Source organism: Brachypodium distachyon, chromosome 4, assembly GCF_000005505.3.
Source record: "Brachypodium distachyon strain Bd21 chromosome 4, Brachypodium_distachyon_v3.0, whole genome shotgun sequence".
Lineage (NCBI taxonomy): Eukaryota > Viridiplantae > Streptophyta > Magnoliopsida > Poales > Poaceae > Brachypodium > Brachypodium distachyon.
The window spans coordinates 16,812,966-16,884,551 of record NC_016134.3 but is presented as its reverse complement, the minus strand read 5'-3'; the positions used below and the strand labels follow the sequence as shown (position 1 = coordinate 16,884,551).

The 71,586-nt window shown below is 42.8% G+C and overlaps 4 protein-coding genes, 1 long non-coding RNA gene and 3 pseudogenes across 7 annotated transcripts; 4 read left to right on the top strand and 4 right to left on the bottom strand.

Moving 5' to 3' along the window:
* Positions 1–2,752: 2,752 nt before the first annotated feature.
* Positions 2,753–8,231, top strand: LOC100835152. 3 transcript variants are annotated; one of them, XM_024455006.1, is made up of 11 exons: positions 2,753–3,000; positions 3,466–3,641; positions 4,355–4,476; positions 4,593–4,701; positions 4,780–4,819; positions 5,702–5,791; positions 5,881–5,988; positions 6,125–6,217; positions 6,818–6,920; positions 7,090–7,592; positions 7,711–8,231. In XM_024455006.1, the coding sequence occupies exons 2-11, from the start codon at positions 3,488–3,490 to the stop codon at positions 7,958–7,960; spliced, it is 1,572 nt and encodes a 523-aa protein (XP_024310774.1). In that variant the 5' UTR covers positions 2,753–3,000; positions 3,466–3,487; the 3' UTR covers positions 7,961–8,231. The 3 variants fall into 3 exon arrangements, with proteins under 3 accessions (XP_024310774.1, XP_003577442.1, XP_014757255.1); XM_003577394.4 differs by having other exon boundaries at positions 2,754–3,000; positions 5,881–5,980; positions 6,078–6,217; XM_014901769.2 differs by lacking the exons at positions 2,753–3,000; positions 3,466–3,641 and having other exon boundaries at positions 4,357–4,476; positions 4,575–4,701; positions 5,881–5,980; positions 6,078–6,217.
* Positions 8,232–10,155: 1,924 nt separating this feature from the next.
* Positions 10,156–16,116, top strand: LOC100846128 (receptor kinase-like protein Xa21). Its single transcript, XM_010239328.2, has 4 exons — positions 10,156–10,824; positions 11,344–11,607; positions 14,704–15,280; positions 15,617–16,116. Exons 1-4 carry the CDS (start codon positions 10,156–10,158, stop codon positions 15,985–15,987), a joined length of 1,881 nt encoding a protein of 626 aa, XP_010237630.2. The 3' UTR covers positions 15,988–16,116.
* Positions 16,117–17,731: 1,615 nt separating this feature from the next.
* On the top strand, positions 17,732–20,964 carry LOC100845518 (annotated as a pseudogene).
* A 2,465-nt stretch (positions 20,965–23,429) lies between these two features.
* LOC100845216 lies at positions 23,430–29,051 on the top strand (annotated as a pseudogene).
* Positions 29,052–30,650: 1,599 nt separating this feature from the next.
* LOC106866852 lies at positions 30,651–36,743 on the bottom strand. The gene is made up of 3 exons (XR_001407908.2): positions 36,498–36,743; positions 36,275–36,391; positions 30,651–31,093 (listed from the first exon to the last, which is right to left on the bottom strand). It is a non-coding gene; the product is annotated as an uncharacterized LOC106866852 (long non-coding RNA).
* A 3,311-nt stretch (positions 36,744–40,054) lies between these two features.
* LOC100844601 (receptor kinase-like protein Xa21) lies at positions 40,055–44,697 on the bottom strand. Its single transcript, XM_024454564.1, is given in 4 exon segments — positions 40,055–41,053; positions 41,055–41,221; positions 41,370–43,606; positions 44,108–44,697. Coding segments are annotated over 4 exon segments (3,189 nt in total). The 3' UTR covers positions 40,055–40,858.
* Positions 44,698–46,636: 1,939 nt separating this feature from the next.
* LOC100844298 lies at positions 46,637–53,420 on the bottom strand (annotated as a pseudogene).
* An 11,592-nt stretch (positions 53,421–65,012) lies between these two features.
* Positions 65,013–69,474, bottom strand: LOC100843998 (receptor kinase-like protein Xa21). The gene is given in 3 exon segments (XM_024463572.1): positions 65,013–65,788; positions 65,955–68,153; positions 68,705–69,474. Coding segments are annotated over 3 exon segments (3,003 nt in total). The 5' UTR covers positions 69,192–69,474; the 3' UTR covers positions 65,013–65,471.
* Between the last annotated feature and the right edge of the window lie 2,112 nt (positions 69,475–71,586).

Below are 71,586 nucleotides of genomic sequence, written 5' to 3'. Positions count from 1 at the left end.
ACACATTTTATATAAAATTGCTAAATGTGTGTAGTTAGTTGCTAAATACGAGTAACTAGTTCATAATATATCCATCATATATTGTTGCATTTTAATCGAAAGTAAATTGTTGTTCCAATCAAAAATTGTGAGAACAAAATAAGAAGTTGCTAGCAGAAGAAAAATTGCTAACGTGAAAGAAAAACTTGTCACACATTAACAAAAGTTGCAACTCGACACACCAAATATGTCTGGGTGGTGTGGAAGTCGCTAGAGTTGAGGAAAACATACCACTAGTACGAGAGCCAAAGTTGTTATTCTGTCAGTCTAAGTTGTCATTATAAAAAACCAAAGTTGCTACTATGTGAGTCAAAATTTCTAGTGCAGGAGAAAACGTCGCTAGTACGCGAGTGAAAGTTGCCGGCATAGTGTCCAATGCAAAGTTGCTACCATGAAAGTCAAAGTGCTAGCACAAAATACCAAGTTGCCAACACATAGCGAAAATTGGGATCGAACAGATCAAAGATGTTTGCGTGTTGCTACATGGGACTAGAAGCGGCCACTACGATGGATACCAAAGTTGCTTGCATAGGAACAATAGTTGCCAGTTTGGAGTTAAAATTATTAGTATGGAAGTAATAATTGCTAGTATGGTAGCAGTACTTGCTAGCATGGGATCAACGTTGTCGACAAAAAAGACAAGTCGCCAACACACAACGAAAGTTATCGCTGGGGCACACCAAAGTCATTTGTGATGGACTGAAATTGGTTAAATATGAGCAAAAGTTGCAACTATGTATTAGAAAATTGCCTGTATAAGAACCAAAATTGCTAGTATGAGAGTCAAAGTTCGTAATATAAGAGTCAACGTAGCAATTATGGGAGTCAAAATTACTAGTGGTAGCCAAATGTGCTATTGTCTGAGTTACAGTTGCCAGTGTATGAACCAAAGTTGCTAATATATATGCGAGTAAAGTTACTAGTATATGAGCCAAAGTTGCTAATATGCGAGTGAACTTGTTAGTATAGTAGCCGAAGTTGCTAATATTAGATCCAAAGGTGCCAGCATAAAGTCAAAGTTGCTGATATGGAAAGACCAAGTTACCAGTACAGAAACAAAAGTTGCAAACACGTTGCGAAAGTTGTCACCGAGCACATCATAGTTGTTGTGTCCAAAGTTAGTACCATGGAAACAAACTGCTACTTCGACATGAAAAGCAGATATCCTAACCTCTGGATGAAAAAGACCACATTAAAACTTAAAGTGGATAGTATATGAGCCAAAGTTGCCATTACGAGAACCAAAGTTGCATGTTTTTATTCATCATAAAAGTTGTTTTTCATAAAAAAATTTGAATATGTCCAACGATGCAACTTCCTTGTGTTGTTTTGCATTTTTGTGAGCAATGTTACATTGGATGGAAAGTTGCTATGGATAATACAAGGTTGCCGACAATATTGAGTCAAAGTTGCTTGTAGTACACTGAAAATTGCATTTTTTTTTCTCACATACCAGATTTGACTCGCATACTTGCAATTTTGACTTCTATACCAGCACTTTTGGCACCTATACTTGTAACCTTGACGTCTATAGTAGCAACTATTGGTCAAATACTAGCAACTTGTTTTTCGAAACATCAAATACTAGCAACTTGACTCTCATACTAGCAACGATTGCTCAGATATGGACAATTAGCTCCCATGCAAAGTGACCGTTTTTGCTCATGTCTAGAACCTTCCACTCAACCGCAAACCTTTTATGTATGTCCGGCTATAACTTTTGTTAATGTTTTGGCAAATTTGTCTTTTATGCTGGCAACTTTTCTTCCAAAGCTCGCAATTTTTAATGTGTGCAACAATTTTAGATTGGATTTAGATAATAAAAAAACAAGAACTAACAGATTTTAGCAACTTTGTAAGAAGTAAAATTGCGACCGAGAACAAACACGCGAGCCCGTATCCCCTTCATCTTCCTTTTCCTTGGGCTGCAGCCCACATCTCTCTCCTCCTTCTTTTCTTTCCTTCTTGGGCCGCACCTCCCCCTCCTGGCCTATGAAGTGGAGGACCCATCTACACGGCCCAAGCGGTCGTCTTCCTTGTTGGCTTCGACCTCCATAGCTCCTGCATGCCCGTTCTTGAGCTCTTCTTCAATTCTCTCGCTCCCATCTATTTCTCCTCAAATTAATGTGTGGGAATTATCTCCTTTCACCCCACGGACCGATTCTGGCGTTTAGCTCTTTGTTTAATCTCCTTGATTCTCCCCAATTTCTAACGGAAAGCTGCGAGGAGAGGGAGGAAGAGGAGGAGGTAGGCCGTGGCGGGTGCGAGTAGGAGGAGGGACCGTGGCTGCTGTGAGGAGGAGGAGGCCCGTGCGCTCTCTGTCGGTGCCCGTCTCCTCGCGCCGCGGCCTCCTCCTCCTCCTAGCCGCCGCGTCCTGTCGGTTCCCCTCAACCCCAGCGCAGGCAAGAAGAAACATGGATGGGCACGAGAGGGGGTTGCGGTTTGGGAGCTAAAGGAGCAGCAGAGGGAGGAGGGGAGGGAGGAAGCAGATGAGGTTGGATGGGGGCGACGGGAAGGAAGGGAAAGCATGACATGGCACCTGGTCGGGAGCACACGGGCCGTTCGCTCCATCCAACGACGCGTAGGAGCGTGCGTCCGTTCGTCACAAAAAGTGCAGCTGCATCAATTAGCACTTTGTTTAAATTTAATGCAACGAGAAACGCACCCCTGGGTGCACTTCGCCGTGTGCGCCCTACAAAATCCGTTCTCACCGGTGGAAAATAGTCTCGTCGTCGTCTGCCAAAAAGAAGGAAAAAAAGAGGTTCTCTCCGCCTCGTAACTCCGGCAGCTGGGCCGCACGGACCCTCCAACGAGGCAACAACTAGGAGGAGAGTCCCCCCCTTCCATTCTCCCTCCTCTCTTGTCTCCTGCTACTTCTCCTCGGCCTCCACCGATCGTCCTCGTCGGTCGCCACCGCCGCCAGCATCTTCAGCTCCGCCATCCCCGGGATCTCCGCATAAGGTAAGCGTCAAGGCTTGACGGATTTGTCTCCATCTGCGTGCTATCCTCGGCGGAGATTCTCCGTTTCTTGGGTGTTGCTGCGTTCTGCATCTGAAACAGTGGTTCTTTGGTTTCGGCCTTGGATTGGACTTTTTCTTTCTTTCTTTTATCTGGTGGCGTTGTACAAAGGGAAAGTTCAGAGAAGTCGTTTGGCAAAAAGGAGCTGGATTCCATCGGGATAAACCCCGGCGGGCCTTTTCTGCTTTAATGGAGATGGAGCCTCCACTTTCATGAAAATCTATGCTTGCTTACTTGCCGCCTTTAAGCCATTTTCACATCTTTTATCCTTTCTTACTTGACGCCTCTAAATCTGAAAGACTTTTCTTGGGGATCATCTGTCTTTGATCGGTCAGGTTTTGGAGAATTATGCCTTTTTTTTGTAATTTTTAGTTAAAGCTCTCGTCTTTGTGGTGTTGGGGGAGGCAGGCAGGCTTAGTGGAGAAGCTTCATGGTAGCGCCCATGGACAAGAGGAAGGGGATTCTGGAGCTGCGAGACCGCCTGGACAAGACGCTGGCATCGCCTGATCTCACCGACGAGGGTTCTTTGCAATCTCTCGTGAAGAAGCAGATTCTGCAGTCGTCTCTGCCTGGCTCTGATGATGGTATGTATTTAATTTTACTTCCTGACTCCTGTGTGGTCATTTTTCGGTAGCTAGCTTATTAATGTAGTCTGGTCATAACTGTAACTAGTGTTTCTCTAGGTTGTATGCCATGAAGAAAGGTGTGAGATTTTAGTGTTTTTATATGTAAACATTCCCTAGTGATATTGACCTGCCGTATGTGTACTTAAATTGCTGATGGAAGCTTCAAAATCTGGTGAAATTTTATGGGTTTAATCTGTAAGATTCCCTAGTGACATCGACATGCCATATGTGTAATCAAACTGCTTGATGATCTATTGTTAGGATTGAGTCTTGCCAGGTCAACTGTAGTGCATGCTTCTGCTATGTTCTTGGGGACATGCATGTGCTCTGAGTCTCTAGGTGGTTGTAGTTAGGGAATACGAGTTGGTATTCTCATTAATTATGTACTTCCCCAATGGTCGATGAGACGATGACAACACTTGGCATGTCAAGAGATAGGTTGTTGCCTATCAAAATCTAGTGCGTACTCTTGAGTGAGAAACAGCAAAGAGAATTGCCAAGATGCTTGAGTTTTCGCCTAGTGCGTTTGACTGCAGAGAGAGGAGCTGCGGCACTGTGGCTCCAACCTCTGTAGTTGTTACTCGTTGTAGAGCTTGGATGTCTCATTTATAGGGGCCTACCTGCTTATATGTCTATTCTGTATTTTTCAATTTTGGTTTTGTTGACTTTAGGCACTATCGATGTTATTGCTGAAGCACGAACCAAAGAAGTCTCAAATTTTCTCGAAATGCTCAATACTTCAGTAAATGAACTGCCTTTAAAGATCGATGGGGCACAACACAAGGAGTGGAAGGTATGCATCAAACTGAAATTGTTAACACATTTATGAAAAATGCTCTGCACAGTGTAAACTAATATATATCTATTTTGCATCATTGTATAATTTTGTAGTTACTTTAAATTTTGTAGGTAAAGCAGGATACAGACCAATTACGGGTGATGTATCGTGAGGGCCCAGATGGGACACCATTTCACACCCTTCTCGCTGAAGGATTTGCTGATGGACCAATCGATGTTTGTAAGGAATTATAACTCCACCAATGAGTAAAGTACTATAACTTCACATAGTCACTTAAGCACAATGATTTTTGCACAGGTACATGCGTGTCATGGGAATCGGCTCTATACAGAAAATGGTGAGTGTATTATTTTTCTAAAAGATGAGCTCAGTTCTCATTTTGCCACAGAAGATAACTTAAGCATTGTTCTTCTTCACCTCAAATTTCACTTTCTCGCTAACTGCACATGATTTTCAGTGTTCTTTTTGACTTAACTTTAGTTTTATCTTGTGGGATCAACATAAAAGCCTTTATCTGATTAAATTACCATGAGAAGTTGGGATATGCCATTTAGGAAGTAAGGGTGTGTTTGGTTGGTGCCCTATGCGGCCCTACCAAACATTGGCTTGCCAATTTTTTGATCAAGAATTCCTCTACCCTCATTTTGCCAATTATTTGGTAAGAATCTGTGACAGAGATTGGTGAGCCATCATTGGCAGCCAAAATTTTGGCAATAAAAAAAAAGCCAAGAGACCAAGAGAAACCATAGGCTGCCAAATTTTTGGCATGGCTTGTCTGGGCACCAGCCAAACACACCCTAAACCATTTATATTGAAAATTAGGGACTTACCCGGTTGGAATGTCTGTTGAAAATACCGTCTGAAAACATGGTGCGCAAATTTTTAAAATCTATACTCATGTAATTTTCAAGTTGAAGTTCAATGTGCTTTATGAGGCACTCAAAAGAATATCGACTAGGAATAGTGAACTTAATGTTTTGATAACATTCATTTTTTTCTTTTTTGTATTTCGAAAATGGAATCGTCTTGAAGTTGAAAATTTTCATGGATGTTTAATACATTCTTATCTAGTAGACCAGTTATTTTGAGATTTTTGAAAAGTTATCCTGTGCTTTTCAAATGGTGTACTTTAAGACTAAAGTCAACTGGAACCAAATAAAACAAAAACTTTCAAAAGAATATGTTCTCTCATGAATTTAATGAGATTGCTTTTCTCCAGGTTTCCACAATACAATCTGCCAACTTTTAAAATTGCTCAGTCAGGTTGCTTGAAAAAGATTCGAGTTGGTGAAGAAATTTCTTTGATCAGGTTAGCCGAAGACTATTCCTTCTTTTCTTACAGTATCTCCCTTTTATAGCTGTTGTAGCTAATATGTTTATTCACTATTTGGAAGAAAGGGTGAAGGTTCCATGGCCGGTTTCAGAGAGAGAAGCTCTTCTACACTACTTTGTATTTGAGTACCTTAAAGAAGATCTTGTCATCGTAATCATGAAAACTGTGCGTAGGTTGATATTTTATTTTGTGAATTTCCATCTACAGCCTTGATAGTCTGTGACCTAGTTTATTAATTTACTGCTTATTCATTTCCTTGAAGATATCTGATTTGGAGAATATAAATCTGGAAACACATGGATTCACTAGGGATGGAATTCCTGAAGCCGGTGACACGATTCGGATGGATGTAGTTGGAGGCTTTGTGTTGCAGAGGATTACCAAGGAAAAAAGCTTTTTCAGGTGAAGCTCTGATGCTATTTTGTATTCTCAGTTGATAATTGATATAGAGCACTTTATTTCATCTTTAGACATTCCCTGCGCGTCTGAAATTGCATCTGCACTTTTCCCCCACAAAATCCATCGATACAGTGAATCTTTCAAAAGAGTGTATGTGTGGATGATTATTGTGATAGAAAACATGGGAGTTCTGTGGAATTTGTGTACATCATGGTATCCTTATTATTTTATGTAGATAGAGGTATACTCTTATAAAGCCACCCGTTAGTACATGAAGATACCATACTTGCACACAGATTGCACTTTCCAAAAACTATGTTGTGCACTATTTTATTAGCCTGCGTGGAGTATCAGCAATACAATTAGCATCATGCTCTGAAATTATTATGTGCTGTTCTATAAAACTCCTGTTCCCTTTATTGCTGAGGGTTACAAGTAGACTCTAATACAAACTATCATTAGACAACAACTTAACTCTTATTGCACCCTAATACAGTAATATTACTATAATTTTCTAATCAAATACTTTTTTATACCAGTATTTAATAATGATCAGCTTCACTGAATATGCTTGTGCTCTTTTTAACCAAATTGCTCATTCAGGGCAGTAGCTAATATGGACATTAAGCTTGACTTTGTTCCACCCTGGTTGATCAATTTTATATCAAGGCAGCTGATTGGCAGTGGGCATAAGCTGTATCAAAAGGTTAGTGGTTTACCTTAACAATTCACACATTTCAACTATGTTGTTTACATGGATTTTTTTGTAACACAATCATGGCATCAGAGAAATGATGAGTGATACATACTCTATAATCAGGATAGTCTGAAATACAGTTTTACCAGTTAAACAATTGGTATTGTCTTATCTGCAGGCAGTCAGTACTGTGGCCACTTGTGATGAGGACTACAAGAAAGCTTTACGAGCACCACTGTATGCAAGAATACGTGAGTACCAGTGTCCTGCTGACAAGGTGAAGGTGGCTCCCATTGAGAAAAATACTAATGAAGTGCACCCTGAGAATCATACTGTACATAATCCTCTGGCGATTACTAATCTCGCACCAAGCAGTGAGATTGTTGAAGAGGAGAGTGAACAGAACACATCCCTCACGACCATCTTTTCTAACCAGCCAGCTGAGCACGAGCATCAAGTTGAAGATAAACCTTTTATTAGTCCTGAGGTAGAGCAGGCTTTGGGCATACTAGACAATGCTATCGCGATTCTCCAAAGCAACAAAACTGGAAACATTGGCGCGCTCCAAAAGTTCCTTGGTTATGCTGCATCTTCAGAAGGCAGTGCCGCTGGTTTGAGAATTTCTAAAACTGACAATCTCCCAAACGGGTATCTTGTTACCACACCACCTCAAGATTCAAGGTATCCATCTGTAGATATTAACTTCTTGTGTATTACATTTGCATTTCAGTTGATGTTGCAGTTGCTACATTATCAGCAAAACATGGACATATTAGTAATTCATGTCTTCCTTGTGCAGAGAGACCCGGCATGCTTATTCCTTGCCCAAGGAGGAAGCTGCTTTCGACAATGATTCTCCTAAAAACACAACCGCCTCCGCCGTAGCAAACACGAAATCCATGACATTGAGGAGCACAATAAAGGTGCATGAAGAAGAGAGCCTAAATACCAATCGCCTCCGTCAGAACGGTTTCCACATTGAGAAAGGGCCTAAGAGAGGAAGGAAGGCCAAGAGGTGGCTTTGCTGCTTAACCCCTAGCACCATATGATGATGAGAGACCATCTTAGGGAGCTCTCGTAGTTAACCCTGATTTTTGGATACACATCAGAAAAAAGACGAGCTATACAAAAATAGTGGTTCGTCGAAAAAATGTGGATCAAATGGCAAGTCCAGAGGCAGCTTGGAATAGTTAGAGAGAGTAGATCATGCCTTTTGATAAATGTATAGTAATTGTATTGTTGTAACAATATGTAAAACGTTGTCTTCTATGAGTGACATAAATTTACATATTTGATCAGTTTGGTGGTGTTTGCTATCAATGGGCCTTTGAAGTTGCATTCCAAGTTTACAACCATCTTGTTGACATTAATCCCAGGCAAACTGCCTGTATGGTGCCCATGCTTGACCGGGTAAGTTTGCCAGCAGTTCGTTTCCCGTTTATAACATTGTAAAATAGCTTCGCTAGCTGTAGCCAGGACCTCGCCGCGATACGCGAAGCCATGCGATCTGTGATTTCAACCTTGGTTTCCCCTTTTTTTTATTGTTAGATAACAGATACCGAAGTTATGGAGATTTGCAGAACTAGTATTGTACACCCCTTGGAACTTACTGTAAATTTAGGACTGCATCAACCATAAGTAATCTAATTTATCCAAATTGTTTGATGTCACGTGGCATGATGCTGAAAACACGGTGTCGACACATGGAGATATTTACTGTCACCGGAAAGAGGGCCACGGATAACAAACTCAGACAAGGATTGAGCCTCGGCGACCGCGAGTACGTTGAGCTAGCTTTGCGTGGTGGAATGATGGATGTCGTTGACATGCGGCTGTCTTTGGACATTCATAATCCTCTCCAAACTGTGAATGCTGCTTCAAACAAGAGAATGATTGATTGCCTTGCTTCACTGCTTAGGCTGGGAAGTTGCTGCTCTCAGGAATTACCAGATATCAGTTATAGTCAATCGATAGAGAATCCGTATCGGTCGTCGATATCAGTTATAGTTGGTTGTTGTTAGGGGGTGCTTAGGACCAGATAGGAAATATCCAGTGAAAATTTCCATCTGGTGAAAACCTGAAAACTCTCGCTGTGACCCATTGGACCGAGAATATAGGGCTCAGATCAAATGTGGGATTGAAACCAGTGACTTAAACGTACATTTGTGTAAAACCCCCTGCCTTTACATTGCTTTTACCGAAAACTAGGTTATCCTCAAGCCACGTACACTGCCAATCCCCCAGCCCCACTCGTTTGAATCCCCACCGGCGCGAACCGGTGAATCCCGCGACGGGCTGACGATGACCACCTGCACCGACCTTCCCCAAGCAACGGCTACCACCTGCGGATCCCTTCCCCAAGAAAGCGGTGGTGCGGAGCCCGCGTGCGGCGGCGGCGACCTGTCAAATTGACGGATTTGCGCGACGGCGGCTGATGAAGCGGCACCTCGCGAGGGTGAGGCAGCAGCCACGGTGGTGCCCCCATGGCTCGGCGATAGTGAAGCTGACGTGCTGTCTGATTGTTGTTTTCTGAACATGTGTTTACTGAACATGTGTATGCTGAAGCTAGAGCTCTTGTTTTGCTCTACTGGGATGCTTTGCTGTGCACTGAATCCATTTAGATGTACTGATTTGTAAGCGGAATTTGTAATTGCAGATTGGTTTAGCCGAGCCAATGTTCAATGTGACTGTACAAAGGATTCCTGAACGAATGTGAATGTATAAAGAATATTTGTTGTTTCCTGAATTTTCCTGATTTCTGTTTAGCGGAATCAATGGCTAGCCGAATGTACAAAAAACATTTTTTGTTCAGCAGAATCGATGTGACATGAGCGCTTGGACATGTTGGAGCTTCCTTCCTCGTTGCAATCAAGGGTCCGGAAAATCAAATCACATCTAAGCAAATAAGAAAACAACCATGTCAACAACCCTTTTCCACCAGGCGACGCCAAGGAACAGGAGGTGGAGACAACTGCCCAAGAGACGGAAACGCTTACCGGCCTGACTTGCTAGCCAAGATTGGGTCCAGTGAGACCATGTAATAGCTCTTTACATTCTGTTGGACCGACCGGCTTGTAATTTTGGCTTGGAACGGAAGAACAATGAACTGGATAGTTGTGCTCTAGAGTAGAATTCCCCTTAACCTGAGGCCAGATCTTACATCTGGTATCAGAGCCTCCTCGATCTGGACCTTCCCGGGCACCCCCACTTCACCCGCTTCGCCGCAGGACGGCGCGCAGCGGTCATGGACAAGCTTACGGCCGCCGAGAAGGCCGTGTACGATTTGCTCAAGGTCGAAATCTCCGGCCACTTCGTCCAGAAGTTGAAGGAGCAACAAGACAACATCCTCAAGGCGGTGACCACCCTGGTGACCGACGCAACTCAGAAGATCAACTCCGCCGCCAACCGGATCGAGACTTTGCGTACCCATTTTAGTGCCGATATTGGTGATTTGCGCCTGGATCTGGACAAGCTTGCCGGCCTGGACGATTCGCCGCCTCGCAAGCCTCCTCCAGCTTCGTCTCAGGGCAAGGATGGGGAAAAGCTACCCCTGTCCTCTACTCCTTATCATCTCCACAATGGTCTTATTCGCAAAAAGGGGCGTATTTGGCTTGCTGCTACTCCTGCTCTCCAATTGAAGATCATTCAAGCTTTCCATGCTAGTCCAGTTGGGAGTCATTCCGACCTGCCTGTCACTTATCAACGCCTTAAACACTTATTCTCTTGGACTGGTCTGAAGCAGCAGGTTAAGCAATTTGTTCAGACCTGTGACGTCTGTCAGCGTGCTAAACCTGAACGCACACTCTATCCTGGTAAGTTACAGCCTCTTCCTATTCCTACTGGTGCTTGGGAGCTTATTACCATGGACTTCATCAAAGGTTTGCCTTCTTCTCATGGGTACAATTGCATTCTGGTGATTGTGGATAAATTCTCTAAGTATAGCCATTTCATTCTTGTAAGACATCCTTATACTGCTAAACGCATCGCTGAGGTTTTTCTGGATCACTACTATCGTTTGCATGGTATGCCTACAACCATTGTGTCTGACCGAGATCCTATTTTTACAAGACTTTTTTGGCAAGAATTTTTTCGCCATCTTGGTACTGATTTGAAGCTTAGTTCTGCTTATCATCCCCAAACTGACGGGCAATCCGAGCGAGTGAATCAATCTGTTGAGTGCTATTTACGCTGCTTCATTTCTGCTCATCTATCTCAGTGGTCTAAGTGGTTATCCTTGTGTGAGTATTGGTACAACACCAATTGGCATGCTTCTCTGGGTAAAACACCCTTTGAAGTCGTTTATGGCCAGCAGCCTCGTTCCTTTGGTCTTACTCCTGTGGATACTATTGCTTCCCCTGATCTGGCTCGTTGGTTGGAGAATCGCACAGTCCTTCTAGCTTCTGTTCGTCAACATTTGCTGTGTGCCCAACAGCGTATGACTCATCAGGCTGATAAGAAGCGTCAGGAGCATCAATTTCAGATTGGTGACAGTGTTTATCTGAAACTTCAACCTTATGTTCAGCCTTCAGTTGCACCTCGGGCTAACCATAAGCTTCTCTTCAAATATTATGGGCCCTTCTTGGTTGAAGAACTCATTGGCCATGTGGCTTATCGTTTGCAGTTGCCAGTTGGGAGTTGGATTCATCCCGTGTTTCATGTTTCCCAACTGAAAGCTGCTCTTCGTCCTACTGATCAGGTAACACCAATGCTTCCCACTGTTGATGATCTGCTTCAGTTTCCTGTGCGGGTACTGCGTCGCCGTGTGCGTTCGCGTGGTGCTTCTTCTCTTCCTCAGGTGCTGGTTCAATGGAGCAATTCACCGAAGGAATGCAGCACTTGGGAAGATTTGCTCGATCTCCATCAACGCTTTCCATTCGCTCTAGCTCGGGGTCAAGCTGGGTCTCAAGGAGGGGGGGATGTCAGCAACCCTTCTCCACCAGGCGACGCCAAGGAACAGGAGGTGGAGACAACTGGGCCGGCACCGCGGCCCAAGAGATGGAAACGCTTACCGGCCTGGCTTGCTAGCCAAGATTGGGTCCAGTGAGACCATGTAATAGCTCTTTACATTCTGTTGGACCGACCGGCTTGTAATTTTGGCTTGGAACGGAAGAACAATGAACTGGATAGATGTGAGGGTGGATGGGAGGAACGGCTATCGCCAACAAATTCGTGTGCTCTAGAGTAGAATTCTCCTTAACCTGAGGCCAGATCTTATAAACCATTGCAGTTATCAATTTGAATCAATGAATTCCAGTGCGTAGCTGTGTACTGCTGGTTGCTGCTAGGAGGCAGGTGCACGGAAGGGGGCAGAGCCGCAGAGATCCGCTGACGGTGTTTCTTAGGACGAGCGGCAGTGAAGTGTGTTCTGAAGGGCGGTCACTCCCGAACGTGGCCGTAGGAGGTCCGGGTATGCCTGAACATAGACGGCAGAGGGCAGGAAAACATGAGCGTTGGACACGCGCCGTCTGAGGGCGCAACGTTGTGGGGGTTGTCGGAGAGGTAGGCGGCAGAGGGCCAGCGTCGGTGATTGGAGGCAGACGTAGCTCCATGGTCGATTAGAACGGATTGGAGAAGACGAATCATTTTCCAGCTGCCTAATCGTTACCGAGTTTCTACGTAAAAGGAGGTGGTTTTGCGCAAGTGTACGTTTAAGTGGCTGATTTCAATCCCACCTTCGATCTGAGCCATACATTCCCGATCCAACGGTTCACAGCGAGAGTTTTCAGGTTTTCACCAGATGAGAGTTTTCACTGGATATTTCCCCTACTTGCAGACCGGAGACAAGGATTTGATACTCAGCGGCATGTTAAGATGCACACAAGGTAAAAAAAAGAAAAGAAAGCAAAAAATCACAAACGTCCATAGAACATGACGTATACCGATTAATAAATTTGAACTTCTAGGTTAGAGTAAATTGATAAATCCACATGTGTTGAAGTACTGGTCACTATAGCTGGCCAACGGGCCGGGCTTTTTGAAAAAGCCCGCGAGCCCGCCATGCCAAGCCCGTTACGTGCTCGGCCCGGCATGATTATAAACGGGCCGTGCCGGCCCGTGACCCGTCTTGGGCCATGCCTGGGCCTCAGCCTCGAGCCCGCGGGCCGGCACGGCACGGCCCACGAGAGGGAAATCAGGACACACAAAATATTTGCGGAGCCCGCCATGTGATGTTTTGTGACTAATACTAGTGTGCGGGCTTTTTGTATATTTGGTCGGAAAAAATTAACTGGGCTGCAACTGGACCGCTGCCAACGGTGAGGCCCACCGTGCTAAACGGGCCTGGGCCGGCCCGACCGGGCTCGTGTGCCGTGCCTTGGCTGGGGTTAAGATGGAACGGGCCGGTACGACACGGCCCGTTTATAGGTGGGCCTCACGGGCCTGGGCCGTGCCGGGCCGGGCCTGCCCGTTGGCCAGCTATACTGGTCACCCGGAAGGTGGGACCCGCTTTCCAGTGGCCTCTCCCATTTCCTTGTTCATGCTTCCCCTATTCCTTACTTCGCCGCAAAAAGGCGTGGTGGTGGCGATGGCACGGCCGCGGCGACGTGGCCGAACCGGCGGCGCGTAGGGGGGTGGGGGGAGAGAAAAGGTGTTGGCATGGAGGCTCCGTATGCCGCAGTTGATGAGGGGAGCCTTATGGACTGAGAGGATAAATCCGCTGGATTTGGCCGTTCACGCGAAGAAGAAGATTTGCATCCATGGTAATTTCTGGGCCACTGTCTTTTAGTGCAGCCCTGCCGTGCATTGTATACCTCTCTATCTTTCCGATAACTACTCGCTACTGCGAGGCCAAGATTTGGAATTTTAGTGCCGCATCGTTTTGTGCTCTGAAACAAACTACTCCTGCTCCTAGAAAATTTGGGATTCAGTTATGTTAGGACGATGTAATACATACTGTTTATGTGTTTCAGTTGAATCTGATGTCGATCTAGTTATGCGAGCACCAGGTGACATATGGAGTTGTTTCGCACCAGGTGACAATCTCGCTCGCAAAATAAAATAAAATAAAATAAAAAGTTTGACAATCTTAATATCTTATAAGCTGACAAAGATTGACCATCCAATTGTGAGAACGTTAAGGTAGAGACCTAGTCACAACCTAGCATGACAGTTGACAGTGATCTCATCAGAAATAGAAAAACCATTACAATGACCAGATCAACATAACATCATCTGTCAAAGGCTGGCAAGATGACTAGAGAGTAGCGACTGATGCCTTACTGACTTTGGCACGACAAGATCAACATAACATCATCTGTCAAAGGCCGGCAAGATGACCAACGATGACTTGCTTACTTTCATATGGCTCGCTACTTCGCTAGTAGTACAGTAAGCAAGCCCCTGATTACAGTATCTAACAAAGAGAAGTCAGAGAAAGGAGAACTCGTTAACATATACATATATTCTTTATCTTTTCTCTTATAAAGATTTGAGTTTGTGGGGGTCCATTTACCCTCATCAAGATTATGTCTTGAGTTGCCATGCTTTTACATGATATATTATTTGTTTTGCACAAAGTTAATGAATACGCAGAAACGTTTGAGCTTATGCAATAAAAATAATCCGTAGCAATGCACCAGTATTTAGCTAGTATGTAAACTATCTAGTCCAAACTAGGCTTTATTTTCATTAACCAATGGTTCAACATTTTCCAAAACATGTAAATATACTTTTTTATTTCCTGATTGTATTGGAGTTCAGTAAGTTCACAGATTACTAAAATGGATAGTAAAGATCTCTCCAGCAACATCCGTGCAAGGCCACCCATTGATCTCGTATTCACAGTTGGTAAAAGCGACATGGTTTCTTGACAAGCAACTTGTTGGGTTCTGGATCATTTGGGTCTGTATACAAAGGAGAGTTAACTCAACCAGGTGAAAGTGCAAGTTTTGTTGCTGTGAAGGTATTGAAACTTCAAAATCCCATGGCACTCAAGAGTTTTACTGCTGAATGTGAAGCACTGCGAAATATACGGCATCGGAATCTCGTCAAGATAATTACAGTTTGCTCAAGCATTGATACTAGCGGGAACGATTTCAGAGCAATTGTATATGAATTCATGCCGAATGGTACCTTAGAAGGTTGGCTACATGCTGACAAAGATGACCAAGCAGAGCAGAGGCATTTGGATCTCCTTGAAAGAGTGACCATACTACTCGACGTGGCTTATGCATTGGACTATCTTCATAACCAAGGCCCTGCACCTATTGCACATTGTGATGTTAAGTCAAGCAATGTGCTTTTAGATGTTGATATGGTAGCCCATGTTGGAGATTTTGGACTTGCTAGGATTTTTATTGATGGAAGCTCATACCCACAGCAGTCGACGAGCTCAATGGGATTTAGAGGGACAATTGGTTATGCTGCATCAGGTTAGCCTAATACTTGATATTTTTCTTGTTTTTTGTATTGCTACTTTGTTTAGTTATCTAAGAAGACATACCCTGTTCTAGAACATCATGGGGGATTTGTGCAAGACATAAAAAAAAATTATGCCTTTATTTCTGTCCGGTTGTCTAAAATCATACTCACTCCGTCCAACAAAAGATGTCTCAAATTTGTCAAAATTTGGATGTATCTAGACATGACTCAGTGTATTGATGCATTCAAATTTATTCAAAGTTGAGACATCCTTTGTTGGACGGAGGAAGTACATGTTATTTGTAAATATGCACATTAATGCACTTCATAATTGTTTAATGCAACAGAGTATGGCGCTGGAAACATGGTATCAACGAATGGAGATATTTTCAGTTATGGAATTCTAGTTTTGGAAACAGTAACTGGGAAAAGGCCCACTGATAGTGGATCCAGACAAGGATTATCCCTTCGTGAATATGTTGAGCTGAGTCTAGATGACAGAACGTCAGAGGTTATTGACTTGCGGCTTTCATTGGACCTCGAGAATGCACTTCAGACCACGGATGATTCTCCTTACAGAAAGAAGATCGATTGCAGTGCTTCACTGCTTAGACTTGGTATATCTTGCTCTCAGGAAATTCCATCGAGTAGAATGTCAACTGGAGATATCATCAAGGAACTGCATTCCATCAAAGTGTCTCTCTTATCCATACCATGAAGTTATGTTGGAAAGATTTATGTGCGGTGATTTTCTGTTCATGGATATTGTTGAACCTCTTTGCGAATAGTCTTGTTCTGATTTCTGCAGTGTCGACACTTTCTGAGCGGCCGTTTAATGTATGATATCTGTTGTACTTAAAAAGCCACCTGTGTGTTGAATAATGCATCAATAGTTTACCAGCGTCCCTTTGTTTGTGTTTACCAGCATATCTTTGTTTGTGGTTGTCTTCATGCCAATAATACATCTGTATATTGCAGACATTTTTGTGTATAAACTTTCCTTGATTTAAGAGCTGTTTGGTGATGTTCATCCAGGAAAGTCAGCAACAATCTAGCTGACACCAGATCAAGTTTCTTAGAAACAGTAGTTTTCTTAGCAAGCTGCTTCAGAAAGTCTTTTTTTGTGTGATTTGACTCCAAGCAGCTTCAGGATTAAAAAGTTAAACTGAAGTCCACAAGCTCCTAAAGAGTTCTTGAGTACTTCTAAGCTTCTGCCTGGAAAGCGGGAGTTTACATGAATCAGTTAGGAATAAGAGAAAGTGTATATTGTTCATCTATATTATTGTGGTTTTAGATTTCATCAGTTGATGGCTTTTATCTTGTAATGTTGATGCAGTCCCTTCACTGTAGTCAGTAGTCACTGAAAACTGTTGGAACATGTCAGTGGTCATTTCCATGAATTGCTTTCCACAAATAGGGAATGCTGCCACTGTGGCTGGAAGACGGCGACAGCCAGCACGATTGCTGCCACCTGCATGAGGGAGTAATGGCAGCATCAGTGAGGTGGACCCCACAAGGCGGCAACGTGCAGGGATGAGTTTTCAGGGTTCTTCGTCATGAACTACCCAGAAAAAAGGATGCATCAAACAGATCAAAGGGTACGCTAAGCACTTAAATTCTGAGCCTTACTACTCCTTCACTTAACACTCCTTCACTTAACAGTTCACATCCTTTCTGTGAACTGATCATTGCTGCCATGCTAAGATTGGTTTTCTAAAGAATGTCGGCTTTGTTGGTGCTGAATGATATATGCACCTCAACACCTCAACATTCTGGCTTGCAATTTTTTTTCCAATTCCTGAACTCTGAAAATTGCTGCAGCTCAAAATTTCTGGCAAAGGATTGTTGAGCTGAACCTAACTACTTTTTGAGGTTCCATGAAATTTGGGTTAATCATATGGAAAATTACATTTCAAATGTACATGTAGGCCAATTTCCATTCGTGGCAAATCTTTTTTATGTTGACTAATCATGAGGATCTTAAAAGTTAAAACGGACCAAACAATTTGCCTTCTTTTTTAATTGAAGAAAGGAATTCCATTTTTAGCTCGTTTGACAACCCTCCTTTCATTTCATTTGTTAGAAATGAAATCTAATTTTTGATAGGATTTCATTTGGTTGAATTTGAATTATGTGTTCAAAAATCATGTTTGTCTACCACATGGATTTGTAAAGGGAGAGACAATTCTAGAGAAATGATGCCTTTTAGAGAGGATTTTGAAGTTAGTTGTAGTGTGATTTCATGAAATTGCAAATTGAATTCAGAGGCCTCATTGAATTCACGTAACCAATTCCGTGCAACAAAACCATATAATTTGAATAATTGTTGGTCAAAGTGTGGCACAAATTCAATAGGAGTCTTATAAACCCAAACGGAGGGAATAGTATCTAGAATTCAAAATGAATTCTACAATTCTAGCCCCAAATGACACTCACTGTTGTCCTTCTGTTCCATAGCTCCAATGTCTTCTAGGAGAAGCAATGGCACAGCCGACGAGCTTGTGCTCCTCTCCTTCAAGTCGATGCTGTCAAGTCCACCAGGAGGTTTGCTGGGCTCATGGAGCACCTCAAGCCACTACAGCAGCTGGCCAGGAGTTGTTTGCAGCCGCCGGCAAGGCAACCCGGGAGGGTGGTGTCGCTGCTCGTGGACTCCTTCAACCTGTCAGGACACATCTCACCATTCTTAGGCAACCTTTCCTTCCTGAAGAATCTTAGCCTCGGCAACAACCGCCTTGTCGGGCAGATACCTCCGGAGCTCGGCCGCCTCGTCAGGCTCCAGGTGCTGAACCTGAGCACAAACTCTCTCCAAGGAAGCATTCCTGCAACCATGAGAGGATGCACCAATCTCACAGCGCTTGACTTGAGCAAGAACCAGCTCCATGGCGAGATACCAGCCGAGGTAGGCACCTTGAAGAACCTTCTAAGTTTGGGACTTCGAAAGAATGATTTGTCTGGAGAGATCCCTCTATCTCTGGCAGACTTACTATCCATTGAATACTTGTCTCTGAGCAACAACAGGTTGTCCGGTGAGATACCATCTGCTCTTGGCAATCTCTCCGGCCTGTGGCATCTTGACCTTGGGGGCAACATGCTGTCAGGTGCCATCCCTGCATCTTTGGGACGGTTGCCCAGTTTATCTCGGCTCATCTTAAGATATAACAATTCAAGCGGCTTGATCCCCGCTTCTATTTGGAACATTTCCTCTCTAACAGCATTCTCCGTCCAGCAAAATATGCTTAGTGGAACTATACCACCTGATGCATTCAATAATCTCCCCCGCCTCCAGTACATAGCAATGGATAACAATAAGTTCCACCGCTATATCCCCACCTCACTGGATAATGCTTCTGATGTGTCTACAGTTCAGCTTAGTTTCAACTTTTTTAGTGGCGTTGTTCCTCCGGAGCTTGGAAGCTTGAGAAATCTCAACTGGCTGTAGCTCTCGAACAATCTGCTTCAAGCAAAAGGGCCCAAAGATTGGGAATTCTTGTCTGCATTGGCAAATTGCTCCCAGTTACAAACTTTGGACCTATGCGCTAACAAGTTTGGAGGAGTCCTTCCTGATTCATTTTCCAATCTTTCCAGTTTGCTAACGTTTCTCTCCCTTTCAGTTAATGCAATTTCGGGGAGCATACCCCTACCTATTGATATAGGTAAACTCGTCAACCTACAGTATCTCGACATTAGCAATAACAATTTCACTGGAACTCTTCCATTTTCCTTCACTAGGCTACAGAATCTGCAATCTTTCTCTGCATTTAGCAACAAAATCAGTGGGTCAATCCCATTGACCATAGGAAATCTTACAGAACTAAATTACTTTGATCTGGACGAAATGCGTTTAGCGGTAGCATACCAAGCACACTTGGCAACATGACAAATTTGTTGGCACTGGGACTTTCGTCTAATAAATTTACAGGCCAAGTTCCTAAAGAAATATTCAACATCCCCACACTCTCTGAAATTTTGGAGTTATCCAATAATAACCTGGAGGGATCACTACCACAAGAAATTGGGAATCTAAAAAACCTTGTAGAGTTCCATGCATATTCTAATAATTTATCAGGTGAAATCCCTAGCACCCTTGGTGAGTGTCAACTTCTCAGAAATCTTTACCTCCAAAACAACATTTTAACTGGTAGAATTCCCTCATTCCTGAGTCAACTGAAAGGTCTAGAAAATCTTGATCTCTCAACCAACAATTTGTCCGGCAAAATTCCCAAGTTCCTTGGTAACATTAGCATGCTGTATTACCTAAATCTGTCATTCAATGCCTTTGTTGGGGAAGTACCAAATTTTGGTGTTTTTGCCAGTGCTACCGCGATCTCGATTCAGGTAACAACAAACTTTGTGGTGGCATACCAGATTTACACTTGCCTCCATGTTCTTCACAAGTAGCAAGAGAAGATCTCTACTGATTCCTACTGTTGTTCCTCTTGTTGCAACAGTAGTCATCTTTTCACTGATCTGCATATTTCTTTCTCAACGCGGAAGGACAACAAAACTTCCTTCAACAACATCCATGCAAGGCCACCCATTCATCTCTTATCCACAGTTAGTGAGAGCAACAGATAGTTTCTCTACAGCAAATATGTTGGGTTCTGGAGCATTTGGGACCATATTCAAAGGAAATATAGGAGCCCAAGCTTGTGAAAGTACAAGTGTTGTTGCCGTCGAAGTACTAAAACTTTAAACTCCTGTCAAATTTCATTGCCGAATGCGAAACACTGAGAAACCTACGGCACCAAAATCTTGTCAAGATACTCACAGCTTGCTCAAGCATTGATAGCAGAGGGAATGATTTCAATGCAATTGTGTTTGACTTCATGCCTAATGGTACTTTAGAAGGCTGGCTGCATCCTGACACAAATGACCAACCAGACAAGCACTTAAATCTCCTCGAGAGAGTTACTATACTGCTTGATGTGGCTAATGCGTTGGATTACCTACATTGCCCGGTTTTACATTGTGATCTCAAACCAAGCAATGTGCTCTTAGATGCTGAGTTGGTGGGCCATGTTGGAGACTTTGGACTTGCAAAGATTCTTGTTGAGACAAGCTCATATTTCCAACAGCCAAAACGAGCTCAATGGGATTTAGAGGGACAATGGGTTATGCACCCCCAGGTTAGCCCATTGTGTTTTCTTGTTTTACCTTTATTGTTTCTTTGTGCTGTTATCTAATGCATACAGCTAATTAAAGAAGCTTCTGAAAAGTTGCAGAAGCGATCTGCTCTACTAGTTGAAGTCGAAGTAGCCTTTATATATAATGTTACGACTTTAATCGCTAGGTGATACAGAAATTCTAACTTTTCGCAGATGTTCTTATGCAACAGAATACGGTGCTGGAAACGTGGTATCGGCTTATGGAGATATCTATAGTTCTGGAATTCTTGTGTTAGAAACGGTAACTGCGAAGAGGCCCACTGATAGCGAATTCATAGGAGGATTGAACATCCGCCAGTATGTTGAGCTGGGTCTTGGTGGTAGTGTGATGGATGTCATTGACAACCAGCTGTCTTTGAACCTCGAAAATGAGCTTCAGACTGCAGATGATTATTCGTACAAACTGAAGACTGATTGCCTGATTTCTCAGACTTGGCTTGTCTTGCTCTCAGGAAATGCCATCTAGTAGGATGGCAACAAGAGATATAATCAAGGAACTGCATGCCATCAAAGAAACTCTTCACTTGTAAGGAATCTATAATGCAATGAATCATGATTTTGTATGTTCATGATGAAATGTCCATAAGGTCCTTGTAAAGGCCTCGAATTTATTCCCAGCGTGAAGTTTCCCAATTCCAACCCATTTGCGTTGCATGGTTAATGCATGATGATGGAATGGTCCTGCTCATGACTGTTTGTTGTGGTTGTAAAATATTTTTTGACCATGCAGAATGGGGTGCAATAAGTAATTTTGTTGAATACTACTCCCTCTGATCCTAAATTCTTGACTCAAATTTGCCCAAATATGAATGTACCTATGCTTAAAAGTGTCTAGATACATGTAATATTTTGACAACAATTTAGGATCGGAAGTAGTATTTAAATACCTGTGTGTTGCTAAGAATAAATAAATTATACTGCTTGCTATAGATAAATTACACTATAAAACTGCTGTCACAATTCGGTAGTAATAAACAATACTCCCTCCGTCCAACAAAAGATGTCTTAACTTTGATTAAATTTGTATGTATGTGGACCAGTGGCGGAGGCACAACCCAGCCAGCCTGGGCCTTGGGCCCCCCTAAGATTTGGCGTTTTTAGTAAGCCCCTGTATAATCTTTGCAATTTCATTCTATAAGCTTCACATTTGTATGCGTTGGCCCCCTCTAATAAATCATTCCTTCTATTCTGGCCCTTTCTATATTTTTTTCCTGCCTCCGCCCCTGATGTAGACATGACTTAGTGTATAGATGCATTCAAATTTAATCAAAGTTGAAACATCCTTTGTTGGACGGAGGGAGTATCACCTTGCAGGAGAAGGAAGTGAGCTTTTTTCTTTTTTCTATGATATGCATGAGGAGGTGAGGATGTGATGGATCACCGCCACCGATTGTGATAGACCTCATCAGTTATCTACCCCAATTGTCTTGCTGTAATGAAAAACCTGAATTAGGGATCCCAAAAATTTCCAATCTTGTACTCCCTCGGTCCCGAATTAACTGACGGAGGGAGTATTTCTGTTCCATTTTACTCGGAATGATTGTAAATTTACACTCCATTTTGACCCTCAGTCCATGGTGTTTGCTCTAAATCGATCCGTTTCTCTGCATATCGCAGTGGTTAATTTAAGCCTTTTGTTGGAGTTGGGTAGGAAGGGATGGCGGCAGAGGTGTGAGGGGCTCTGATCCAAATATTCTTTCCGTTCCGTATTAAGTGACTTTCTATTATATGTATCTAGATGTTTTTTAGGCATAGATCCATCCATATTTAAACAAATTTGAGTCACTTAATATGAGACGGAGGGAGTAGAAATTTGAATCGTATCTCTCCGGCAAAGATTTCGAGCAAACAGAGTTGAGTAAAGTGACTCGTGTCCCAACTGTTGAACATAAATTACATCTTCATGCAAAGCTCATCCAAGCGACACATTGAAGAAAACAGAAATACATAATGACCAAAGAGCACTGGAAAACCAGAACAGAGGCATGTCCAACACTAGTTATGCATTTTTCCTGTGACAACTGACAGAGTACATTGTGAACCAACACTGACTTTTCTGATTTATGCACCATATCAGAACTGAACATGTGAACTGTTCATACCAAAGCCACCGTCAGAATACATAAAGCATAACAATGTCGGTATTTAGTTGATTAACCTGAATGCCATGCATATATACAACAACATCATTTTCAAAATGCTTGAATGAATATTGGAGAAATTGATAATGTAATTTTAAGGCAGAAGCATGCCAATCACACGCAAACTTTGTAGTGTTTGGGAAGCAACACTCGCATTGGTATAGACAATTTTATCTTTTTTTTAAACAACCCTCTGACTCGTAGGCGACTGAAGCACGGGACCTGACTGTGAGCAACCTACTACATCGTGACTTGCATTACTTGTGTTCTCCGACATTGTATCGACACGCTCTTCCAAGGTTGCTCTTTTATCTTTTGCAGACACTTTAAGTAACACTATGTTGTAATGTAGGATTCGAACAGAACACCCTAAACATATATTTTATCACCACGTTAACATGCATAAATAAATGTATTTCATGGTTTCTACTCTAAAACAAAGATGCCGCCGGCCATTGAATGATTTGTCAATACGCCGTGCTTAAATGCGTGTATAAACACATGACTCTCTCTTATAATCTTTTGTATTTTAAATAGGAGATCCCCACTAGCTATCCCTTTTTTCTTTTTAGGAGGGGACAAGGAGTTTTCTCTGTGTACCACATCATTTTGTCACATATTTCTTTTCTTACGTTTTATTGGGTTTTAAACATAAAACAAGAACACTTTCACATAATGTTCTAATTAATTTTAGTTAATTTTAGACATATATGAAGTAAAGAATATATTAATTTCGTTATATAATTTTAATTTTGAATACTCCTTGATTGAACTTAATTTCACTCGTGTTAACACTGGAAAATTCCCACGACAACAGACGGGCCACTATCTAGTTGAAAAGAATGGCCCTACCCGAGCAGCGGATCCGCTTGTCAGTCACCGAATTTCTCTGCTCCCTTTCCCCCTCTCCTCGCTTCGCCCTAGTAACTGTGGCGCGATGCCACGGCCGGAGGAGCGGCAGCGCGTAGGGAAGGCGGCCGGGGAGGCGGGGATCGTCGCGGACGCTTATGCCACTTCAAATCTCCTGACGGCGAGTCTTTCGGGAAGGAGAAGATGAGTCGCTGGATCTCGCAGTCCTGGGCCAAAAACAGAAGAAGGTTTGCATCGATGGTAAGCGCTAGATCCCTGAGGTTCCCCACTTTCTTTCGTTGCAGTGCCCTCAATTATTCTCCTACTGCGGTGCAAAGATTATTTCTAGTAATGGTGCTGCATCCTTGAGAACTTCGAGACCACAGCTGTAAAAATGGACCACGTACATACCGAATTTGGGATTCTTCTGAATAATCTATGACTGTGTCAGTTTAGAAAAATCAAATATTAAACTGACGGTCGTTGTGGGATTTTAGGAGCCAACTATTGAATGTTTTCTGCTGTTGACCAGCTTATTATGCGAGGGTCAGGTGTCATTTGGGTGGGAGGGGTTATGTTTTCTGCTGTTGTAAAATTATTCATCTGGTAATTATGACTAGCACAGTAACCCTGTGTTGCTATAAACTTAAAAAAAATACGTACACTGCATAATTAAAGAGAATGTTGTACTATCATCTATTATCTTGGGTCATATACTCCGTTTTTGTTCTCATTTCGCTGATTCGTGCCAAATCAACAAGTGATGTGTTTGAAGGTGTGACTGGTAAGCAACATATCCTTTCTCCAGGACCTGGACCTGATCAGCAACAACCACCTCGCTGGTCAACCATCATTACTATCTATTTGTACAAACTTTTTTTGCGGTGAAGTATCATACAATTTCTGCAACTCAGAGAATTTAAAGTTTGCTAAAATGCTAAGATCTGGGCAAAAGAATGTTAAATCAAGCTCTTAATATAATATTCAAGGTGTTCTTGAATTCTTTGCTTTCAGAAATTTGGGATCGATGAACCTGACTATTAACTAGCCTCACTTGAGATCATGTTGATGATAATCATAGGCTTACCTGACCACTAATATGATTCACCGCCCATCTTTTAAGCCGAGAAGGGTCGGTGATCTAACCATGAGGGTCGAGTAAAAAGTAGTGCTGGTACATGAACCAATTAATATCTAACTAGTGCAAAAATCCTGTACTGTAAATGAGAATAACAGCCTTTACGAGTCATTATCAGTCTCTGCTGTCCCATAAATTATACATTAGAGCTAGACCAACAAACACCATCTGCCGATGGCTGGCATGTAGTATTGTTCTATGACATTCTTTAACTTTAGTATAGGTTTTGCCCACTCCCATCTGGATACCAACCCTTCTATTTTTTATAAGTAGTTTGATTGTTTCTGTTGTCCCATATATTGTATCATATCAGAAGCACAAGCTAGATTAACAAGGCATCATTTTCTTTAAGCCGGCAAGAGGACTAGCAAACAAAACAGACCTGCTGACTTTGAGATAGCTCGCTGCTTCTAAGTAGGGTAAGCAAGATCCTGAAAAATACCAAGTCCTATAAAGGAGAACATAGTAATATTGCAATAAGTATCTGGTACAAAGTGAGCTTTCTGCTTCTGGTCAGAACCTGCAGTTCATTGCTTTCTAACTCTATGACCTTTTGTCTTTGGTGTTTGATATGTGTACAACTTTGCCAAATGATGGATAGATACTATATGAATGAATATACAATAGAAGAATATGTTCTTTTTATGTTTGCTATTCTCGTTATCGATACACAATATGTTGCTGCTTGCCGTTTTCCCCTGAACTTATTATCTTAGTTATCATATTCCAAGTAGGTTTACAGTATTGTGGTCGGATGATGGACAGTGTCAACCTTCATATCTCTATTTATACAATCCGATCGCACTAAACTCATTGGGACCAAAGGACAAGCAGTCTTCAACTTGTGCATGCACGCTCTTCCCTGATGGAGGGTGCAATAACATTTTTCTGCTTCTTGCTCTTTTTCCTCTGCTTTCACGCTCTGGTGTCCCAAGGGAGCAGCAATGTGACGATGAACGATGAGCTCTCACTCCTCTCCTTCAAGTCTATGTTGTCCACAGGCTCATCTGAGGGCTTGATGGCCTCATGGAACTCCTCCAGCCACCACTGCAGCTGGCCCGGAGTCGTCTGTGGCAGCCTTCGACACCCCGAGAGGGTTGTCATGCTGCGCTTGAGGTCTGCTAACCTGGCTGGACCTGTCTCTCCATTCTTGGGCAACCTATCCTTTCTCCGGGAGCTGGACCTCGGCAATAACCACCTCACAGGTCAGATACCCCCGGAGCTCGGACTTCTTGCCAAGCTCCAGGTGCTGAACCTGAGTCTCAACTCTCTCCAAGGAAGCATTCCTGCTGATCTTGGTGGATGCACCAACATCACCATGCTTGACTTAAGCGGTAACAAGCTCCAAGGTGAGATCCCAACCCAAATAGGTGCCAGCTTGAAGAATCTTTTCAGATTGAACCTTGGTGAAAATGTTCTGTCTGGACAGATCCCTGGATCGCTGGCAGAATTGCCAGTGATCGGGTTCTTGTCTCTCCGATTAAACAAATTTTCTGGTGAGATCCCACAGGCTCTTGGTAACCTCTCGAGCCTACGCTTTCTCGGTCTTGGTGGTAATACACTATCAGGAGCTATCCCATCATCTTTGGGAATGTTTTACCGTTTATCTTTCCTCATCTTAGGATCTAATAGTTTAACTGGTGTGATCCCTGCTTCTATTTGGAACATTTCCTCTCTAATAATGTTCTCCATTGGAGACAATAAGCTAAGGGGAATAATACCTCCCAATGCATTTAGTACTCTTCCCAATCTCAAGAGGTTATTCATGGAATTCAACCAATTCGATGGACACATCCCATCTTCAATAGCTAATTCTTCTGGCATGTCACTACTTCAGCTCAGTGCTAACATTTTCAGCGGTATTTTTCCTCCAGAAATTGGAAGGTTGAGAAATCTCTCTCGACTAGATTTCGCGGTAAATTTACTTGAAGCCAAAGAGCCCAAAGACTTAGATTTCATAACTGCATTAACAAATTGCTCCCAGTTACAAGTTTTAGCATTGGGTTTCAACAAGTTTGAGGGGGTTCTCCCTAGTTCACTTTGCAATTTCTCCACTTCGTTATGGTTTCTCTACCTTGGCCACACCAAAATGTCAGGAAGCATCCCTAAAGATATAGGTAATATCATTAACTTACAAAGTCTCTATCTCAATAACAACTTACTCACAGGAACTCTTCCCTCTTCCTTGAATCAGCTTAAAAACTTGTGCACCTTCATCGTGGATGAAAATAAAATACACGGACCAATTCCATGGACCATAGGAAATCTTACTGAATTAAATTACTTTTCCCTCCGGAAAAATGCCTTCAGCGGTAGATTACCAATCACATTTGGGAACCTGACACAGTTAAATGCCCTAGATCTTTCAAGCAATAACTTCACAGGATCAATACCTAGTGGATTATTCAACATCCCAACACTATCAAGAATTTTTGATCTATCCCATAATAACTTAGAGGGATCAATACAACAAGAAATAGGGAACCTGAAAAATCTGGTAGAATTTCATGCAGAATCAAATAAATTTTCAGGTGAAATCCCTCCCACCCTTGGTGAATGTCAACTTCTTCAGAGTCTCTACCTCCAAAACAACATTTTAACTGGGATAATTCCCTCACTTCTCAATCAACTCAAAGGTCTAGAAAATCTTGACCTCTCAAGAAACAATTTGTCAGGCCAGATTCCCATGTTCCTTGGGAACATTAGCATGCTCTATCACCTAAACCTTTCATTCAATAGCTTTGTTGGGGAAGTTCCGAACTTTGGCATGTTTGCGAATGCTACTGCAATTTCAATCCAAGGCAATGCCCAACTTTGTGGTGGCATACGTGATCTACATTTGCCTCCATGTTCTTCGCAAGTACGGAAGAAAAGATCTCTAGTGATTCCTATTGTTGTTCCTCTTTCTGCAGCAATAGTTATCCTTTCATTGCTCTGCGTATTTCTTTGTTGGCGCAAAAGCACAACAGAAATTTATTCCACGACGTCCATGCAAGGTCACCCATTGATCTCGTATCCACAGTTAGTGAGAGCAACAGATGGTTTCTCGGCAAAAAATCTGTTGGGTTCTGGAGCATTTGGGACAGTATTCAAAGGAAATATAGGAGCCCAAGCTGGTCAAAGTACAAGCCTTGCTGCTGTTAAGGTCCTAAAACTTCAAACTCCTGGTGGGCTGAAGGGTTTCATTACTGAATGTGAAGCACTCCGAAACCTATGGCACCGAAATCTCGTAAAGATAATTACAGCCTGCTCAAGCATTGACAACAAAGGGAATGAGTTCAAAGCAATTGTTTATAGCTTCATGCCAAATGGTTGTTTAGAAGGCTGGCTGCATCCTGACACAAATGACCAACTAGCCAAGCACTTACGTATTTTGCAGAGGGTCACTATACTCCTTGATGTGGCTGATGCATTGGATTACTACATTGCCATGGGCATGCACCAGTTTTACATTGTGATCTGAAACCAAGCAATGTGCTCTTAGATGCTGAGATGGTGGCCCATGTTGGAGACTTCGGACTTGCTAAGATTCTTGTTGAGACAAACTCATATTTCCAACAGTCAACGAGCTCAATGGGATTTAGGGGGACAATTGGTTACGCACCCCCAGGTTAGCCCATTGTGTTTCCTTGTTTTTCCTTTATTGTTGCTATGTGCTTTTTCAAATAATGTGAATAGCTAGCAGAAAAACTTCAGAAGCAATCTGTTCTAATTGAAGTTGCCTTTATTGTATGACTTTGCCATAATGTTTTGAATGCTAGATGCTATCGACTTTCTAACTTTTCGCAAATGTTCTTATGCAACAGAATATGGTGCTGGAAACATGGTATCGACCTATGGAGATATCTACAGTTATGGAATTCTTGTGTTAGAAATGGTAACTGCGAAGAGGCCCACTGATAGCGAATTCATAGGAGGATTGAGCATCCGTCAGTATGTTAAGCTGGGTCTTGGTGGTAGAGTGATGGATGTCATTGACACCCAGCTGTCTTTGAACCTAAAAAATGAGCTTCAGACTACAGATGATTATTCATACAAACTGAAGATTGATTGCCTGATTTCTCTGCTTAGACTTGGGCTGTCTTGCTCTCAGGAAATGCCATCGAGTAGGATGGCAACAGGACATATAATCAAGGAACTGCATGCCATAAAAGAAATTCTTCACTCGTAAGGAATCTAGAATCTGATGAAGCATGATTTTGTACGTTTACGTTAAAATATCCTTGAGGTCCTCATAAATGTCTGGAGTTTAATCCTGGGGTGAAGTTTCCCAGTTTCATCCCATTTGCATTGCATGGCTAATGGATTCTGGTGGAATGGATATTACTGTGTCTTTTTTGTGAATGTAAAATATGTTTTGACCATGCAGAACGTATTGAATATGATATTTTGGTGTTCTACGGAAGTAGACCTTATCATTTATTTACACCAACTGTCTTCTTGTAATGAACAAAAATTCTGAAATAGGGAGCCCCAAAAATTCTATTCTTGTTTCTCTGTTCCATTTTCACCTGAAGGATCCATAAGTTTGCTCTAAATCGACTTGTATATTGCAGTGTTTATATTTTATATCCAAAATTCTTCTTATTAAACCTTTTGCTAGAGTTGGGAAGGTGGGGACGGTGGCGCAGGATCAAGGTGAGCTGTGTCTTAGGAGCCTCCGTTACAAAATTCTCCCTCCCTTTATTTGTCCAAAGTCAAACTTTTTAAAGTCTAATAAAGTTTACAGAAAATATGTTAATATCTGTAATATCAAAATAAATACATTATACTACTAATTTAGAGTTGTATATGTTGATAGATTTGTCTATAAACTTTTGACTTAGGAAAAGTTATAACATCCTGTAAACTATCTCTCACAATTTTCTACTTGGGTACTCATACAAGCTGTCATCGCAAAGTTATTACAACACCTTTGTTTTGCTCTTTTTTCTTTCCCAAAATGGAAGTTCTATTGATCTCAATGCCATAAAGCCATAGAGCATCACATCCCCAGCCTTTGCGCCTAAATGCACACGGCCAAACATGTACAGGACAAATTTCAGTTATTACAACGAAAGAAATAAAAAAACATCTCTAAGCATGCTCAATCTACGAACTAGACCACCACCCATTGTGGATAAAAATGTCCTTGGCCACAAGCTCCGAACCGTTGCATGCCACCAAAGCCAGTTGGTGAGCCACTGACTTGATGAGAGTAGACCAAGTACAGAGTTAATGATTAAATGAATATAAGACTGGCATTGGAGAAGTCAAGTTCCTTCTATTAAAACAATATTATTCCTGCATAACCAAATTGACCAACATAAATCAGCCACCCCAACCATAAGTAGCGCACTCAATCTTTAATTACACCCCTGTGACCAGGACTGAAGCATATGAGGGACATCACGAGGGGAAAAGGATAAGAAACCATTTGGACCATTGACCATGCGGAGCAAGAGACACAACACCGGAAAAAAAGGTGTGCACTAATCTCATCTTCATGACAAAAACTAATCAAAACTGTCATTCGAGCTTTTTTTATAGCTAAGATGACATCGCGCCGCAAGAACCCAAGCTTTTTTTTTTGCTCGTGCCACCATTTCAAATCGTTCTTCATTTCATCACGCTATGTCTCACTTGTTGAACATAAATTACATCTTCATGCAAAGCTTTGGGATGAAAAATTTAGCGTTCAGAATCATCCGGGCCATGCATTGAAGAAAACATAAATACATAATGACCAAACAACAGAGCCATCATTGGAAAACCATAATGGAGGCATGGCGAACACTAGTTATGCATTTTTCCTCTGACAACCTGAACCGACAGTATTTTCAAAATGCTTGAATGAATATTGGAAATTGATATGTGTTTTAGATAGAACAAATACTGCCCGTAAAATAAATAAAAGGTAGAACCACACTGAATTTTCTGGTTTATGCACCATACGAGAACCGAACATGTGAACTGCTCATACCAAAGCCGCCACCGTTAGAATACATAAAACATACTATCTCCAATCCAAAATAAGTGTTGCTGTTTTGAAGTAGACTTGAACTGGGCTTAGTTTAAAACCGAGACACTTGTTTTGGATCGAAGGGAGTAACAAACTTGGTATTTAATTGATTAACCTGAATGCCATACATACAACAGTATTTTCAAAATGCTTGAATGAATATTGGAAATCGATAATGAAATTTTCAGGCAGAATTAGCATGCAAATCACACACAAACTTTGCAGTGTTTGGAAGCAACACTCTCACGCCACACCTTGGGGCTCTGTGACTGTGATAGAGAACATCACAGGACATACCTCTTATTTCAAACATAAACGTGACCGCAAACCAAACCACACACGTGATACATAGTCTTCTTGTCCTCAATGGAGAATAAAGACCGAGAAATGATTAAGCAGGTGCACGCAGCATGAAGCACCTCTTCGTTATTTCGGAAACACAACATCAATTTGGCAAGCAAATACTTGAACCAGTCAGCAGTGCAGCAACAGCAACAGCAGCGGAACTCGTTGTCTTGCAACCAACAAATCTGCATATATAGATAATGATAGTATAATACAGCCGATCAGTACTCAAAGGCGAATGGTCCGCTGAATGCAAAAAAAATAAAAAATCAGACGGTACATAAAAGGAATTTATTCCATTTGTGAAAAATTGTTACCATACACGCATGAATTTTATTTGCAAGGTATGACTAGTAAACTGGAATTTATTGATTGTCGGGTGTTAATATATTGTATGATACATACATGAAAGGGGGAAAAAGGGAAAGAAAAAAGAAGAAGAACCATACCGTGTAGTTCAATGGAGAACTGAGGTTCTGGGCATTGTGTCGGCCCCTCAGTTCTAGGCCGAAGTAGAGCGAACGTGTTTCCGCACGCGTCCAAATTATTATTCATATACAACCCATTTCTGGTGTCTAACGCATACCTAACCCGAGATGGCCAGAGACAACAAAGAGGGGAGGTTTGCTCGCCTCAGCTATGGATAAATCCAAGCGTTGAGTTGAGTCTCGAAGAGAGACGGATGGTGGCCGGTCTCCAGCCCATCCCACTCCAGCTTCTTCCACAAGTCCTCACATTCCACAACAGGGCGGCCATCTCTACGGTGGCAGTTGATGGCTGGGATGCGCCTGAGGTTCTAGCAGCCCCTCAGCTTGATCATCTTGAGCTCGGGAGCGAACATCTTGGCCTCACATATCAGCTGTAGACTGGGAAGATTATGCAGGTATATGTGCTTCAGCTTTGGGAATTTTTTCACTGCTCTTTTGCTAGCTTTGTAATTCTCCTTCCATGGGAAGACATGCTTGAGATCACCACAGTGGACTATGTGGTGGGTCTCTAGGCTGAGCAAGGTAAACCGTGAGATTGGGAGGATAAACTTGAGCCTGGGGCAGCCGTGCAAGTGTATGCTCCGCAGTTTTCCAAAGGGTTCTTCATAAGAAAATTCCGCAATGACTCCTTGACTCCAAATGCAGCTAGCTGTGAGGAGATCAACCACCCAAATGGTCTCCAATTCTGGAAAACTATAATGACACATTAACCTGTGATAGGCAAAATCTTCCTGTAACTTAGGACATCTCTCAACCCGGCACCATTTGAGATTTGATGATTGAAATTGATGAGTGCGAAGAGAGGCTTTGGGGAAAACATAAAGGATGGAAAAGTTATCATGGTCATCCAAGGATAAGAAACCTAAAATAAGACTTCCAATTACTGATCCCGACCAGCTACCCATGTCAGTGGGGTTAATTCCATCACTGATCTCCACTTCAGACTGGCAAGACCACTTTCCCTCTGTTGGTATCAATTCCCATATTGTTTATGCTTCTTCCTTTAGTTTTTCTGCCCAAAAAACTCTCTAGATTTAAATAGAGGCTGTTAGTAATCAATTCATTTGTGAGCTTCAAGGAATGAATGAACCTTGCATTCCTAACACAGACTTGGCCATCATGTTTTCTACTTTCCGTGTGGACAGATGAAGAGCCATGTAGTCTTATGGCATCTTTCACTTGGTGGCTGATGTGTAGCACCTTGACCCTCCTTTTTTCTTTCCACCATGGTATTGCAAGGATCTTCTCGCAGCCTACTAGGAAGATCCGCTCAAGTTTTGGCACCTTCACCACCGCATCATTGTGGTTAAGTTTCCTAATTGAGGTGCTTGATAGATCCAGCTCCTCGAGGCTTGGCAATGACCCACCCAGTGTGAAGCTTCCCGAGTGCACACAACTGACCAAAGAAATCTTAGAGACCTTAGCTTCATCCTTTTGACTTGATCCTGCATCTAAACCGAATGATTCAAGTGATGGAGGGAGACCTTCAGGACCAACGTGCTCCAACCCAATACAACCATCAAGAACTAGGGTCTTAAGGCATGTTGCCTCTGACAACCTTGGCAAAACTTGTATCATACAATTCCCAGACAAATGGAGGAGCTCCAACATTACCATGTGTGTGAATTCATCCTGTTCCCTGACTCCCATGAGCAGAGCAGGTAGGCTCAATCACTCGAATCCTGCATACGTTGTGTAGCCTTCGCCATGCAAGATGACTGCGCCATATCCTTCCCCTCTTAATATGCACCTCCCTAATGTTTTTAGCCATTTGCTCTGTTATCTTGGAAGATAGATCTAATTCCCAGTCAGTTTCACATATGTCCAACACCCATAGGTTCTCAAAACATTCCAAGGCTGGTCTCTCTTGCTCTGCTTCTGCTTCCTGTCTATCCTTGCAACTATCTATAGCAAGGAATCTTAAACCATGGCATGGATAGAAGGGAGGTAAAGAAAAGCTGAAGGTACAATAACAGAGTTTCAACACACGAAGTTTCTCTGACTGCTGAAACATATTATTGGGCAATGATGGTATTGCCTGATCGGATCCACTTCTGATTGCCAAGAAAAACGACGATGTCTCCTGTGGTATAGTCAGGACATTTATTTGTGTCCTTTGTACGTTCTTAGAAATCCAAGAATGAGTCCTCAACTGTTGAACAGAATAACCAAACATGTGCGAGTAGTCCTCAAACTGCATCACTTGATACAAAGCATTGCCAACCTACCATGCTTCATCGACTTGGCTTCCACTTATGATCCCATCACACACCCAATAGTTGTAGGCATGTGTACCCCAGTTGTAGGCAATGGTATCACCACCCATATTTTTCAATGACAACAAGTACAAGAAATACTCTGCAGCTATCTCTGTGGTGACACCAAGCTTATGTGTGTATCGAGCAATTTCTGTAGCATCTGCCCTTAGTAAACTGTCCAAATTGTTTGCAAGAAGAAGATAACAAGTTAAGTAATCACGTGAATCCTTCACCTGTCCAGCAATATCTGTGTTAAGCCGAAGCCTTTCCCTCAAGGTCCATAATACTTTAGTGTCCCTCGACCATTTAGGTTCTGGGATGCCAAAGTCACTAAAGTCAATTTTACCATTGCTGCCAATATGGAAAATGAATAAACATCTCCGTCCTTGTAAGGCTTGATGGATGGCTCATAAAACACCTCGTATCTCATTCCTAGAGCCTTCATCTACCATTCTGAAATCGTCCTCTTTATCTTGTTTGTCCAAAGTAACCAGTACATGTTGAGAAAGCTCTAGCTTTTCCACAATTGTTCTCTGGAACCATCTTCGGCTTTTCCACCTTGAGCAATCAAGATGGATGATACTGTCAAATTTCTTTCTTCTTTAAGGATGCTGGAGGGTCTTCTGCTATAGCTCGGAGGACCGCAGATGCAGCCAATTCATCCCATCCATCAAAGTATATGTTCTCCCATGGATCAATGTAAATCTAATCCATGTGACCCACATATCAGATGCCATGTGGCAAACATATCCAGTTCACTTGTCACATCCTCTGGACCGAACCCAACAACCTGATGCATTAACCCCTCTGTCTCAAAAATTCACCGTTCGTCTCACTACACAAAACAATGCAGATACCGGCTCCACGCTGCGCTCACCGTCAGACTCCATTGGTTCACCGCCTAGTGCTGATGTCGGTGGGTCCCTGAGCTGCACGGCCAGTTCGTCCAGTAGCGGCTTGGCGTTCCGGTGGAAGTGCTTGGCGATGGTGCGGCACAGGAAGGTGCTTGGAGGGATGAAGGGTGGCGGTGAGCGGTGCAGCGACGCTCTGTCATTATTGTCAAAGAGCCTGTGTGTTGTTGCCGAGGAACCGAAGGTGCGCAGCGGGTGCATGACGCTGGGCAGCGGAGAGCCTAGACACGACAAAGACTCGTCTGTAGAGTACCACGCCACAGTGCCAGTGAGGAGGAGCATGATGACAACTTCATGGCCTTAAGAGTGATGGTTATATGAGAAAATTAGCGCCAAGTGTGGTTCTGTGAAACCCTATCTACAAAATGTGTGGTTTTATGAAATTTACTCTAAAAGCAATGTAGAAGAGATGGACTTGAAATAAAAGATTATATGCTAACAAGAGTGGGAAGATGTTTTAGCCAAAAATCGTATCAAATATATAACAATGTGTGACAAGAGGACATAATCACAAATACTTTGCCAATTTTCCATAATATATACTGATAATTGCTAATTGCATTAATTTGTCTTAGATCGATACGCAAGAGAGCCAATTAGAGCAAAATGAGCTGATGCGGAAGCCAGTGTAAATGTAAAGCAGAGAAAAAGTGCAGAAGAATCCAATGTGATGGTATAGAAGAGAAAGTGTAGTAGAAACTAGTAAAAAAAAAATAAGGCCGGGGTTCACCCCTGTTTCGAAAAAAACTAGTAAAATATTACAGTTGAGAAAAGACAGTAAATCATTGGAAAAGTATAATAGAAGAGTGTAAAGAAGTACTATTAAAAAGACAATACGTGTTGGATGTGGGAAATACATAGAAAGAGGGCCCATTGGACCTGATCCCCAGCCAACTTCTGTGTGTGTGATAAAGAGCTACCAGTAGCTCGAGCTCTAATTGGCGTTTTCGCAGTAAATCCCATATCTTTAACTATGACATCTAGCAAGTAGGGGTAGGGCAGATGTGGAGATTGGAATGGACGAGAAACGCACTAAAGCGATGCATGGTGTGATGGCGGTCCTTTAAGGATGACGAAGGTGACCACCAATTCAATATTTTTGTGAGCCGATATATTTAGATAACTTTGAAAATCACTATCCAACGGCTAGCAAGGTAGTTTAAAGTATTGAGACCTACTATGAGAACAATTGTGATGATGAGCATGGAGGAGACGTCACGTGTGGCAGGGCGTATAGAAACCAGTCATATATGTGTGTGGTAGTTCAACTTGGGATCTCTCCCCTTTCCATTTCATAAATAGAAATGCAACATTGTCCACCGCAACAGCACCACAAGAGCGAGGGGGAGAAATGGGGGAAGGGAAGTAAGCAGGTTTAACTACTGGGGCAGGAAACTCGCTGACCAGCCCCACAATCGGGAACTGACTATGAGACAAAAACCTGCCCCCTAATCTAGCGCTAAAGCAAGTTCAGACAAAAAAAAGTGTGCTAGTTGTTTGACCAGGAAGAAGGATCAACAAGAGGGAAAAAAAATCGTCATTATTTGTTCCCAAGTGAAACAAAATCGGCGATTGTCTACCTTCTTATCTAAATTTTTTGGAAAAAAAAGGAATATTTTGTAAACTTTGCCATACCAACGGCACGGGCACTGTACTATTGTACTAGCATATGTGTGTGGGGGGGGGGAGGAGGTGGGTTAGAAAAATACCGTCAACGTTATTGACATCGTGATGAATTAATCCACGTATGTACAATTGAACACCAGAAGCTTCCCAAGCTAACCTAATGCATCGGCACCTACAAATGGATCTCTGCTTGTTAGCCCCTGCAACAGCATATCAGATATATACTTATTCTCAATAATTACAAGTTAAACAGGCAACAGCTAGTATGTACATGAGTACATGAGGAGAGGACAAGAATGTTAGTACCTTGACAGCTACATGTTTCCTTCTTAATTTGCTGACGATATACCAGAAAACTAGGGAAGTGAATGATGGATAGCGAGGAAGAGCTCGGGGCTATGATAGGTAGCTTGTTGTGGATTAATCTGCAAATGATCTCTTCAGTGTACTGAGCTGCACACGTAGCTTTGGCCGTTGCCTTCTGCTTAATTGGGATGCTTTCGGAGCAGCAAAGCAGAATGGTTCTTTGCTTGGCGTTGGAGGCAAGAACAAAGCTGATAGACTAGGTCCCTCCATGATTTGATAGCTAGAAATAGAACCTATCTAGCGCCGATATTCATCAGCAGGCATTCTTATTTGGGGACAACTAGCTTGGCATCAGGCCTCTGACCCTCTGTTACTCCTAAAAATCTTTTGATTAATAGAAATCACAAGATTGGTAGAGTACGAATTTACTACGACACAAAATAACTTTACTTGATAAGTACTATTTCCAAGTGGTTTTCTTTTCTCCAGTGAACGAAGTCTGGATTCTATAAACCTTTGTTACATTTTTGCTGGCCATTTGGGCTGATTTTTTTGTTTTCTCTTTATTGAGTTTGTTTTGTTACTCTTGCACCTTCTTCGCGTTTTCTTTTTAATGAAAATGATCCACCTTTAGGGGTGGGTTCGAGAAAAAGAAAACCTTTGTTACCTGGTGAAGGGCATGCCGCGTGCTTCCCTCTGGCCTTGCAATAGTTGGAGTAACTACCAAGCCATCTCCATCATACATGCAAGGAAAAACATAACAGTGATGCATGCCGATATCAGCGAAGATTCTTTCTTAGCTTCAAAATTCAATTTTTTTTAGCTCTGCATAAAAAGAGATCTGATTTACGATCTGTTTTCACCGTTGAATTGTCACGTTAGTTGGAGTAACTACCAAGCCATCTCCATCATACATGCAAGTAAAAACATAATAGTGATGCATGCCGATATCAGCGAAGATTCTTTCTTAGCTTCAAAATTCAAATTGTTTTAGCTCTGCATAAAAAGAAATCTGATTTACGATCTGTTTTTACCATTGAATTGTCACGTTGAGAATTTCTTACCTCCATAGATCGCCACCGCCTAGTCCCAACATAAACATATATATCAGCAACGTTACAACTGTTAATTAGTCCATATACTTATGAATAGGCAACAAAAGTAGAAGAACCCTAGTACCTGCTGTAGCTACATAAAATTCTTATTTGCTGATAATATACCAGAAAACTATAAAAGTGATAGATGGGTATTTAGGCTCAGTTTGGCATTGCTGAACTGTGCTGTGCTGAACTTATTTTATAATCTGCTATGGAAAAATACACACAAAGGTAGGGAAAAGTTGGTTACCCAAACAAGAAAATAGTGAAAAGCGGGTGAAAAAGACGGGATTATGTGAATCCACCGCAATGCCAAACGCAGCCTTACTAATCTGCAATGTGCCTTTAATTTGCTGTACTTCTGAGCTGCAAGTAAGCTTTGTCCGTTCCCTTATCCTTGGGATGCTTTTCACTACAGCAAAGGAGAGTACGTGGTTTTCGCTTGTGGTTGGAGGTAAGAATAAAGATACTTGCTTGAATAAAGATACTAGATGCCCCAGCTAAGAATGAAGATAGATCGTCCAGCTAAAGTAGGTCGATTTCATGGCTCGAAACAGAACCCCTTCAGCGCAGACATTTTAGACAAGGAAAGAGGGATCGGTAAGCTTTCTTATTTGGTGGCAACTAGGCATTGCAGCGTCTGCTTCAGCTCGTCTCTTCCTTCAAAATCAAACCACAAGATCTACAGAACATGGATTTAAAATGCCATATGGGATCCTGGTACCTCCTGGTTCAGAATTTCAACTTTGAGAAAGATGGTGTGTTTGAAATGGATGGATGGTGGACTAAAATATATGACACAGAGACTGTATGTTCACGAAGTAATTTTCATCCTTCAATATGCAGGCACCAACTAGCACTTCCCTTCGTAGTTTGCGTGGAGCTAAAGCACATTGATCCCACAGCGGAATTGCCTCAAACACCTATATTAGTTACCTGGATCAGTTTTGCATCATCTTTGGCTTTATCAACTCTTTCTTCAAGCTCTATATTAGATCCCACAACAAGCTCTAGGAATTCTGACCCACCGGTATGTGTGAGAATGTTGCCAGCAAGCTCCTCATCCCACAGCACATCCTTGGAGCGAACTCTCATCGAACACCTCATCTGCAGCTCCCGTCACACGGTAAAAAGATAAACGAGCCACCGACATGGTTTACAACGCTGTCATACTAATCTGCCCCAAGTGGATCCACCTTCTAGCTGCCCAAGCTCTCCAATGGCATGACGTCAGGGACGGTGGGATCAACCATAGCAGTAGCCGAGGATGCACTTTGAGTCTCTACCGGGGAGCATGGACTTATGCACGTCCAAATCCGTGCGGTAGCATTTCGTCGAACACATGGCAGGCGCTGGTGTGGTCAGCTCGGGAACGGCGGCCGCAAGGTCACGAAGCCTCCAAAGACACTAAATCTGGTGAGCGCCGTGGCCGCCGGGACGACCTCTGCGTGTAGAACGCCAGCAGCCACAGCGCGGACAGCCAAGATGATTGATTGCAGGTCGTGTGGCCGCCATGTGCAGCAGGCCACAGTTCTGCACGGTCCCCGGGGTGGGTTCCAAGGGGGTGGTGGTGGTGGTGGTGACCGCGTTAACACGAAGAGTGGCAGCAGCAACGCCATGGTTCGCGCCCTTGTGCGCCACAGTCGCCTGCGCACAAGAGATGCGTGCAACTGCCTGCTCTGTGGCCGCCATTTGCCGCGCCCCAGGACATCCTGAAGGCGCGCGATCTCAGCCAATGTAGCATCCATTGCTGTTCATCGAAGAAAACCTGAGAAGTTGCAGCGCGAACCAAATTGACGGGGAAACATATTGGGGGCAAATTTTGGTTCATTTTTTTTTTCGCGGGATTCTCTGGTTCTGAAACCAAATTGTAATGTGCCGTGGCCACGGCGATCGCCGGACGTGAGGTAGATAGGTGCTAGGTCTGCCTTTTGGATTTGCAGAGGAATCAAAAGGGGAAGGACGAGCAAGACGGGAAGTAGAACACGGGAGCAACCCGGGTTCGGTTCATCAGCTCTGTTCGTTCGATGAACGGCCACTAATCCAAGCCCAGCCCAAGGCCCATGTCCACCAACTGCGCCCTGAGGAGTGAGGACTGAGGAGGGAGAGGCGGTGGAGGATTCCGGCGCGGGACGGGAAGAGGACTGGACGAGCTCCAGATCTGGGGATGGAGAATCAAATGCGAATGCGAATGGGGCTCCGAACTCCGGCTGGGATTCGAGGCTTTCTGGGACCAACTCGACGGAGGGTGGCACAGCAAGGGAGGCGACGCTCCCCAACCGATCGAGGGGGCGACGGACGGAGGCGGCGCGGCGCGGTGGGTGTTCCCTCCTGCGAGATCATAGTCTTGTTCCCTCTTGGCTGTCGACGAAGGCGACGGCGGTCCCGCCACGATCTGGTGGCGGCGGGAACGGTATAAATCCGACGAAACAACGTGGCACAGGGTGACAAGGTACGCTTTACGCTTTGGTGCCATTGCCTGTCTGGTATTCTCATTGGCCTGTATCGTATCGCTGTGAATTGCTTCACTGTCAGGATTGTTTTATCAATACCGAAATACTTATATCCCGTCCTGGGCTTGAATGCTACTACTTCGGGGATTAGAATGCATCGATGATGCTCTGGAAACCGCAAAAGATAACTAAATATTCAGCAACAAGACTGGTATCTATAAGCCTGAATCTTTACAAACTACAAGTAGCAATTGAAACAGAACCAAAATAAACTGCCTCTGGTGTCATTCACACTGTAGCCTGGATGTACGAAATAAACATGGTTGGAAACTTGCTATGCATTGATTACACCTGCTTCCAGATCCTGATTAGTTTGACACATAAACATGATAATTAAGAACTTGCTATAGGTTGCTATACATTGATGACAAACTACTTAGGAAATTGCTTTCCACTGAGTTATCCAGAACTGGGTGAATAATGGTACTCCTTCCGTCCAACAAAAGATGTCTCAAATTTGTCAAAATTAGGATGTATGTAGACATGACTTAGTGTATAGATGCATTCAAATTTAGTCAAAGTTGAGATATCCTTTGTTGGACGGAGGAATACATCATAAACATGACAATTTGACCAGCATACACTACGTACTTGTCTAGGCCTTGGAATGAGTTGTCCAGGTTCCGACAGAAGTAGGAGTGTAGGACAGAGATCATGACTTTTCGGTGTAACTGGGAAATTTCGACCCAGGAATCTGCTCTAGACGCAAAAGCAACAGTATAGTGCCTTGCTTCACCAGAATCAGGATCCCTTACAAAAGAAGAGATTCTTTGATGGCATGCAGTTCCTTCACGATATCTCCTGTTGCTGTCCTTGATGGCATGTCATGAGAGCAAGACAATCCAAGTCCAAGCAGTGAAAACACACAATCAATCTTCGGTTTGTACAGGCAATCATCTGCTTTGACAAGCTCATTCTCGAGGCTCAAAGACAGCCGGGTGTCGACCTACATCCATCGCCTTACCACTTAGACCTAATTCAGCAAACCGACGAAGGCTCAGTCCTTCAATGAATTTGCTATCAGTCGGCTTCTTGCCTGTTACCATTTCTAACGCAAGAATTCCATAACTGTAAATATCTGACTGTGCCGATACCATATTTCCAGCACCGTACTCTGTTGCATCAAAAGTTTCAAAATGTTATAATATTACGAAAAAAGAGGTGAAAGGTGCTTCACTTAAAACAGATTGTTTCTGCAAGCTATTTGGAGCTTTCTGTAGCTCACGTTATTTAATAAAGCAAGTAAAAAATTAAGAAAATACCTGGGGGTGCATACCCAATTGTCCCTCTAAATCCCATCGATCTTGTTGACTGTTGAAGAATTGAGTTTGTCTCAACAAGAATCTTAGCGAGTCCAAAGTCTCCAAGATGAGCTACCATCTCAGTATCTAAGAGCACATTGCTTGGTTTCAGATCACAATGTAAAACCGGTGCATGGCCATGGCAATGCAAGTAATCCAACGCATAGGCCACATCAAGCAGTATTGTAACTCTCTCTAGGAGATTTAAGCACTTGGCTGTTTCGTCATTTGTGTCAGGATGTAGCCAGTCTTCTAAACTACCATTAGGCATGAACTCAAAAACAATCGCTTTGAAGTCATTCCCTCTGTTATCAATGCTTGAACACGCTGTAATTATTTTGACCAGATTTCGGTGCCGCAGATTTCGCAGTGCTTCGCACTCGGCAATGAAACTCTTGAATGCCCCAGGAGTTTGAAGTTTTAGTACCTTAACAGCAACATGACATGTACTTCCACCAGCTTGGGACTCTATATTTCGTTTGAATACAGTCCCAAATGCTCCTGAACCCAACAAGTTTGTTGTTGAGAAACCATTTGTTGCTCTTAGTAACTGTGCATAGGAGGTCAGTGGGTGGCCTTGCAAGGATGTTGTGGCAGGAATTTTAGTACTTGTGCTTTTGCGCCACGAAAGAAATAAGCAGATCAACAAAAGGATAACTATCGATGCAGCCAGAGTAACAATAGGAATCACTAGAGATTTTTGCCTTTTATTTTCTAACTGTGAAGAGCATGGAGGCAAATGTAGATCAGGTATGCCACCACAAATCTTGTCATTACCCCGGATCGAGAACGCAGTGGCATTTGCAAAAATACCAACATTTGGGACTTCCCCAATAAAGCTATTGAATGAAAGGTTTAGGTAATTAAGCATGGTAATGTTGGCGAGGAACTTGGGAATTTGACCAGACAAATTGTTGCCAGAGAGGTCAAGACTTTCTAGACCTTTGAGCTGACTCATAGATGATGGAATTGTACTAGTTAAAATGTTGTTTTGGAGGAAGAGGTTCTGGAGAAGTTGACATTCACCAAGGGTGTCGGGGATTGCACCCGTAAGTTTGTTCGACTCTGCATTGATTACTACTAGATTTTTCATATTACCGATTTCTTGTGGTATTGATCCCTCCATGTTATTATGGGATAGATCCAAATTTACGGAGAGAGCAGAGATATTGAACAAACCTTTTGGAATTGGCCCGGTGAAGCTATTACCTGAAAGATCGAGTGCCAACAACTTTGCAAGTTTTAAAATTGTGCTTGGTAACCTACCACTGAACGCATTTTTGCTGAGGCCCAAATTGTTTAGGTTAGTAAGGTTTCCTACTGTCCATGGATCAATTGAGCCGCTCATTTTATTTTCTGTTACATAGAGTTCGACCAAGTTGTTAAGCCTACTCAAGGAAGAGGGAAGCGTACTGGTGAAAGAGTTGTTAGAAAGATCGAGGTTTTGCAAGTTAACAAGGTTACCTATATCTCTAGGGATGATTCCTGATATTTCGTTGCCACTAAGACTGAGATGCATCAACGAGGTAGAAAGATTGGAAAGTGAATCAGGTAGAACTCCCTCCAGCTTATTGGCACCCATTTCCAGAACTTCTAACTGGGAGCAATTTGCTAATGCGGCTACAAATCCCCAATCTCTGGGCTCCCTAGCTTGAAGCAAATTTACCGAGATCTGTAGCCAGTACAGATTTCTTAACCTTCCGAGCTCCGGAGGAACGACTCCGTCAAAGAAGTTGTAGTAGAGCTGAAGCAATGACATTTCGGAAGCATTAGCTATGGAAGCTGGGATCTGCCCATGGAACCGGTTGTGGTCTATGTATATGCTCTGGAGATAAGGAAGAGCGTCGAATGCATTTGGCGGTATTGTTCCAGTTAGCATGTTTTGCTGGACGGAGAAGAATACCAGAGAGGAAATGTTCCAGATGGTAGTGGGGACCGCTCCACTCAGATTGTTGTAGCCTAAGCTGAGCCATAATAGATTGGGCAAGCGCCCTAAGGACGAAGGGATGGCTCCTGACAGCATGTTGGTGGAGAGAGCGAGATGCCGGAGCTTGGAGAGGTTGCCCAAACCTGGTGGTATCTCACCGGATAACCTGTTGCCTCCCTAGCTCAAGTATTCCATGGATGTCAGGTTCGTCAGCCATCGTGGAATCTCTCCTGACAAGTGAAGAAGCATTATAAAAAAAAATGGACGACATCTGCAAGATTATGTTCACAGTTCACAGCGATATCATATTCAGATGAGTTCTCTATTCTCTTTGTTTAGTTTAAAATCTTTGTGACATTATCGAAAAACTTTTATTAGGTTTCAACCATCTTGATCCAAACCTTCATATATGTAACATACAGTCTAAGAAATTGTGCTATGTTTCTCTGTACTGTAAATGTAGTTGCTATTTTAGGTGGCTGAGGTTTACGACAAAACTAGAAGGATTAGCGGAGGCCTTTTGAACGGAAAAAAACAAAAGAAAAAATGGCACTGGGACAACAACTGCAAGATTATGTTCACAGTTCACGGAAATATCATATTTGCATTGTTTAATTTAAAATCTGTGTCCTATTATCGACTTTTTTGTCATCTTGATCCCAACTTTTTCATATATGTAATAGTCTAGAAATTGTGGCTATGTTTCGCTAAAATTGCACATCTTCAGTACTGTAAATTTAGCTGTTATTTTCAGGTGACCGGGGTTTATGACAAATTCTGAAGACTTAGCGCCCGCCTTTTAGAAAGAAAAAAAGTAAAAGGAAATCAGCACGGGTGTATCATATCACCTTGGAGATGGTTCCTTTTTACATCAAGCGTCATGAGGCTTGAGCAGCCTGACAGGGCCTCTGGGATGCTTCCCTGGAGAGAGTTCACGCTCAAGTTGAGCTCCTGGAGCCTGGTGAGGCGGCCGAGCTCCGGTGGTATCAGACCAGCAAGGTGGTTGTCGCCGAGGTCCAGCTCCCGGAGAAAGGATAGGTTTCCCAGGAATGGCGAGACAGGTCCCAACAGGTTGGCAGAACGCAAGTGCAGCGCGACCACCCTCTCCGGGTGCTTCTCACCGCAAAGGACACCTGGCCAGCGGCAGTAGCGGCCGGACCCGTTCCATGAGGCCAGCAGCGAGGCTCCTGATGACAGCGTGGACTTGAAGGAGAGGAGAGCTCGCTCGTCGTCAGTGGTCGTGTTCGCGTTGGCTCCTCTGGCTGGAGAGGAGGGCGGTTGAGCATGGGAGTCGGAGAGGAGCGTGGGGTGGCACAGCATCAAGGGGAAGACCAAGACGAACAATGCTGGTGCTACGGTCATACTGGGGGCTGCTGTTGCTTCACCCAGGAAGGAGAACAGGTAATAAATAGATGATAGATGCCGACAAATATGTTATATTGTGCTTGTATGAAAGTTTTTCCACTCTTGATCATGAGTACATAACAAACAGTCCACACAATGTTATATAGTACATCTGTGCCCCATGAGCTTCTCACTCACCTTACATGGACTTATTTAGCAGTAACTAACTGCCACAAAGATGATAGCTTATATATACTGGGGAAGCGCTGTTTATATATCTAGGTGTTCGACATGAATAATGATTCTTTACTGTTTGGCATCAGTCAATTGGATACTTCTCTTTTTAGTTCCTTTCAAATGCAATTGAGTTTGTATTTGAAATTTTGCATATTTATAGGAAATCATCCTCCAACATATCCTTTTGTTATAGGATTTTTTTATAGAGTTTTCCTAGTCTGCGGTGCAAGTGGTGGTTTTAACCTGGTATTTTACGAAGATAATTAACATATATACTCTTATTTTTGTCAAGGCACGTATGGGTGAAAAGGAAGTGTCTATTTCTCAGTCGTCTAAGAAATAGTTATTTCTCAGTCGACGACCGTAGCCATCCAATAAAGATTTACTTATCTATAGAACTTACATTAATCTTACACGATTCGGTTGAATCAAAAGGTTGTTATCATCGCCTAAGAAATAGCAAACCGGGGTGAAAATCCCATCCTTTTAGGTTGTTCGTGATTTATGTATTTCCAACCTAAAGCTTGTCATCAACGCTGAAGTGGGAATCTGCCGCTGGAATTATTAGTGCCTTTTTTAAAGGATTATTAGTGTTTTTGTTGTTGTCAAGAAAAAAAGAGAGTAATGAGTATGTATTTGCATTCGTCAACTTATGTGGACAACAGAGCCAAGTTTTCCTGGATTTGGGACCAGTCGTCAACACTAGAAGCTTATCATTGCACGAGCCTAACTGAGTGGCTGGACCAATCCGTCCGTTGTTTCTGCGGCGTGCATGTCGCGTGAGGTTGTACCAACTACCGATGGACGCACGTACAGCCCAACTCAAGTCAAAGTCCCCGTTTCTAGGCGGCCGACAACGTTAGATGCAGCCAGTACCAAGCATGAGTGGAAAGGTCAACTTTTACGGGCTTGGCGTCCGGATTCGAAATCCCGAAGAAAGAAATCGCAAAACCGCAGACTGTGACGAGGCCAATGACAACACCCCATATGGAGTCCATGCTGGCAGGGGAAGACAAAGAAAGCGTAGAGATGGGCCGGCAGCCCAGATGCGGAAGGGAGAATGGGCTAGGAGATTTGGCCCATGAGTGGTGGAATTGATTTTTTTCATAAACCACACAATGACACAAATGAAATTGTATATATTGCCTTTGATGCTGCGGTGGTGATCCAAGGAAAAATCGGAGGTAATCGCTGTGTTTATAGCCCTATTCTGCGGGAGATCGTTGTGCGAAGCCGCGAGTTCCAGGATGTTATCTTCATGCACGGAGGAAGAGCTTCTAATGTTGATGTCCATAGCCTAGTTTCGCTTTGTCTCTCACACATAGTAGATATCTCTGGTTGTCTAAGCCTTGGACTTGGAGTGATGTTGTTTGTACCCATGTATATTAATGAATAAAAGATGTGTGTTTCTTTAAAAAACAAAAACGGAATTTAAATCCCCTCTCTGAAAAAACGTAAGTGAAATTTAAATATACAACAAAATGCAAAAATGCAGGCTCAAAACTGGAGAATTCTCAAATATCAACTTGGACCCCGGGAAACCATTAAGAATTCTTTTAAGCATGACAGACCAAACTAAGATATTACAGGGCGTCCTTAATTAAGAGATTTTGTTTTTCATAGGTGTGCCATGCTGATTATATTTTTCACACATATAAGTGCCACATACTCCCATTGCAAAATAGCATGCATATCACCAATATTAATCCATGTGACCTGTTTAGTGTGTGCCCTTCGTCAAGGACACAAAGATGACGGTGTGCTTGGCCTTCGCTTTCACGAGATGCTTTGTAAGGATGGAGGCAAACACCACGAACAGCTCGTCGATAGTGTCCTCACCAAAGTGGTCAATGATCAGCAGACCCGCCAGCACACCTCTTACACACTTTGCCACATTCTCCCCGCTGTTGTGGCAATCAAGTACAATGTCGCTGTTTGAGTCATCCTGAGGATCCCAGTTGGATTCGAAGAGTCCAATGTGCTCAATGTCAAAGTGCTTATTTATGTTGATCAATGTGGTCACCTCTCTCACTGATGGGGCGTAGTATGGAAGGTTGAATGAGTCTAGCTTCTCTTGTTCCATGCGGCCCTACATATCATGCACCACCAAATAATATTTGGGGTAATGTGGTCTTAACTGATCAATAAATAGGTACTGCTTTGAAGTGTCAAAATAATAATAAGTGCATTTCCATGGTAGGACATGTATTTATAAGACAATTAGAATTTCCAGGTATCAAATATTGCACGACACATTTACGAAACAAAATATCCAGTAAATAACTAATAGACCGAACCATAATGAAATTAGTATATCGACTTTAAATCCCGTATGTACATTATGGTGAATTTTGAAGGTCTGGCCACCTTTTGTGACAAATTCATATAATGCAGAGAGGATTTACTCTTGTATACTTGAGATGGTGGATATGAATTATCAAATGAGTACTCTTCTTAAGGAACAAGTATACATGTATTGACTTTACAAAAAAAAATATTGTTTGATTACTCAAATCTAATGCTATACCATTCAGAAAGAATCAATTCCAGTGCAATTAATCCTGAAATAATAGGTATTTGAGAATTTTGATGATGTGAGGATTTATTCTTTCAAAAAAGGAGGACTAATTCTAGTTTACACAATGTTGTCATGACGTTGTTAAGTACTCCCTCCGTCCGTATATACCGGGCGTACTAATTTTGTCACACATACCGATGAACTGAGAAGAGCAGGCACATTAGCTTGTGCAATCCCTTCTCTAGCTGCACAATATCGTGAAAACCGAGGCTAGCACAAATCTCTCAGCTAGCCATTGGGTTGCTTTGTTTTTTCTATGTTTCTTGATGGGCCCAGCGTGCTTGTTTTTTATCTAGCCTGGCCGAATCATACCGGCTGTAGTTACTACTGCATGCAGCCATTAGCTTGTTCACATTGTTGCAGTTATTTAATACGAGCATAGACGGAATAGAACCAATCATGGATGAGGGTGTTTTGGGGAGAAGTTTGCCATAAAGGATCAGGCGCCTCTTATTACCGGACTCAGCGATTTGAAAAACGCGTCCCCTAAAACAGGATGGAGGGAGTAACTAAGCAAGTGAGCAAGCTAGTTTCATAAAACATGTATGAAAATGTACAAACTACGTTCCTAAATACTAGTATAAGATAAATCCATTGTTAAATATTATTTTCATAGGTAACTTATTTGACATTATATATGTAGGTAGATTTTTTTTATATAAATTCCGTCGAGCTTTCAAAGGTTGACTTAGAACAAAGATAAAACATCTTATATTTTAGGAATGGAGGGAGTACTAGGAAACAGCTAATAATGTTGTAATTGTTCCTAGAAAACAAAACACGCAAAAGCTCCCCAAAAATCAAAAGGACCTACGTACCTTTAAGACCAGAGACAGGAGAGATTTTGCGAGCAATTCAAACATGGTGCTAATTTCCCCATGCATCAACATCTCTTCATGCTTCCGGCCCAGAAATGTTAATAACATTCGAGCTCCACTGACAAGTTCTTTGGAACGAAACGTAAGGAACAAGTCAAAATCCTTTTGGAATTGTTCTTGGAATAGCTTGATAACAATATGTGGAGTAGTCTTTCCGATGTATATGTTGCCTTCGTTCAGAAGAGTGCCACATGAGAGCTCCTCAGGGACCTTGATAAAGTACCATAAAAGTGCATGACATTGATTAGTACATGAGTAGACGTTTCAGTCAGAGACCTCTATATAGCTTAACGTTTACTTGACTCACCTAGGTATCCATCGCACGTAAAACAAAAGCATGAAGTGAACGGCATCTTTGCCGTAGATCCAATAATACCTAACGTTCATAACAACGTCCGCCCATTATACCTAACATGTGTTTCACATTAATTGTTAATTACTCCTTTTCTTTCAAAATATGAGTCAATTTCAAGGAATCACAGTTCTTGAGGCAAACTTATTACAGAACCACACTTTTCAATAATTTTCTCGCAGAACACACTTCTTCAGACTAATCTTTTCAGTTTACCCAAAACCGATGTTCAGGCGCATCTGACACTTTTCCTTACATGTGGGGCCCACTGTTAGGTCGCAGCCCATTTATGCATTAAGCCACCTGCATATTTTCATTTCGCACACTTTTCCCCCTTCCTATTCCTCTTTTTTTTTTATCCACAACCCACGCTTCTTCCTGTGTATTTCTATCCGCCATTGCTTCCGTGAATTTCTTTTTGCCGGACTCGCTAATTTCTCTCTTTCAAGGATTGGGATGCTACGGAGATCGCTTCATTAGCTTCTGCTATGCTCTGCTCTTGTTAGTGTAGGACAAGTGTCGTCCAGCTCGGGACAAAGCCATCCATGGCGGACCTAGGAAAAACTCAAGAGGGGGCAAAATCCAGGAAAAAAACTCAAGGAAAACTAAGAACGGAAGACAAATATATGAAGGCAAAGATGGTTTATACTGATATGAACAAATTACCTCGTTCCAAAGTCGCAAAAGATAATATCTACACATATTTATAAGTTCCAACAATCTACCCTAGAACCTGCAAGAAAAAAAGATGTTCAATTTGTAAATCGAGGTCAGTATTACATGAGGCAAAGAGCTTTTGCATATTACCTTTCGTTTCATCCCACGACGATCTTTCACCTCATGAAAACGTTTAACTATGACTTCATTCGGAATTCTGTCGAGCAACTCTTTCTCTACATAGCAAATAAGACTATGGTTCATGAAGTCATCACTGATTTTGTTGCGGAGAGCGCTCTTGACAATCTTCATAACTGAGAAGCACCTCTCAACGGTTGCAGTGGCAACAGGAAGTGTTAGTGCTAGCTTTACAAGTCGGTAAACGAAAGGATAAGAAGTATGCTTCTTTGTAGTCACCATCAGTTCAGCCAGATCACCAATATTTTCCAAGCTAGCAAACCTTGTATCATGGGTTACATAATCCAAGTAGAGATGAAGTTCATGCTCCAGAATTGTCAAATCTTTGAAGTCATCAGGATAAAACTGAGCTAGTTTCAGCAACTTCTCATAATTGAAGTGAACAAAGTGACCACTTGGACTCAAAGCATACATACAACAAAGCAACTCAGAATTTGTAGTATTAAATCTGCCATTTAACTCTTCTACCAACATATCTAGGACATCAAAGAAACAATCAATCCGATAATGGTGCTCATTGTTAATACCAGTCCTTTGCCTTGTCTTCTTCGGATTCACATAATCACTTCGCATGTCCATCACTGAGATGTCATATTTCTCACAAAAAGAACATACCTTGCTCAGATCTAAGCTTTTGTAGCTCTCTTTTTGTAGATTCCACATCTGACATGGCATTTACAATGTCAACATCCTTTCTCTGAAAGATTTTTGATAGCCCATTTGTTAAAGCAAATATAATCATCATCATGTGTAGATAGAATGCAGAATCAAATGACTGAAAATATGTTAAAATTCCACGGGCTTGACGTTTCTTAATAGGATCTGAACCATCTTCGTCAACATATTCAAGCACTTTAACCACTGAAGGGAACATCTTTGACAAACCTACCAAAGTTCTGTAGTGAGAATTCCATCTAGTATCTCCCGGCCTTTGAAGAGAAAGTCTTGATTTAGTCCAGTTCCTGTAGCAATCTCTCCTTTACCAATTGGTTTCCTTACTTCTTCTCGATGATTCTCTCTAAGTTTATCCTTTCTCTTGCAAGATGATCCAACAACATTCACCCTAAGTGATATCATATCAAAAAAACACCAACATCAGTTATTTTGTTCGCAATAGCCACGACAACCAAGTTAAGCTTGTGAGCAAAACAATGTACATAATAAACTGAACTGTTCTCTCTCATAGTTTTGGCTTGCAAACCATCGAACTCACCAGCCATATGTTACTTGCTCCATCATATCTTTGTCCTCTCACTTGTTTTATACTTACACCAAACTTTGCAATCATAAAATCAATTTCAGACTTGAGAAAACTAGCTGTTGTCTCCTCCACATGAACAACACCAACAAACGTCTCATTTGTCAGCCCACATCTACTCACGTATCTTAAAACCACTGCCATCTGTTCTTTGTCGGAAACATCGTGACACTCATCAACCAATAAACTGAACACATTCTTGCCAATTTCTTGCAAAATGGACATCAAGATTTCTTTGGCGAAGCATTCAGTAATATTTTTCTGAATTTTTGGAGACAACATTTGATTGTTTTGTGGGGCATTTTTGAATGCCTTGGCTACAACATCATTCTGACTAATAGTGTACTCCATCAGCTGCCTATAGTTTCCTTTATTTACTGAATCTTCTGATTCATCATGGCCACGAAATGGTTGCCCTTGATGCAGCAAAAATCTAGAGACATCAATTGCGGCATTTACCCGAATGCTCTGTTTTTTCTACTTCACTTTGCTTATGTGGGGCTGCAGGGATTGATTGATCTATTTTCATTAGATCCTCACAATTCTTTAGTGCTCTGTTGTGGAAGCTACCACGATCACCCACATGAGTCAAAAATCTTTCTGGCTTCTTCCAATTGCAATAACCATCTACTACATATGCATCATGCTCAGGTTTGTTACCTTTCATATTGTTCCTGAACAAGTAGCAACACAAGCAATATGCTCTGTCCTCCACCTCGCTATACTCTAGCCAATTGCCACCATATTCATCATACCAATCAGCATTAAAATAGCGAATTATCTGCCCAATTTTCCTTGGCTTAAACTTGGTAGGACGAGGCCGATGAGGTCCTGCTATCAAGTACTTTCGTCTTACATCCTCATGCTGATTGACATTGTAATCTACAATTCTCCTTCTTTTAGATGGGTCCTGAGGAAGCTTGTTCAAATCAACTAGCTCAGGCATATTAGAAGTTCTAGATTTAATTAAAAATCTCTCCATCAGTTCCTCTGTCTGCAAGTGATAAATCATACACTCAGATTTCACGGCATGCACTCAGGTCTAAATTCTAATAATCCAATTTCAGAAATTATACACGGGTCTATTGCTTACCTTGTCAATTTGAATTGGCGAATTGGGTTGGGATGCCCGGTGTTGCAAGCTTGTACAGAAGCCTGGCGCTAGAATTAGGGATTTAGGGTTGCCTGATTGGGGGCAGGCTTCGGCGCTGCGGCTAGCGTTGGAGGGAAAGAGACCGGCGAGTCGGCGAGGGCGTGAGGCGGCAAGCGACCACGGCGATCGCCGGGCGCCAGCGTCGAGAGGCGAGGGGCGATGGCAGCACGCGCTGGGGTGCACCGGAATTGGAATTGGGTCGATGCTTCATCTTCCCGTTCGTGTGTCTCGTAGACTCGTAGTGTCTGCCTCGTCTCTAGACTCCAGGCCCAACCATTCATCGTCCACGGACCATGGGCAGACGCAGATGGGCTTACAGGGGGCAATTCCATGGGCTGAGGGGGGGCAAACCCGTGGGCTGAGTGGGGGCAATTCACAGTAGCTTGGGTCCTATATGACGGGCCAGAAAATTTTAGTGGGGGCGGCTGCCCCCACGGGCCTTCACGTGGGTCCGCCCATGAAGCCATCCCCCCTAGCTCGAATCTTGGATTGTTCTAATCCCCGCTGCGCCTAAACATAGGTTTTGGATAAACTGAGAAGATTAGTCTGAAGAAGTGTGGTTCTGCGAGAAAATTATCGAAAAGTATGGTTCCATGAGAAGTTTGTCTCAAGAACTGTGATTTTTTGAAATTTACTCTCAAAATATAGAACATAGTATAATTTTGTTGGCTGTCAAAATATCTAAAGTTTGACCAACCATCGATCTACGATGCATGCTAAGTGAAGATTATTCATCCACTATGAAATATGTTTCATAATATTTTAGTTTGACACTGCAGATATTGATATTTTTGAGTTCGTCCGTTGTTAGAACGAGAACGTCTCACGTACATACCTTAGAGCGCCACATGAGGGAGTAAGAAGAGTGGAAGAGATGGACGCTTCGGGAAGGGAAGAGCATCCCGTAGTAGGATCCCGGCAGCCCTGCGACATAGTAGCACGGTGGCGTCTCTTCTTCTTCCTCCACGCCCAGAAGCTTCTCCGAATAGCAGTCCAGGGACCGGAAGACAAGGTTGAAGTCGTTCCCCGGAAGGTCATTCAGGAAGAACTGCACCTCCACGGCACGGCTCTGCTGCCGTTCTTCTTCTTCCGGCTCCTGATCTCTCCAACATGCGTGGATTGCGCCCATCGCCTCGGAGAGGACGAGCAGAGTGTTTGGACCCGAGGAGCAGCCGAGGTCAGCCACAACCATGGTGCTCCGGGGAGGGAGCGACCCGTACAGCTCTTCGATCGCCTTCAGAAGCACCGGTCGTCTCCAGTATGGCCTTCTCCTGCATGCACCAAGATCGATCGTTCTTTGGGAGTACGCAGAAAAAGATGTCTGTTGAGAGGAAATTAAAAGAGAAAATCCAAACTTGGAGCCTGGAGTTGGCGGCGTAGCTGTTCTCTCCGTTGCCAGTAGCCATGCGAAGATCGATAGCTACCTTCATAGTAATTCAAGTGATGGTGATAACTGCTGGGGGCTAGTTAGCTAGCACGATTGTTTTGATATATGGATATGTTCCTTCCAAAAGGCTCTACCATTTATAGAGAGCCGAGGATGCACGACCGAATGATCGACTTACTAGCTAGATACAAATCCATTATTAGATCGATATGGACTCTCTGATTATTTTATGCAAGTTTTTTCTGTGACTTTGGCTATGAAAGCTGTAATAATTAATGAGAGAGACCAAAGGACAACGATAAAAGTACCGTCCACCAAGTGTTTTAGAAAGACGAGAGAGTAGATCCCTCCGTTACGCTCCGTCCCATAGTGTCATTGATGTTGGAAATAATCTTTCCTCGGTCAGTCCGAGTACTAGTTGAGTTAGTATTAGGAATCCTCACGTGTTACTTTTCTTGTTCGCTTGTGCTTAGCAGAATCCGTGTCAGGTTGGACATTAGTCCGAGTAGGTCTAGGTAGTATGTAGCTTGGCGTGTATATATGAAGCATCAGGCTGCGGCTTGTAACGTGGGATTTGAGATATTGAGAAAAAATAAAAAGAGAGGCATGACAGGTGCCTCTGGCCAAATAAATTTTCGATCGTGCGTGTCTTCATGTGACTGATCTTTGGACAAACCCAACATTTGGTATCAGAGCGAGATCAAAGATTTGAAGACGTGCTTGTCCCGGAGAGGTGATGTGTTAGCGCCTCGGGGTGGGCAATGGCGGCGGAGCGACGTCCGTGGATAAGAGCGGACAAACGGAGGTTGTACGCGGAGTGGCGTTCAGCGGATCGGATCAAGAAATCGTCCAAGCGGTGGGCCGATCTCCTAGTAACAGGAGATCATAATACTGATCGCCGGAAGTACTCGGCATCAGGGCAAACTGTTGTCAAGATTGTCTTCGAGGAGTTGTGTCCAAGTGCTTGTCTATGTGAGGCTATGTAGCAGTGGAGGTACGTCACGATCGAAGGGCTGTCCGGTGAGATGTATCACCGTGGGCGAAGAACATGCTTGCAGACAAGGTGGCGGGTGGTCATCTGTGTGTCTTGACAAGAAGACGAAAGCTCAAGTGTATTGTGAGGCGGTAACCAGTGATGAGTCTCTTCAGTGAGACCATGTTCTCTGCATGAGACTATGTGATTAGTAGCATGTCGATGTTTTGCGCTAAGAATGGACGGTGTTGCCACAGGGTGTATGATGTAGTGCACAAGGTTAGCGTGGCAGGGAGTCAAGATCATACGTTGAGAGTCCAAGATTAAGGGAAGATTGTTGGAAATAATCTTTCCTCGGTCAGTCCGAGTACTAGTTGAGTTAGTATTAGGAATCCTCACTCGTTACTTTCCTTGTTCGCTTGTGCTTAGCAGAATCCGTGTCAGGTTGGCGTGTATATATGCAAGCATCAGTGGCTGCGGTTTGTAACGTGGGATTTGAGATATTTAGAAGTAATAAAAAGAAAGACATGACAGGTGTCTCTGGCCAAATAAATTTCCGATCGTATGCGTCTTCATGTGACTGATTTTTGGGTAAACCCAACAATTGATACTTAATATGGGCCAAACGGAGGGGGTACATACGTGTGGTTAGTCAGGCATATTTATGATTTATCATCCAAACCTTCTAACTTCCATAACTGACAGTAAGTGGTGTACATGCATGTTCACCGTACGTTCTCAGATACCTGTTCGTGGTTGCGTAGCATGAAGTGGGTAAATTACGATCAGTAAATTACATATATGGAACTTTTACCGTTAATTTTTTTTCAAAAACCTGCATGGCCATGCAAAATCCATAGCCAGAGTCGCCCTTAGTTTCACTGTGTTTCCGGTGGAGCATGCGAGCGGCACATGGATGATATCAATGCAATTTATGATAATGCTTGTGGTTTTCTTGGTCAGCTGTTTCCATCTTTTGCTTTGAAATCTCTGGTTGTGATCCTCTTGCAGTCATGCGTTGTACTCTGGCATCCATGCTGCATGCGACAGTCTTTCCTCATGTTTCCTGTGTTATCCTGTTCTTTGATATACCATAAGATATGTCGCATATAATCGTGTGTGTGTGTGTGTGAGAGAGAGTTAAATTTGCATATAAAATTTCACGTGCAATTTTTAATTGTCCATAAAATTTCATCTGCAATTTTAAAAGTTGCACCCAAAAAATTCGCGTGCATGTTTTAAAATCCGAAACATGTGGAATTTCAGCCAACCGAAGATGCAATATCAAATTGCACATTTAAAAATCCAAATTTGCACAAAAAATTTCACTTAAAATTTTAGTCGTCAAATGGTGCAATATCCAATTGTACATTTCAAAATCCAAATTTGCATACAAAATTTCACGTGCAAATTTAGCCATCCGAAGGTGCAATATCTAATTGTATATTTCAAAATCAAAATTTGTACACAAAAAAACAGGTGCAATTTTAGCCATCCGAAGCAAGGTGCGATATCCAATTGTAAATTTCAAAATCCATTTTTCACACAAAAATTGACGTGCAATTTTAACCGTCCGAAGGTGCAATATACAATTGCACATTTCGAATAAAATAAATGTACAAATTGTCCTATAATGCTATTTTACGTTAGTGCACATATACAAACTTGAAAAAAAAGAAAATCAAGAGAAATAAAAATTACAAACAAAAAAGAAACAAGTTATAAATTAAAACCGAAAGTAAAAAAAAAGAAACACAAAAATGGTCGGGCCAGGATTCGAACCTGGTTCCTACTCTATATGTTTACTATAGGTTACATCCCCGTTACATTCTTTTTGCGGGTAAAAGTGTAACAGCCCCCGTTACCTTCCAAAGAAAACATCGATCCTTCTCTATTGTTTACTATAGGTTATACTTGGCCAATATATTCGAGCTAATCCTACCCTTAGAGTTCAGTGCTGAGCTAGTCATAGTTACTAATCCTACCCTTAGAGGAGTAATAAAATAATGTGTAGACAAACTTCGGTGTCTTAGTTAGACGAGACGTGTGGAGTGGCAATCATCGGGACGCGGCCGTGCAAGTTACAACGAAGAGTTGACGTTTGCACGGTGTTTTAGCTAGGGCAATTCTCCATGATTAGCCGCGTCACAACTTGAATGCAAGAAACCAGTCGTCGATTGTCACACATGGCAGCTACTCCTCGTCTCCTCCTGAATTTAGCCAGGCGTCTGGTTTAGGTTTGTTCTAAGTCAAACTTTGTAAATTTTGACTAAATTTATACAATCTATTAATATGTACAACTCTAGGTTAGTTTTGCTGAATTTATCATGCATGGTATATATTGTTATAACATACTTTATTGTAGATGTTCGTATATATTTTATATATATAAATTTGATCTGTTTCTAAAAAATTGACTTAAGGCGATTATAAAACGTTTTACATTTATAAACAAAGATAGTAGTCCGTACTATAGTATTTAGTGCAAGTTTGCACTAAAACAACGACGAGTATTTAGGAACGGAGGGAGCACTATAGTATGTGCACGTATTTGCATGTAAATGGACAATATGCAGCAGCGACTGGACTTTGGAACAGGAGGAGTATTTCTGCGTACACATAGCGGCTATAGCTAGTAGCCATTATATTGCATACGTTGATTCATAGTTGTGTGTATGAATATGATTAATGTCCACGTTGACGTTTGCATCCCTCGATTTCTATTTGCCAAGACCGGTTTATTTGCCTTGTTGAGGCCGGTTCTACGACGTCTCCGGCGCTGTTCTTATGTAGCCTGCAGCAGGCTACTAGTATGCATCTGTAGTTCTCTTCTCCTTTGCCAATTTGTTCCTTAATTTTTCTTTGCTCAATCGCACCCCACCAACTGCATGGATAAACTAGCCCATGCCGACATGCAGTAGGTCGCCAACCGGCAAGTAGCATTACCCACAATTGCTCTTTGCGAACCACCTCTCTTCACAAATGATTCCTCCGTCCTATATTAAGCGACTAAATATTACATGTACCGAAATGTTTTTGGTGTATAGATACATCCATATCTGGACAAATATGAGTCACTTCATTTGTGAGAGGAGTAGTAAAACAAGCTAGCGACCTTCTCTAACGTCTAAAATACACCGCTAGGCTAGTACCTCGAAGAAAATGAATATCTTACTCGAAAAACTCAGAAAACGCACACATAAATCCATAAACTCGGGCTAGTTAGACCAAAAACGGTTCGGGGATGAAAAGTAGACAAGTGGCACGATCCAGGACCACTTTTAGCATTTCCGAACCACTTTTGGAACTTCTAACACTAACACGAGTTTATGGATTTTTGTGCACGTTTCCTGAGTTTGTTACTAAAGTGTTAATTTCCTCTAAGTTTTATGTACTAGCACTGTATTTTACTCGCTTCAAATATACTACCTCCGTCAAACAATAGTAGACTTACTAGGTTTCTTTACCAATGCGTTGAGAGAAAAAAAATACTTAATATGTGACTAATGTCATCAAAATTATCACCACAAACACCTATCTTTGAAGACGAATACAATGATATCAGTTTCATGTCATGTAGTAACTGTATATTAATGGAGTAATTCTAGTCAAAGAAAAGCTAATATGTTCACTATTGTTGGACGGAGGTACATCACAGAAGAAATATAAGAATTCAAATAATATTTGGACCAAACAATTGAAATATATCAGATGTGAAATATGTTCAAGAAAATTTCACATAAGCTTGTAAATTTCCTACTAAGAAGTATTAATGGTCAAAGTCTCAAGTACTTCAGAGATACCATGTCTCTCGTATAGTGCATGCAAATTTTAAATTTATGTAACATCCCAATTTTCAAAATTCTTCATATGCATTGCATATCATAAGCATCATGTCACCCTTGCATTTGATCACTTTCAAAACCCTAAAGTTTGCCCAGAAAACCCTTTTTGCAAAAATGCTTTTATTTGATTTTGGGCTTTGATCTTGCTCTTGAGTATTTGCATTTTTAACCCAATAGGGTATCGTGGTAAAAAGGGATTTAATGCATATATAGAGCTATCCCATAATTGGCTTTTGAAAATATTTTGAAAAATAATTTGTTTTGATAACCTAAGGGCCCTAAAAGCCATTTTATAGGCAAATGTATTTTTAAATATTTTATTTTGAGGAAATTCTTGCCCCAAAAGTTAGATCATATGAAAATATGATTTTACAAATTTTGTTGCATTTTATTTGGAGTGATTTGGAGCTCCGAATCAATTTTGAGTTTCAAAAACAGAAAATAGATAAAAGAAAAGGAAAAACCGAGGAAAACCGGACCGAACCGGTCAAACCGGACCGGACCGGACCGAACCGGACCGGCTCAGCCCGCCCGAGCCGCCCGCTCTCACTGACCGGTGGGACCCACGCGTCATCTTCAACCTCCGTCCGAAAAATCCGGCCACGCACGCCCGCGAACTGCCCATGACTCCACCTCCGATTTCTCCGCGCTCGGGCCGTTTTCTCCAAATCCTTGCGCGTCACCCCGAAGGCCTCGCTTTTCTCCTCCACTTCCCCCAAACCCCACGTTCAATTTCGCACCGGTTAGAAAGTAATTGCTCGCCGGAGTTCGTTGCCGCCACCGCCGTTCTTCGCGTTTCGCCGCCGTTCCGGTGAGTCTCCGCCCGCGCCGACCCCCTAGTCTTCCTCCTCTCTTCCTTGCGCACGCTGTGACGCGAGCCGTTTCCGATTTGGCGCTCCGCGCGCCCGCCGCGCCGCCGTCTTCCTCAGCGCCGGCCGCCGCCCGCTCGTCGTGCCACCTCCGCCCGCGCTCCCCGCGCCGCCGGCCCGCGCCCGCCTCCGCGCCGCCCGCGCCGCTCGCCCCCGCTGCTGCCCGCGCTCCGCCCCGCGCCGCCTGCCCGCGCCGCCGCCGGCGAGCTCGCCCGCCGGCCGGAACCCTAGAACCGGGCCAGTCAGGTTTCGCCACGTGGCAAGTTTTTGTTTTGTTTTATTTTTTTTCTTTTTTCGGCCGAAGTGGATAATACACTTTTGCAGAAAAGACCCTATAACTTCAAACCTTTATATCTTTTAAACCGTTTGTCCAAAATTTACGATCCACACCTTTCTGGAATCGTCGCAACGTGTAGAATATTTTGGCACTGTTTATTTTCAGTTTTGAATAACTTAGACAGTAGCTATTTACAGAATGGTGGTTTATGGTTTAAATTTTGAATGAATGGTTTCAAAATAGTTTTGAACATGTTATCTTGCTGTAAAATTATTTAAACTTGTTCTCTATCCATTAGGACCAGAAAAGAAATTATTTTGTGTATAATCATGGTATGCAAGTTAAATATTGCTCTATGTTACAAAAGCCGCACAATCTTTTGTTTTAAACCCTATCCATGTTTCTTGCATATTAATTACCACTTTGATGTTGTATAATCTGTCCAAACCATTTGAAAAACTTTTCCAAAACAGAAACGAAGCTTCTTATCTTAGAAGTAACCTTTGTGTGCATCAGCATAGCATATGCATCATGGCATGGTTTTTGTATTGTATGTTGTGTTTATGGTGTGTGTTCCTTTTATTTTAGATTGTGTGGAGTGTAATCATTATTGTTGCGAAGAGTGCGAGAACTACCACAACCTTGGACAAGGCAAGTTCACTTTGATCATTCTCCTAAATATTTTTACTATGCACTAGATGTTTCATTAGATGCATCAGGAATATTACTCGTACTTCTATGCTAGCTATAAATCCCAGGTAGTCTAGTTTACCCTCGCCATTACCTTGCTACCATATTGCCATCGATTGTAGTTAAATGCTAGGCTATGGTAGTATCGTGGGGGCAATAACTACATTATTTATTGTTATGCCTTTGGTGATATGAAATGATTTTATTAGATGTAAGGCAAAACAATTAATTAAATGAACCGTCCTGGGTGGGCAGCTTTGAAGATTTTGAGGATTAGCGGCGTCAGGTCCATTTCTATGGGTCCCTCTGAGTCGAGTTCCTGTGGATTCAGGAATGGATCGTCCATGGACGTCTCTCCCGTGGATTCGGGGAGCGCCTACGTTGCAAATGTGGAATGCCACCTGGGTAACCGAGACTGGACTAGTTTCCTATTTAGAAGCTTCTAGTACAACCACAATGCTATATGGGCTCTGGCGAGACAAGAGTAAGTTGTATGAACCTAGACCCGAGGAATTGTACTGAGGTAGCCGTGTAGGGGGAGCGTGATTCTCTCGTGGTTTAGGGAATTACCTCTGAAAATCTCGTAATCGATGCCGTTGCTACTCTACCCTGAGGACAGCAAGGGATTAACACGTCAGTTTCTTGTGGGGAATGTGTACAAACTCTCGAGAGCGTCAAAACTAAGTACTTAGCCGTGTCCCCGGCAACGGACAATTTGAACGACTAGATGTGGAGCTGTAAGGAAAGTCTCACTCATTCTAACTTCTTAAATAAAATGAATGGTTGAACAGGGTAGGGGCACTTGATGAATCCACATCAATGTGCTCTAGGATAATAGGAGCATGGGTGTGTCTACCCCGTGTCCAATAGTGATAAAATTCTATTTGATTAAAAGATAGGATTCAATAACTAAGCTTTTATGCAAATAGCTTGAACCCCACTTTACCACACTATGCATATATTTGGTAGGCTCTGGTATAACTCTTAGTGAATCTTGCCAATACATTCAATGTATTGACCCTAGTGGCTGCATCGTCTAATGATGCAGGAAGCTCCGACGACGAGTAAGACGTACGTTCTGCATGTTTGGGTTACGGGCTTACATTCCAACACGCTCTCACCGTGGTGTTGATGTGCCCTTGTATCTTCCATTTTCCGCTGCTAAACAATTGTTTTATTTCCAGCTAACCCGTGAGGTTATGCGAGCTGTAAGTACCCTTTTATATTCTGGATGATACGTTGTAATATTGAGACCTTTGTTCTATGATATTACATCTTGAAACTGTGTGTGCTAGTGAGTCGATCCAGGGACTAGCACTAAAGCACAGAGATCGAACCCTTTTACGGGGGCGGTCGCTTCAATTTATGTATGTAATTTATACACAAAGGGGAATTCATGTATTTTCATGTACGTCTACATCAACAAAAAGACATGAAGAATATATTAATGCAATGAAGCTTACTAAATTGTAGGCTTTGAAAGCACACAGGGGAGATCAAATTTCATTTTGCGACAGAGAAAACACAACCTAAGATGGTTGATATGTTCTCAGGTTCCTGCAGTGTGCACAAGGGACATGCGGCAGGGGGATCTATGCGACTATGCCCCTTCGTTGAAGTCTATCTATAGTCCGGCAACGATCTTGACACACCAACCCCAAGAAGATCTTGCACTTACCGGGTGCTTTGGAGTGCGAGATGAGATTGTGTCCATCCATTTTCCTCCCTTCCCACGAAGAAAGCCTCGTAAGCAGATTTTGCAATGGACGATCCTGCACTAGACCAGTTCCAGCTGAATGAAATCATCACCCTCCTGCAGCGTTTTTTTTTCGAAAAGGGGTGGAAACCCTGGCCTCTACATCGAATCGATGCACACAACCATTTTTATTGCAAAGTTATAAAAAGTAGGTTTTACAAGTCACCGACAAGCGATCGTGGAAACAAAAATAAACCAGCTAAAACACAATCATGGCTACTAAAATTGAAGGTGTCTAGTACACCGCCAGCCAGCCCGGTTGAAGATATCCTGATAGACCCCGGCAACATGAACGAATATTTAGAGGAATATTTAGAGGAATCGTCTGGAAGACCGCGGCAACATAAATGTTTTTATGTTGTACTATGTGGTACATGGATGGATATTGGTAGGAGAGCGGTGTAGGGCTGAGCCAGGTGCCTTCCCAAAAATGAATTCCCGTACCATCCCCAAGGAGCGACTAAAAAAATCATCTTTAACATCCATAAGGCCCTTCCAAAACTGCCAGTGAGTCAGTTTGGCTATTGTTTGGGAGATGGTACTATTCTTCCCATCCTCGTTAAGTGAAACTTAAACAACCATTTGCTAAGGAAGCATCTATTTTTAACATCCAAGAGCTCGATGCCCAGGCCGCTTTGGGGCGGCAAATAATATTCCATTTGGTCAATCGGTACTTGCGCTTATGCTCGTCCGATTGCCAAAGAAACGAGATCGGTAAAAATCTAATCTTTTACGAACTCCAACGGGAATTTCAAGAAAGGATGCTCAACCCGATTCCACAACTGTACTATGAATTCAGTGAAGTTGCTGGTGAGTATGTTCAGTTTACGATGTCTCGCCCATCGATGATTGATCAAGCCTTATGCCACGGTACTGTTCAAGTGACATGTACGTATGTACATAATTCATAATATTGGGAGCAAACTCTTCGATTCGGAAACTATCCAACCAGCCGATCGAAGTAGGTCACGTAGACATTTTAGACAAGCAAAAGAGGGCATTAGTAAGGGCATCTTCAACCGATATGTCAAAACTTAGTTGACCGTATGTTTTTATCCATGGAAAAAAAGACAGTGTCCCAATGCTACATGCCTAATCTATGTCATCCGTTCATTTGTTTGTGGACATGCCAAATTTGGCATTGATCTGGCAAGTCCGGACACTTTCCAATTAGGGTGGACACAATCTCATCTCGCACTCCAAAGACACACCACATCAGCCAACTAAAAAAAACTTTTGACATGTGTGGATACATGTAAAATAGATGGATATTGTCATGTCATAAGCATGTTGAAGGTGCTGCTGGACAGCCGACAGGTTAGAGCGATGTGGTTTGTACCCCCTGATTGGTGCCCGCTTTGCGACCAGGTTCCAGAAATGATTGATCATCTTCTCTTGGGTTGTGTCTTCGCAAGTTGGTTTCATGGAAGATGCTGCAAGGTTGGGGCAAAGATTGGCTTTCGACGGAGAACGACGTCATTGCCAGTTGGTGGGACAACATGTCGGAGAGGGGTAACTGCGTAAACCTCTTGCTACTATAGTCAGTCTCCTATGTTAGTCCATTTGGATGCACCCGAATAGAATGGTTGTCGAGGGAGACTCGCCTAGTGTTGGTATTGTTCTCGCCGCGATTCGGTGGATGGTAGTGCTTGGCGTCAGGCTAATTAATCTTCTTGGTGATTCCGTTTTCGCATTCTTTACGAGTGAGAGAGATGAGTAGAGAGACTGTAGCTGGTTGCATTTTCAGTTGCTCGTTTGGGCTTATATATGCATTGCAGAAAAATTTTCTTTACTGGATATTGCGCTTGCTTGGGCGTATTCTAGAAGAAAAAAATGTCTAAATGCAAAATTATCCGAACATATGGCAAAATGGTGGGATGACATGTCCATGGAGACGATGACCCAAGCTTTATTATTTGGTGACAAGGAGTTCTCATGGAGAACCTAAAAATCGTTAAACCCCTTCAAAAAAAAATCATAAGATCGAAAGAACGTGGGTTTAAAATGCCACAAGGGTTTTCCTTCCATTGATCTAAGTGGATTCTACATGTAATCACATGATTTCCTCCATACTTGGGACTTCGGAGTATACTTGGGAGTGCTGGAGGGACTACGCGCGCAAAGCGGTGAAAATTAGAGATGGCCATCGGGCGGGCTTGACCCGTTTTGTGTCGGGCCCGACACTAATCTAATCGGGCTAGCGGCACGGCCCAATTATATTCTTTTTATTTTTTATTTTTTCTATATTGGGCGAATCAATCTTCAAAATTCTGGCCAGCTCAACAATTTTGCCCATTATTTGTCATCTTTAGCCCATTCTAACTCTTTTTTTTATTTTTTCTTAGTTGGGCCTTATGCGGAGCTGGGCTTTCATCAGGCACCGCCAGGTCTTAACGGGCCCGGCCCGGTACCTCTAAAGTCGTGCTTCACCGGGCGGAGGAGGAGCTAGCGGAGCTGGAAGACGAGGAGGCGGAGAGGAGCTTGGCCATGGGAGAAGGATGAAGCGGAGAGGAGCTGGCGATGTGCGACATGCAGGCGTCAAGCGAACCGCGATGGAGGCTGCTGCAATCGGCGGTGCTTGCTGGACCGCTGGCAGCCTGGCCGTGGGCGACAGCCGACTGCGGAAGGAGGAGGACGAGGCGGGCGGAGGATTCCGCCGCGGGACGAGGCAAAAGGACAGAACGAGCTCCAGATCTGGGGACGGAGAAGCGAATGCGAATCGGGGTCTGAACTCCGGCTGGGATTTCGAGGCTTTCCGGAGGCCAACTCGACGTAGGGAGGGCGGCAGCAAGGCAGGCGACGCTGCCCCACCGAGGGAGCTAAGGACGGAGGCGGCGTGATAGGTGAACTCCGGCGAGGTCTCGCATGATCTGGCGGCGGCGGGGACAAGTATCAATCCGACGAACAACCTGGCGCAGGGTAATCAGGTACGCTGTATAGCTCTGGTGCCTTGCCTGTGTGGTATTCTCATTACCCTGTACCGTATCCTTGTTAAGTGCTCCACTGTCAAGATATTTTTGTCAAATACGGACAATGCGTGTATCCCGTCCAGTCAAGATTTTTTGTTATCAAATACCGACAATGAGTATATCCCGTCCAGGGCTTGGATGCTAGACTGCATCAATGATGCCCTGGAAACCACAAAACATAACCAAATGTTCAGCAACAAGACTGGTATCTACCTACAAGCCTGAATCTTTACAAGTAGCAACTGAAACAGCACCAAAATAAACTGCCTCTGGTGTCATTCACACTGTTGCCTGGATGTACTGATGTACAATATAAAGACGGTTGAAACTTGCTGTGCATTGATGGCACCTGCTTCCGGATCCTGATTACTTTGACGCATAAACATGATAATTAAGAACTTGCTATAGATTGCTATACATTGATGACAAACTATGTTGGCAATTGCTTTTGGACTGACTTGTCCAGAACTGAGTAAATAGTGGTACATCATAACCATGACGATTCTACCAGCATACTATACTTCTCTAGGCTCTTGGAGTGAGTTGTTCTCGTTCCGACAGAAGTAGGAGTGTAGGACAGAAATGATGAATTTTCGGTGTAACTGGGAAATTTCATCCCTGGAATCTGCTCTAGATGCAAAAACAAAAGTACAGTGCCTTAATTCACCAGATTCTGGATACAAAAGAAGAGATATTTTGATGGCATGCAGTTCCTTCACGATATTTCCCGTTGTCGTCCTTCTTGATGGCATGTCATGAGAGCAAGTCCAAGCAGTGAAACCACACAATCAATCTCCAGTTTGTACAGGCAATTATCTGTTGTCAGAAGCTCATTCTCGAGGCTCAGAGACAGCCGGGCGTCGACTACATCCTTCACTTTACCACATAGACCTAATTCAGCATAATGACGAAGGCTCAATCCTTCTATGAATTTGCTATCAGTTGGCTTCTTCCCGGTTACTATTTCTAACACAAGAATTCCAAAACTGTAGATATCGGACTGTGTCGATACAATATTTCCAGCAACGTACTCTGTTCAATCAAAAGTTTTGAAATGTCATAATGTTGCAGGAGAAAAAGGTGAAAGGTACTTGACTTAAAAAAGATTGCTTGTGCAAGCTCTCTGGACAGAAGTTTTGAAATGTCATAATAATGTGTAGCTGTACACATTATTTGATAAAGCAAGTAAAGAAAATACCTGGAGGTGCGTACCCAATTGTCCCTCTAAATCCCATTGAGCTTGTTGACTCTTGAAGAATTGAGCTGGTCTCAATAAGAATCTTAGCGAGTCCAAAGTCTCCAAGATGGGCTACCATCTCATTATCTAAGAGCACATTGCTTGGTTTCAGATCACAATGTAAAACTGGTGCATGGCCATGACAATGCAAGTAATCCAACGCATTGGCCACATCAAGCAGTATTGAAACTCTCTCGAGGAGATTCAAGCACTTGGCTGTTTTGTCATTTGTGTCAGGATGCAGCCAGTCTTCTAAACTACCATTAGGCATGAAGTCAAACACAATCGCTTTGAAGTCATTCCCTCTGTTATCAATGCTTGAACATGCTGTAATTATCTTGACCAGATTTCGGTGCCGCAGGTTTCGCAGTGCTTCGCACTCCGCAATGAAACTCTTGACTGCCCCAGGAGTTTGAAGTTTTAGTACCTTAATGGCAACAAGCCTTGTGCGTCCACCAGGTTGGGACTCTATATTTCCTTTGAATACAGTCCCAAATGCTCCTGAGCCCAACAAGTTTGTTGTCGAGAAACCATCTGTTGTTCTTAGTAGTTGTGCATAGGAGGTCAATGGGTGGCCTTGCATGGATTTTGTTGAAGGAATTTTAGTGCTTGTGCCTTTGTGCCATGAAAGAAATAAGAAGATCAACAGAAGGATGACTATAGATGCAACCAGAGGAGTAACAATAGGAATCACTAGAGATTTATGCCTTTTGTTTTCTAATTGTGAAGAGCATGGAGGCAAATGTAGAACAGGTATGCCACCGCAGATTTTGGAATTCCCCTGGATCGAGAACGCAGTGGCATTTGCAAAAACACCAACATTTGGGACTTCACCAACAAATCTATTGAATGAAAGGTTTAGGTAATTGAGCATGGTAATGTTGGCGAGGAACTTGGGAATTTGACTGGACAAATTGTTGCCTGAGAGGTCAAGATTTTCTAGACCTTTGAGCTGACTCATTGATTATGGAATTGTACCAGTTAAAATGTTGTTTCGGAGGTATAGGTTCTGGAGAAGTTGACACTCACCAAGGGTGTCAGGGATTGCACCCGTAAGTTTGTTTGACTCTGCATTGATTTCTACCAGATTTTTCATATTACCGATTTCTTGTGGTATGGATCCCTCCAGGTTATTATGGGATAGATCCAAATTTACGGAGAGGGCAGAGATATTGAACAAACCTTTTGGCATTGGCCCGGTGAATCTATTACCTGAAAGATCGAGTGCCAACAACTTTCTAAGGTTTCCAATTGTACTTGGTAACCTACCACTGAAGGCATTTTTGCTGATGCCCAAATAGTTTAGGTTAGTAAGGTTTCCTACTGTCCATGGATCAATTGAGCCACTCATTTTATTTTCTCTTACATAGAGTTCGACCAAATTGTTAAGCCTACTCAAGGAAGAGGGAAGCGTGCCGGTGAAAGAGTTGTTTGAAAGATCGAGATTTTGCAAGTTAACAAGGTTACCTATATCTCTAGGGATGCTTCCTGATATTTTGTTGCCACTAAGACTGAGATACATCAACGAGGTAGAAAGATTTGAAAGTGAATCAGGTAGAACTCCCTCCAGCTTATTGGCACCCATTTCAAGAACTGTTAACTGGGAGCAATTTGCTAATGCGGCTACAAATCCCCAATCTCTGGGCTCCTGAGCTTCAAACAAATTTGCGGAGATCTGTAGCCAGTACAGATTTCGTAACCTTCCGAGCTCCGGAGGAATTACTCCGTCAAAGAAGTTGTAGTAGAGCTGAAGCAATGACACTTCGGAAGCATTAGCTCCGGAAGCTGGGATCTGCCCATGGAACCCGTTGTGGTCTATGTATATGCTCTGGAGATTAGGAAGAGCGTCGAATGCATTTGGCGGTATTGTTCCACTGAGCATGTTTTGCTGGACGGAGAAGAATACCAGAGAGGAAATGTTCCAGATGGAAGTGGGGACCGCTCCAGTCAGATTGTTGTAGCCTAAGCTGAGCCATGATAGATTGGGCAAGCGCCCTAAGGACGAAGGGATGGCTCCTGACAGCATGTTGGTGGAGAGAGCGAGACGCCGGAGCTTGGAGAGGTTGCCCAAACCTGGTGGTATCTCACCGGATAACCTGTTGCCTCCCAAGCTCAAGTATTCCATGGATGTCAGGTTCGGCAGCCATCGTGGAATCGCTCCTGACAAGTGAAGAAGCATTATAAAAAAAAATGGACGACATCTGCAAGATTATGTTCGCACTTCACAGCAATATCATATTCAGATGAGATCTCTATTCGGATTGTTTCAACCATCTCGATCCAATCCTTTGTATATGTAACATACAGTCTAAAAAATTGTGCTATGTTTCTCTGTACTGTAAATGTAGTTGCTATTTTTGGTGGCTGAAGTTTATGACAAAATTAGAAGCATTAGTGGAGGCCTTTTGAAAGGAAAAAGGAAAAGAAAAAATGGCACTGGGACAACAACTGCAAGATTATGTTCACACTTTACAGGAATATCTTATTTTCATTGTTTAGTTTAAAATCTGTGTCCTATTATCGACTTTTTTGTCATCTTGACCCCAACTTTTCTGTTTGTGTAACAGTAGAAATCGTGGCTATGTTTCGCTAAAATTGCAGATCTTCAGTCCTGTAAATGTAGCTGTTATTTTCATGTGACCAGGGTTTACGACAAATTCTGAAGACTTAGCGCCCGCCTTTTAGAAAGAAAAAAATAAAACGGAAATCACCTTTGAGATGGTTCCTGTTTAGATCAATCGTCATGAGGCTTGAGCAGCCTGCCAGGGCCTCAGGGATGGTTCCCTGGAGAGAGTTCACACTCAAGTTGAGCTCCTGGAGCCTGGCGAGGCGGCCGAACTCCGGTGGTATCAGACCAGCGAGGTGGTTGTCGCCGAGGTCCAGCTCCCGGAGAAAGGATAGGTTTCCCAAGAATGGCGAGACAGGTCCCAACAGGTTGGCAGAACGCAATGGCAGCGCGACGACCCTCTCCGGGTGCTTCTCGCCACATACGACTCCTGGCCAGCTGCAGTAGTGGCTAGACATGTTCCATGAGACCAACGGTGAGGACCCGGATAGCTTGGACTTGAAGGAGAGGAGAGTGAGCTCATCGTTGGCTCCCCCCGCCGGGGAGGAGGGCGGTTGAGCAAGGGAGAAGAGAGGGCAGTGGCACAGAAGCAAGGGGAAGACCAAGACGAGCAATGCTGGTGCTCCGGTCATACTGGGGCCTGCTGTTGCTTCACCCAGGAAGGAGAACAGGTAATAAATAGAGATGATAGATACTGACTGACAGTATATGTTATCTTGTGCTTATATGGAAGTTCTTCCACTCTTGTCCATTACTTAACAAACAGTCCGCACTATTTTATAGTACAGCTGTGCCTTATGGGCATCTCGCTCGCCGCACATAGACTTATTTGGCGCTAACTGGCACAAAGATGACAGCATATTCCGGGGGAGCGATATGTTGTATATCTATAGGTGTTAAATTTCAAGTTCAAACTCAATTGCATTTGACATGAAAAAAATAAGAATAGTCATTCTTTACTCTTTGACACTATTTCATTCAAAATGAAATTAAGTTTGTATTTGTAATTTGCACATTTATAGAAAATCAGCCTCCACATATGCTTTTTTTTGTTTTTTTTAATTCTAAGCATGGTTTCAGCCTGATATTTCACCAAGATAATTAACATATACTCCTAGGTATAGCAATTATGTGAAAACTAATAATTTTAGAGTAGTTAAACCAAGCCTTTTTAGCTTGTTGGCAATTTAACTCCAACCCAAAGCTTGTCGTCAACGCTTTTTTTGATGAAAAGACTTCTTGGTGTGGTGGTAAAGTTATGTGTGCATGACTTTTTGTTGAAGTGAATTATTAGTGATTTTCTTGTTGACTAACCGTCCCCAAAATACCACGTGCCAAATGTGGTTAGCAATTAAAAATGCAATAAAAAAAACCGTTCCCAGAATAATTGTTTGTATTCGGGGTCTCGGGGACCTGACGTTAATTTAATTGTTGCTCATGTCGTAACACTCAGAGCCAGCATTATATAATCTTATCACATATAACTAATGACCGAGTGAATAGCATTATAGAACCTCGAAGTCAAGTCAGGTTGACACGATTGTGTGTGCATATACGCCTAAGTCAGGTCAGGTTGTGTACGTAGAGCTCAAGTCAACAAGTCAAAGTCGCCGTTCTGGCCGGCCGGCCGGCCGCCGTGAGCAGCGCCATGATATCTGCCAATCCTAGCTCGGAGCTACCGGCAAAGGACCAGCTTCAGTGGGAAGGTCAACTTTTACGTGCTTGACGCCTCCGTCCGGATTCTACAGAAATTACAAGAGCCTTTTGTTTTAGCGAAAGAATTATTTTTTTATCAAATAAAGTACCTCTTTATTCATTCGATATAATTAGCGAAAGGAATTAGAAGAGCTATCCAAGACGTCACGTTGACCCTGCGTGAAATCCCGAATGAAATCGCGACTGCACGCGATACACGCAAGGGCTGGGCCTGGAGCCCTGGACTACGTGCATGCAGGCGAGCTGGGCCAGGTGCTGGGGGAAGAGTATTGATGGGCCGGCCGGCCGGCAATCCAGATGCGGAAGGGGCAAATGGGCTGAGAGAGCTGGCCCATAAGTGGCGGAATTGATTTTCCATATTCCATAAACCACAAAAACGAATTTAAATGTAAAACGAAACTCAAAATGGATGCTCAGAACTGAGAAAATTGGCATAATACATCAATTTGGACCCCACGAAACCACTAAAAACTAGATTAATTTAACCAACTCCAAAGAAACTGAAGTAATTTTTTTCGGAGGTGAAATCGATATTTTGGGAGGGCCACGCCATTGATGGCACTGAGCTCCAACGCCTCAACACCATGGTCCAAGGTGTTAACCACTAAAACGCCAATTTCTCGTGAAACAGATAAAAAAAATCAACCCCAAGCTATACGGCGTTAACGTAGTCCAGTTCAACCCCATAGAGATTGTAATTGAGCAAAAGGGTCAAATTTGATTAAAGTTCTTGGCTAGAATCATTTTTTTTCTAAACTTTTAGAAGAGGGTCATCTTTGATAATTTATACTAGATTGCACCTCACCACTGTACTTGATATCCTTGGTAATCCTTCTCAAGATAATAAAGACTGTGTTCATCGGTGTCCCACGAAGATTGTCATGCGCTGACTCCGCCTATGTCCGCACCGCCTCCGGCTGCTTCCGCGCCGCCCCACACCCCTACGGCGGCCCAGCCTGCCGCTGCCGTCCAGCCTAGTGGAAAGGGAGAGGCGAGAATCGGGGCAGTGGAAGGAGTCGGGGGAAGGGAGAGAGAAAGAGAATCCGGAGAGAGACCAGGAGACTCTATGTTTTTTCCTCAATTGATGCACCACCGCTCGGTAAGGCCAATTGACACATGTGTACCAATTAGATTTTACCATTATTTTTCATAGAGGTGTCCCATATTAATTATTTTTTCACTCATATAAGTTTCACATATTCCCATTTTAAATAGCAAGCACTCCCTCCGATCCATATTAATTGTTGAAATATTACATGTATCTAAACACTTTTAAGCATAGATACATCCTTATTCTGTTGTGTTGTTGGG

Excerpts from the sequence above, each read along its gene's own strand:
- LOC100846128 (XM_010239328.2), top strand. The coding sequence starts at position 10,156 with ATGGACAAGCTTACGGCCGCCGAGAAGGCCGTGTACGATTTGCTCAAG. Across the intron at positions 10,825-11,343 it reads ATGGGTACAATTGCATTCTG|CGTATGACTCATCAGGCTGA; the intron begins GTGATTGTGGAT and ends TGTGCCCAACAG. Across the intron at positions 15,281-15,616 it reads AATTGGTTATGCTGCATCAG|AGTATGGCGCTGGAAACATG; the intron begins GTTAGCCTAATA and ends TTAATGCAACAG.
- LOC100835152 (XM_003577394.4), top strand. The coding sequence starts at position 3,488 with ATGGTAGCGCCCATGGACAAGAGGAAGGGGATTCTGGAGCTGCGAGAC. Across the intron at positions 4,477-4,592 it reads CACAACACAAGGAGTGGAAG|GTAAAGCAGGATACAGACCA; the intron begins GTATGCATCAAA and ends TAAATTTTGTAG. Across the intron at positions 7,593-7,710 it reads ACACCACCTCAAGATTCAAG|AGAGACCCGGCATGCTTATT; the intron begins GTATCCATCTGT and ends TTCCTTGTGCAG.